At 31.8% G+C, this 71,789-nt stretch overlaps 6 protein-coding genes and 1 long non-coding RNA gene across 8 annotated transcripts; 2 read left to right on the plus strand and 5 right to left on the minus strand.

Annotated features, from left to right (window-relative positions):
- Positions 1 to 109: 109 nt before the first annotated feature.
- LOC102668557 (uncharacterized) lies at positions 110 to 589 on the plus strand. The gene has a single exon (XM_006591564.1). It carries the CDS (start codon positions 110 to 112, stop codon positions 587 to 589), a length of 480 nt encoding a protein of 159 aa, XP_006591627.1.
- Positions 590 to 12,619: 12,030 nt separating this feature from the next.
- Positions 12,620 to 13,798, minus strand: LOC100795665 (protein FAR1-RELATED SEQUENCE 5-like). Its single transcript, XM_006591565.1, has 2 exons — positions 13,697 to 13,798; positions 12,620 to 13,609 (listed from the first exon to the last, which is right to left on the minus strand). Exons 1-2 carry the CDS (start codon positions 13,796 to 13,798, stop codon positions 12,620 to 12,622), a joined length of 1,092 nt encoding a protein of 363 aa, XP_006591628.1.
- A 4,809-nt stretch (positions 13,799 to 18,607) lies between these two features.
- LOC100796191 (disease resistance protein RUN1) lies at positions 18,608 to 23,550 on the minus strand. The gene is made up of 5 exons (XM_006591104.4): positions 22,990 to 23,550; positions 20,801 to 21,926; positions 20,340 to 20,594; positions 19,451 to 20,254; positions 18,608 to 19,341 (listed from the first exon to the last, which is right to left on the minus strand). The coding sequence occupies exons 1-5, from the start codon at positions 23,484 to 23,486 to the stop codon at positions 18,766 to 18,768; spliced, it is 3,258 nt and encodes a 1,085-aa protein (XP_006591167.1). The 5' UTR covers positions 23,487 to 23,550; the 3' UTR covers positions 18,608 to 18,765.
- A 6,713-nt stretch (positions 23,551 to 30,263) lies between these two features.
- On the plus strand, positions 30,264 to 37,244 carry LOC100804341 (flavin-containing monooxygenase FMO GS-OX-like 2). Of its 2 annotated transcripts, XM_006591105.4 has the most exons (7): positions 30,264 to 31,095; positions 32,213 to 32,283; positions 32,713 to 32,862; positions 33,788 to 33,870; positions 34,423 to 34,558; positions 35,420 to 35,593; positions 36,845 to 37,244. In XM_006591105.4, exons 1-7 carry the CDS (start codon positions 30,567 to 30,569, stop codon positions 37,031 to 37,033), a joined length of 1,332 nt encoding a protein of 443 aa, XP_006591168.1. In that variant the 5' UTR covers positions 30,264 to 30,566; the 3' UTR covers positions 37,034 to 37,244. The 2 variants fall into 2 exon arrangements, with proteins under 2 accessions (XP_006591168.1, XP_006591170.1); XM_006591107.4 differs by lacking the exons at positions 33,788 to 33,870; positions 34,423 to 34,558.
- A 3,621-nt stretch (positions 37,245 to 40,865) lies between these two features.
- LOC100796718 (proline-rich extensin-like protein EPR1) lies at positions 40,866 to 42,884 on the minus strand. Its single transcript, XM_006591108.4, has 2 exons — positions 42,672 to 42,884; positions 40,866 to 42,469 (listed from the first exon to the last, which is right to left on the minus strand). The coding sequence occupies exons 1-2, from the start codon at positions 42,757 to 42,759 to the stop codon at positions 41,274 to 41,276; spliced, it is 1,284 nt and encodes a 427-aa protein (XP_006591171.1). The 5' UTR covers positions 42,760 to 42,884; the 3' UTR covers positions 40,866 to 41,273.
- An 11,119-nt stretch (positions 42,885 to 54,003) lies between these two features.
- LOC121173101 (uncharacterized) lies at positions 54,004 to 54,578 on the minus strand. The gene is made up of 2 exons (XR_005887301.1): positions 54,399 to 54,578; positions 54,004 to 54,250 (listed from the first exon to the last, which is right to left on the minus strand). It is a non-coding gene; the product is annotated as an uncharacterized lncRNA (long non-coding RNA).
- A 3,933-nt stretch (positions 54,579 to 58,511) lies between these two features.
- Positions 58,512 to 60,687, minus strand: LOC100797245 (proline-rich extensin-like protein EPR1). The gene is made up of 2 exons (XM_006591109.4): positions 60,493 to 60,687; positions 58,512 to 60,305 (listed from the first exon to the last, which is right to left on the minus strand). The coding sequence occupies exons 1-2, from the start codon at positions 60,593 to 60,595 to the stop codon at positions 58,885 to 58,887; spliced, it is 1,524 nt and encodes a 507-aa protein (XP_006591172.1). The 5' UTR covers positions 60,596 to 60,687; the 3' UTR covers positions 58,512 to 58,884.
- Between the last annotated feature and the right edge of the window lie 11,102 nt (positions 60,688 to 71,789).

Here is a 71,789-nt window from a genome sequence, read left to right on the forward strand (position 1 = left end):
TACGTTGTCGTGTATTTTAATAAATATGTTTGAAAAATATATGTAGTGTTGGATTTACGAGCATTTTTCGTCCATTGCTTCTACTGTTCCTGTCGAGGATTACGACAAGATGAGACTGCATGCATGTCGTTGGACCTCTGGCAAGGCACTGCCTGTGGCCACGTATCGGAGGCGTCTAGATAGACTGACCCTTGACGCGGTGTGTTGGATTCCATACGGTGACCACCGTTCATTTAGAGAATTTGAGGTCATCTCATTGTTTTTCGACCATCTCAGATGGGCCCCCTTGACAGTCATTCACCGACCGAAGAGGGTTGTACGAAAATTCGGCTACATCCAGACTATTCTACCACACCCTGTTGTGTCTTTGTTGTCCATTGCAGAAATTGATGATAGATGGATGCAGTTTGGTGAGTATATTGCACTTGTTGGGCAATTATGTGCAGTGTCGGGCCATTGTTCTCCAGATTACCTAGATTGGTTTTACATGATCTCGCACCCATTCATGAGTCCGGCACAACCAGGGGATCCTCCTAGAGCACCGCCGGTTCAGCAACATATAAAATTTGTTGACCCACATATGTATTAGCAACTAATGGCTGCAGCAGCACCTAATGCCTGCAGCGGCACCTAATGAGGCAGACACTGAGCAGCATGATCTTCGACATGCAGTGGTAATATTTTTTTTTTGTTTTTTGCTTTGTTTATTATTTGATTGCTAACAATTGTTATGTCTGTTTTATTTCAATTGCTAGGATGACTTTGTAGCAATTGCTGATAGGTTGGAAAAGCTACTGAACCTGAGGATTTTGACCGAAGGAACAGAAGCCTATACTGTTGTTGAAGATTGTGTGGCCATCGCAAGACGCTTCACTGGTCAGCCAACTGTAGCCCACAAATCGAGGCGAAGGCGACGTATGGACGGACATTGAAGTTTTACTTTGCCTTTGTAGATTTTCGGTTTATAATTTTTGGGAATTTATTTATTTTGGATCTTTTATTTATTTTGTATAGTTAATTATGAACAATGACACTTGTTTATTTAAATTTAATTATTATGTGATATAAACTGTTGCGATTCGTTTATCCTTAATTATTACTTAATTGTTGCGTTAATAAATAAATTAAATGAAACAATTAATAAATATGATGCATCGTTGTTAGAATTGACAACACATTGTGAAATGCATGTGTAGTCAGATAAAGCGTGACACGACATTGTCAGACTTGACAACACATTCTGATGCAACATAAAGTTTGACACCACATTGGTGTAGATGACAACACTCCACAGAAATCATGTGCACGCGTCTATATTTTTGTAAAAAAATTGAAGCAATGTGACTGAAAACTATCTATATATATGATACAAGGCAACACTTTAATAAATCACACATTTTCTTGCAACCCAATTTGTAGAACAAAGTATGACATTTTTGGGAGAAACAAGCAGTCAAACGATTGTGAACTCCACATTAGGTTTTATTTTTCCAAATGGATTGATCATTCACAACGATAGGGGTGATTATTTTCAAACTTCCTCTCTAGTACCCATTCGAGTACCCAACGCTTGTGATTTTGAAACGCTAAAAACCAGAATATACAATATCCTTCAGCTAAGCGAGAAACAATATGTGGATGAAATTTACTACCGGTAGTTTTTCACAGATACAGGTAATCAATTTCGCTTTCAATGTATGCAACTAAAAAATGATGATGATGTTAACACAATGTTAAGGTGTAATCATCAATTTTCGTGTCTTGGTCTGATAGAGTTATTATGCACCATTGGTAGAACACAGATCGTATATAAAACTTACTTAAAGCCACACTACTAAAAAAAAGGGTTTTTTTACGACGATTAATAAGTGTATTTAACGACGGTTTTCATTTGTCGTTGTTTAAAACGTCATTAAAACAAAATTGATTTTTACGACGGTTATTATAATAACCGTCTTTGAATGTACGAATCTTTCAAAGACGATTATTAGCTAATAACCGTCTTTGTATGCTGTGTCAGCATTTACATTTAAAGACAGTTATTTCGTAATAACCGTCTTTGAATGTGAAAACCAGAAAACTTTCAAAGACGGTTATTATGAAATAATCGTCTTTAATTGTCAAAAAGAAGAAACTTTTAAAGACGGTTATTTCATAATAATCGTCTTTAAATGTCAAAAGTATAGACTTTCAAAGACGGTTATTTCATAGTAACCGTCTTTGAATGCCAAAGTGAAAACCTTTCAAAGACCGTTATTTCGTAATAACCATCTTAGAAAGGACATCAAAAGTGACAAATTATCAAACATTAAAATTGATATCTAGGTACTAAAATTGATATCCAACTTAGTACGTACTAAAATTATCAGACATTAAAATACAATTATGGATTTGATGACAAGTCATAATTTAAAAATTCCATGCATAAAATAATACAAGAAAAAACATACATATTTAAGATGTTACTTCGGTAAATGCTACCAGCCTACAAGTTTTTTTTTGTTTCCCCTACGAATTTCTCATGCCAATTGGTATTTCAGTCACTATGACAAGAAGGTTCCTTAATATTAATAATCAATAAAGAGTATACACTATTAATTTTAATAAAAGAACAACATAACATTGATTGGTAAAAAAGTATAGAAAGAACATACATATCAATACCAATTAAAACAAGAGTTTAATAGATATAAACAGTTAGTGTAAAAAAAATTACACTGTTAATAGATATGAACAGTCTTCAGCAACTCTGTGAGGGACAGAGAACCCCCCGTGAGTGCTGTTATATGAGGCTGTAAGAGTTTTGCAAAACATGTGAGGGGTTGACTTTGTAGGTGTTGTTTCATTTTCCTCTTCATCTGTTCCCAATTCAATTCCTCAAGCTCTTTTCCCTCTAAATACTACAAACAATGCTCAAAGTAATAAGAAATTGTCATTCTTCTAAAAGATGCACCAAAATTAACCAAAGATGCACCAAAATTAAAGTACAAGAATAATCTTGAAAGTTTTGGGATAGTTGAATATAGGGGTACTATCCCACTAACCCGGTCAAAAATGAACATATATGGAATGAATTATTTAATTGAGTCAAATTCATTATCATATATGTAGAAAAATATGTTCTAACAAATCATTTGGCTGATACAAATTTTTTTCTCTCCAAGAAAAATATAGAAATTATTTAAAGAACCAGTGTGTATTACCCACTTTTAATTTTGATGCCAATCAAATTTAATTGAGACTTATGAGTTAAATTGTTATCATATATGTAGCTTATCTCACTTGGTTGGAGTTATGTACCATATTCGATAGTCAAAATCAAACATATAACAGGTTTTAACTTAGATTTCTCTATAAAAAATAAAAAAACTTAGATCAAAGAAAATGCATGCCCTATATAAATGCACACTCAGTCTACAATTTGGTTGTCTCAAAAGTGAAATCTCATTTCTTTCCTAATATTTTTTATTTACAGTTTTACACTTTTGAGAAAATATGTTCTGCAGCTTTCAAAAAAGAAAAAAAAAGTTTCCGCGTACGGTTGAGTTGTTGAGTTCAATTTTTTAATATTTATTAATTATTCAATAACTTTTTCTTATGTTTCTCAATGCTTTAAAAACAAATACTATTTGTTAGAAAAATAAAATAAAAGATATTATAAAAATGTTTGAAAAATTCAAAGTTCTCTACGTACATGAAACAATATGAAGTATCACTCATGAGACACATGAAACAACTAATTATATTATTCTCACACCTTAATCTTATACAACGTATAAAGTTTTTGACTGGATAGTTAATTTAAGCTTGATAATTAGTGAACTATGATCAGTTAACCATATTCATCCTTTAATTAATCCTATATTCTTGTTTGAATTAGCTCATCAAGTAAATATATGATAATTAATAATTAGCTTAGTCCCTAACCAAGAATAAAATAAATTAATTAATATTTCTGTTGTCAAATTGAAAGCTACATATATGTTCGTTAGCATGTTATTTAATTGAGTCAAATAAGAATTATTTAATTGAGTCAAATTCGTTAACATGTTTGATTTTGGCAGGTAATGATGCTCTCCAAAAATGATAAGCTACATATATGATATGGCTACATAAGTCTCAATTAAATTTAATTGACATATGTTAGTTCAACCAATCACTTCTTTTTCCAATGTCATTATTTAATGGCATAATAGGAGCAACTACCCAACTTACGTGTCAATGACATTATTAAAGCAGAACTAGAATAGTGTGGTTATTCAGTAACCAGAACTATAACCCAAGGTTAACTCCCATAAGTAAAGCAAACTTCAGTTGGCAATTTTTGACTCAAAGTTAACTCCCTATAAAATGTCACTATTTCATGATTTGTTTTATTTATATTGTAACTAAGAACTCTTATCTTAGATTGATTGAAATATTATTTTTCAACAATTATTTAAATATTATTACCTTACCTAACTAAAATGTTTTTTATTTCTCCCATTTATTGTATTTTAAAAACCATATTTTACCATATACTTTAATAAATTATATATCTATAATTGACAACAATAATTAATAATTAAAAATATTATACTTTACAATAAATAATTAAAAAATTAATTATAAATAACTCCTACTATAAATTTAAAAAATATTTATATATTTAAAATATTCATGAATAATATTTACTTGTGTATGACATGAATCAATTAGAGTTGTTAACTAGTGATATAAAATTATTATCATTACTTGTGAAAAATAATTAACTCATTTGAATCTATCTAATATATCTATCTATGTAAAGGAAGTTTAAATTTGTATGAATGGTTAGATTAAAATTTTTAAATTAATTTAAAGTTACTTTTAAAATGAAAACACTGTGTTCTTGCGTCTTGGGATTTGACAAATCACTCTTTCTATATTGTAACAAATTATTATACTCTAATTTAATATATATTTTTTCAAATATACTCTAATTTGATACATCATTGCTACTGGGTCAGTATAAGAATTAAGTTATTTAATAAGGATAAATTCCATAAATTATCAAAGTAAAGTTTTAATTTTAATTAAAAAATAGTATAAAAAATTATCTAATAACTATATCTAATTTTTGTTCATTAATTACTATAAAAAAACTCAAGTATAATATTTTTAAAATGTAATTTTATATATCTAGAAATGTATTTATCTGCACGTGACTAATTACATTGCTTGATTCATAGTATCACACGATGGAAATTACATTAAGATTCGATGAATTATTATGAATGATTGCAGAGACTTAAAACTTATTTGCAAATAAGTAGTATTCTTAGTGCTATTCTTCAATCAAATTTAACTTTAAAGATCTAGCTATTATAATTATTAAGGATGCTATAGTGACGCAGAATGCCACTAGAGTGAAGTGCAACACCATGGCAGTGCATATAGCGGCAAGGGGAAGTTACAAACTACTATGCAGCTATAGGTCGCTATTGGCAAGTCTGGATAGTACTTAAAAGAATCACAAGCAATCACATAAAAAAATTAAAAATATCATTAAAAATCATTGATTTTATGATTGACAGCTCATCTGGGGTGCTAAAAATGGAAACATAATCAACTACCAGGAGGAACAGAGAACCTTTCATCAACCATCATAATATTGATGTAAAAAGGGAGCATACCTCCCAAAGCCACACTGATTGGGTCATTATGCCCACCACCAAAAGTTTCCAAGCACTTGCAAATGCAATATCTCCATCATAGGCCTCCCTAAGTCCTTCACTGGAAAGTACAAAAGTGAAAGCAAATAAAGCACAAATACTCTAAAAAATAAAAAAGAGAGCATAAAAAAGGACTAACAAGAATTCTAATTAAAAAATTTAAAAAATATATCCTGATCAATAATAAAAGGAGAAATTCAATTAAAACTAGATAAAACATTGAAATAATTTTGTAATTAAGTATTTTTAACTAATGTTGGCTCTAATCAGATTTAATTTTTTTGTCTTTAAATAAATAATAAATCATCAGCTATATATGCAAATCAATTGATATACAAATACGAATACTCCACATCTTAATCAATAGTCCTAATTTCAAGTCATTTTATTTTATCTTTCCTGTTACAACTTGAAATGTAAAATAAATAAATAAAAAGACAAGTATTATTTTTTATTTTATTTTTTCTTGACTTTTGTTATTAGTAGAAATTCAAGACAAGTATAAAAAGATTAATTTTTAAAGTATTAGAATTAAATTAAAAGTTTAAATAAATAAATAAATAAAAACCTGACACGCAATTGTAGGTGCAATAATTATTTTGGTTGTAAAAATTCGAGCATTCTTATAGAAAGAACAAAGATACCTGATTTATAAATTTATTATTTTTATTTTTTATCTATAAATTTAAAAAATAAAAATCAAAATATTTATTATAATAATTTACATAGATTAATCAATTGAGTTAGATGTATCGGTCTTAAATTACTAATATGCAAGCTTTAACAGTGAATTGCTTTGCATTGGATAAAATCCCTTAAAAATTTAACTGATGAAGTACTGAACCTTGGGTCTATTTGACTAATTTTAATCCCTCCACCCCTGGCCCACTCACAAAATTATTTTCCCTTTGATTTTACCGGGTCAACTTTAAAGGAAACCGTGGGAATTTATATTTCAGTGAGCTTTGGTTACAAACAATTTAAAAATATGAAAATAGATGTGTTAGACTATCAGCTATGACAGACTCGTGTAATTTCTAGAGCATATATATATATATATATAATGCACAAAACATATCTACAGGCGGGTTTTCTTTCTTTATTTTCATACAATTTGCAGTAATTTGAAGTGAGTTTGCATTCAAACTCAGTAAGGCTTAAGGACTTTTCATTGCTCAGTAAAATTACATACATAAACATTAAAATGGAAATTACAAAATGGCAAGTGCATGGGAAGAACAATTACTAAATTGGCAATTAACCAACGCTAAATTAAATGTGCATTTGAAAGGGGAAATTAAAGGCCATAGCCACTGATCAGGCCAGCCTAAGATCCACTAGACTAACCGCTTTTATTAGGTGCTCAATTGGCTGCTTAGTAACAATTGACTCGATTCCAATTTAAAATCACCGCAAAAGCATCACAAAAAGAAAAGGACTAAATTTTGGAAAAGCTTAACAGGTAACACTTTCAATATATAAATCTTATTGGAAAGATGAGATCCCCATTTGGTCATCTGTCAGGTAGCCTAGATAAGAAACACTTAGCAATCAATCCAAATGAACTTCCATCAGGCACCACTCATAACAGAATTAAAAGAAGCATCTGTGCAACCAAAACATGTGAATATACAACAATGAGCCAAAGCCAAAAGGCAACAAGTTCCTACACATGAAGATGTAAAATGAAGACAATGGCAAAACTCATACTTTAGTCAATTGAAATACTACTTAACACAACCAATTTTCTCTAAAACCGGATAATAGAGTGGGTTCAAACTCTATGTAAGAGGAGCAACAATGCCATTCGTGGGCACTTGTCAGTTGTCAGTTATACTTTATTTGCACATCTTATGTTCACAAAAGTATGAAGAATCAAAACACAAATGAGTTCCTTATTCAGAACATGCAGCAATGAGTTCCTTATTCAGAATTAAACCAGCCAAGAAAATTAATCTCCCAAAGCACTTATGTCCTTTCGTCATTACAAATTATAAACAAAAAAACAGAACAAAGAAACGACCCAACAAATATCTTCATGATTTACATATTCTTAGCAATTCAGTCTATTTACAAAAACAAATGGCAGACAAGACTGCAATTTCAGTCAAGGATTAAATTAAACTGTAGATTGCTTGGTCTAGGAGACTCTAAGACCACATCAATGACCAACTCAAATAATAAGGCTCATAAACTAAAACTCATTAGTGGTTTTATATCTATCATATAGGAAGCAATAAGCATTTTCGAAGCTTTTAAAGCAATTAACAGATTATTTTACCACCAGCAAGCAATCTTATAATAACTAAAAATGAATTTGCACTTTCAAAATTTTGTGGACAGGCTATTCAAACCCACATTAGTGCACAAAAGAATGCAAGCACAGAAGAATGCAATCTTATAATAACTAAAAATGAATTTGCACTTTCACTAATGATCCAGGCACATAGTATCTATTAAACACAAAATCAACTTTTTAAAAAAATACATAGCAAAAGAAGAAGAAAAATCCCTTCAACAAAGAACTGAGAAATTGAAGTGTCCCAAACAAATTTGAGGGGGAAAATTTAATGCGTCTACAACATAATATCCATTTAACACAAAATCAATATTCTTTTCAAAATAAACCTAATCAGCAAAACAAAACAAAAATCATAGCAACCAAAACAGAGAAATAGAAGTATCCAAAACGAAATTGAGAGGGTAAGATATTAAAGCGTGTTAATTTACCTCTGAATAACTCCGAAAACACAGAATTCGTCTTCGAGATCTCTCTCGGTGACTCCTGAATCCAAGTTACCAACATACACACGAGACATCTTTTCAGAAGAACCTGAAAATTAAGCAAAATAATTAAATTTAAACGGTGAATTTCCAAAGGGGAAAAAAAATCGGGGAAAAATGTTTTTAGGGTTCGAAGAAAGATTTCAAAAGATTTGGGAAATTGAAAAGGAGGGGGGGACTTTAGGTTTTGGAGCGGAGAAGAAACAGTTACACAAAGAAAAACCTAAAAATTGAATGAAAAGGAAGAAACAGAAAGAAAAACCTAAAGAATTGAAGAGAGAGAGAGAGAGAGAGAGAGAAATCTAACCCTAAGTAAAAGTGTAAAGGGGGGAAATAGAGAGAGAGGTTACTGCTTCATGGTCTTCTCCACTCTGTGTCGCACGACCTCAACGAGCTTTTGCTCTGACAACACCACAATAGCAAAAGAAATTGACGGCCCCCTGCGTCCTTCCCTGGCAACACCACAGCGACACAATGAGGGTTCTTCTCTGGAGCGTTCCCTTCTCTACGGTGTGGTTGTTGTGTTTCTTGGTTTTCTTTCTCCGAAAAGAACTTCAATCTTCCTCGCCGTCCTTCTCTGCAGTTCTCCTCAGGAGCATTCCATTTCTCGAAGCTTTTTAGCTTTAGGTTCACTTGTGAAATGAAAGAGAAAGTAAATAAAGTAATTAAAAAAGACCTTTGGGATCAAAGACGGTTTTTATAAAACCGCCTTGATAACGTTAACATCAAAGGCAGTTTTATAAAAACCATCGTTAACGCGTAATATAATTGATTTTAATTACAAAAATGCCACCGTATTATGTACTATATCAGTTTTTTTATAACCGATGTAGATACTGCGACGTGAAAAGGCAGTTTTCTAGTAGTGCCACTATGATCCCTACTCATGATGCCCTGCTATATTACAATGGGAGGTGGAACATGCCACGCACACATCACTTTGTTGGTTACTCGTTCATAGGAAAAAATTCAAAAAAGTTTGACATTCCTTCCGGATGTACCATTGATGAACTGAATGATTTGATCAAGCAAGTTGCACCTCATGGGATTCTCCCTAATGGTATTCATGTATCATAAACGGTAAGGCGATTTTTTTTTTGACAACCAAGCCACTATCAGTATTCAGATAAAGTTATCAAATTTGAAATTGTTGAGCTGAAAACAAACGATGACGTGCTAAAGGTCTTAGTACAGTCTAACTACTGGAAATAATTTGGGCAAATAGAAATTTTAGCTGTTTTTAGTAAACAAGTAATGGAAATGGAAGACGACATGTCTCGGTCGCAACATGATTCAATTCAAAATTAGTATTACTTAATTGTAGTTTATAATGCAAGTTTTATTTGTTTCCACTATGTTCAAGTTAATGTAATGTTTGAATTCGTGTCCACTATGTTCAAGTTAATGTAATGTTTGCAAAATTAGCGAATGAAACCATATGATTATTATTTTTAAAGGTTTTAATTGTTTTGTATCTTTTAAAAATACTGATTGAAAGCAAAATTCTTCATGTAAAAAAAATTAATTTACAAAAACGTCAATGCTAATAAAATTTTATGTTCATGGTTCACCTAAATCAACAAATTTGGTATTTAGCCTAGACAAACTTGTGTAATGATGCATTCTAGCTATGTACGAAGTGGGCCACTGCTTTGTCTGAGAATGACAATGTGTACTCCACAGCAACGACACTGGTGATAAAAGACAGCGGTCTCGTAACAAAACATGTTACATAACGACAGTGGTAATTGAACATTAGATACGCAACTAAATTTTTAGCATGTTAACTAAATTCATAATTATGCAATTACTTGTACAAAATGATTTTCATACACATGACCAATGCATATTACACGATGAACAGAAGAATCTAGCGATGGATGACTTCTAAGTAGGGATGGAAATGAGCTGAACCGCTTGTCAAGGGCCTTTGGCTCGACCTATTTAAGGCTCGGCTCGGCTTGGCTTGTTTACTATAAATGCCAAGCTCAAGCTTTTTAAAAATCTTTTTTAGATAAAAAGGCCAAAGCCAAACTATAAAAAAAGCTTGTTAAGCTTGACAAGCCAGCTTTTTTAAGTAATAATAATAATAATAATAACTATTATCTATACCATTTTTATGGAATTATAAATGACAGGATGAAGTGGCATAAAGTGCTTAGAGAGTTCACTTGCATGTGAAAAATTTTCAAAAAGAAAAAGACTCAAGTTAAAAGAATAATGCAACCAGATTAATACTTCCAAAGAAAAGAATATTTTGTAAAGACATTTTCAGACAATTTAAATATTTTTATTTGGCTATATTAGTATAAAACATCTCTAATCCATATATTTTTTTAATATTATGCTCTTTTTTTCATTTTCTTTTGATATACTTTGTGTTTTAACAACTTGAATTCAATATGATTTTGTTTATCAATTATTTTTGGATTTGTACATTACTTATACGAAATTTTATAAGTTTCTTTTTTTTAGTTAGTATTTCACTAGGTTTTAAAACAATTTATTGGTTAAAGACGTTTTTAAGCAGACTTTTAAATAGGCTCATAGGCCAAGTCAGGCTTTTATGTAAGCCGAGCCAAGCCTTTAAAAAAACCTATGACAGGTAATGAGCCAAGCTCAAGCCTTGCGTATTCAACTCAAGCATAGTAAAGCTTGGCTTGGCTTGGCTCATTTCCACCCCTACTTCTAAGAGGAAAAAATTTCATGCTTTGTTGTCATGAAAAAGAAACAACGATCACGTTGTATCGTGAAGCAATGACGTATCCCATATCCGTAATATTCATCCACTTATTCATCGTAACCTACATGTAACAGACAACAAATAGTGGTTACTTAAAATGTTATTTTAACAAAAAAAAATGACATAATAATAAAATTACGCACCTTAGATAACTCGTCAACAAGTAGATAACGCTTTAATTCTTCAAATCTCTCTATGCCACCAACCAGGTTCATATACTCTTCGGACCAGTTGCTCAGTTCTTTATGCAAATGGTTCCTCACCAATGACCACAATTCTTCACTCATACCCAATAATGCAGCTATTGCACGATAACCATAATTACCATCTGCTTTGACATCAATAATGTTTTCAATAGAATCCTGGATGCAAGGATGAAATTGATTCAACATTGGAATATTTCATCTCTGTATTGGGTCCTGAGATGATGATGCACTACGTTTCACTGAGGAATTACTATTTTGCACAGAGTGTAAGGCATCAACATACTCCTAATAAGACGGATCGCGTTTTGTTGACTTTGGATGTTTGACAAGCATTTTTTTTGGAGCATCCTTGGTCTTCACTTTTTCTTGAGGAGGACACATGGAGTTCATGTCAAGGTAAGCAATATCTCACAGCTTTGACTTCAAATGTATTTTACCACAAACATCTAGCTTCTCAAAGCGTTTCGATATGATTTCCATCTCCTCAGTTATGGTCGCTTGTGTCTCACTTAACCCTTGATCAAAAAAACTAAGTCTCCGCCAAAAAATATGAATTGTTTCTAGTGGTATGGAGCTAACAAGATATTTAAACAACTGACATGCACATGGAAGACCGTGGGTACTCCTCATGACACATCCACATCGTGAAGGGTTTTTGCCTGCATAAGCTACACGCTTAAACTCAGCAGCAATTTCATTTAAAGCATACCTTGATACCATGCCAAATAGTTTTTTGTACAAGGTTACTTTAAACACATGTCCAACCACGTGCATGCTTGTCTCGAAAGATGCTTTAATCTGGGTGTGTTAAAGTGTCATCATATTATTCAATGCCTCCCAAACACTGCATATCTCACCAACAGAGATTTGTAGGAGTCTCTTTAGTGACCAATGAGCACTCTCAACCTTACAGATGAAATATACAAAAACATGTAAACAATCGCATAATTGTCATTTAAATATTCACTTCAACAAATGAAAACAAACAAAAATCAATATTCATACTTGTTAGTGGTTGTGTTTCCTAGATGCATCACTTTGTTTGTCCATGCTTTCACAAATCTTTCTTTGTGTGGAATGACCAATGTTTAACACACATAGTCCATAAACATAGGCCACGGAGAGCAAGCCATTTCAAAGTTTTTAAGGTACTCATCAAAAGAACTCTCATTGGGACAGTCAACCAAACTCCCTCAAGCCTCCATCACATAATCCCATGCATTCTTTTGAGCAACCAGGGTTTTGCACTTTGCTTTGACATTCTTGTCAATGTGGAACCGACATAGCAAGTTCGTAGCATTTAGGAATACAGTTTTCACTGCATTCATCAAAGAAAAATCTTTGTCAATCATAATAACCCCGGGGAGTGCATCAGCTCTCATGAAAAGACACCAAAACCGCTCTAGAGCCCAAACAACATTATTAAGACGTTCTCCTTCCAAGTAAGCAAAACCAGCGGAGAATGTCATTCCTATTGGTGTAACACCAACAATATCAAGCAACGACAATTTGTACCTATTTGTTTTATAGGTATTGTCGATCAAGAAAACCAAATTACAAGAATTGGTTAACTTTATTGCATCGGGATGACTCCAAAACAAGTCACGTACAACATTATCATCCTTCACCCTATGCCAGTGAATATACTGATCTCGATCAAGCAGGATCATCAATTGTTGCATTTCGGTGTTACTCCTTTTTATGGAAGAACGGTAAGCATGTCTGGCATTGTAAATTTGTTTGATTGTTTTATAATTGTTGTCATCGTGCTCCTTCAACATCAACAAAATATTTCTTGGCTTCACCATGGACTTCGTCATATCAACAACAACATTCTTCACATCCTTTGTCAGTCGACCTGCATATGGATGCCCAACCAATGACTTTGCCATTTCGTGATTGTGAATCCCACAAATTAACTTCACCATCCAGCCGTCTCCTCCCGAAACTGGCTTCGCATGCAACTTAAACGGGCATTCACATTTTCTACTGCCAGTGCATGCTCTTACCAAATTATGTTTCTTAGGCCTATACTGCCCACTCCTTTCACAAGTTATCAACAGAAATGAGGCTCTTCCTCGAACACCGGTATTGGTGTCGAACCTCATTATAACGGCAACAAACCCGATGTCATGAACCAACAATTGAGCCCATTGTAAAACTTCCTCACGACTACCAAACAACTACAGCACAATTCAAATCAGGTTTGCCATGAGTAAACATCTATGTAATATAATTATTGTACCAACAACAAAAAATTGCACAAATACCTCAGAGCAATCAACTTTAACGCCAACATCTTCCTCATTTTCAACATTCATTTCAACTTCTTCAGACATGATACTATCATACATCCATTGGTCTTCATCCATCTTAATAAACCATTTAACAAATTCAAATTCAATTCACACAAATATAACTATTTACACAATAAATATTTTACAGGACTTTTTCATTAAAATGTCATATAAATCTAATAAATACATCCTCCAATGAAAAACATTAAATACATAATCTTTCTCATATAAATTTACTTAATTATTAATCATTATTATATTCATTTTTAAGCAATGTAATATTACAAAATTACTAAAAACACAAATTAACTAAATTATTAATAATTAATTTAACAATTAAAAACAAAAAAAAAATCTGTATGGGTCATACGGATCACCAATCTGTAAGTTTTTCGCGTACCTCTTCTTCTTCGGCAACGAAAACTAACCAAAATCCACCGTATACTCCTCACCAATGCACGTACACCACCGGAGAACAAATATGCTTCCAAACGACCCTAAATGGAAGCGACGTACACTGACTTACGGAAATTTTGCGGAAAAAATGGTGCTGCGGAAATAAAAAAAATCCTACTGCTATTTATAACCGAAAATACCATAAGGGTATTTTCGGCATTTAGGAAATTTGTTGTGTGCCCCAGCAAAAATGTTGGGTGCCCCTAGCAATTCCCCAAGCTTAAGTGTGTTTGGCCCATCACGAGGTACTACATTCATCACCCAAACATATTTTTCTTTAAGAGCAGTTACAAATGAACCCATGTTTGCTTTCATGTCCATCACATTCCTCACTGTGTTCGACCAGATTTTTGGACCCAGTAGATTCCAATAATATTGTTCCTCCATATATAATAGGCATTTTGGTCCCTAACTTTTGGCCCCTTTTGCAAATTAGTCCTTATCTTTTTAAAATGTAAAAAATAGTCTCTATCTTTACATCCGTTATGCAAATAAGTCTCTACCGTTAAAATCCAATTTCCACTATTAGTCATATGTCTATGTGGCAAGTCTTTGTCCATGTAAGCAAACTCATGTTGCAAGTCTTTGGACTGAATTGAAAAATTATGATAAGTTAGGATAAAAACCATTCAAAAATTAAGTAAACCCATTTTCCCCAAAACGGTTTCACTGCCTTAGACTACAATTGCATTGGGTTTTTTCACTGTGATCCAAGAACGTCTCTTTGTATTCCCTCCATTTTCGAGTCGTGGTCTCCCTCGTTCTCATCATCAATCCCTCCCTCCGCCAGTAGTGAACGTTTCTCGGCATTTGTTGGTCATTGCCACTCTTCGCGCTTCGCTCTTCACCCAGGTTCACGTCATGTACGTTATCGTTTGAAATTTTTATGTGTTCGTTTTCATTGTTGCTTCAGGTTCGCATAATGTACGTTATCATTTTCATTTGCAGTCGTTTACGTTGTCACTTTTGTTTTCGTGTTCATCGCCCTGTTGCGCGAGGGGTTTTATTTTGTGGTTGTTTTGTGTTTTCGCATTTTTGTTTTTCGTTTTGGTCTTTGTCTTGGTGAACCAGCTCGTTGTTTTGCTCTTCATTCATATAAATCATTGTGATGTGTTGATTAAGGTTTGATGAAGAACAATTTACATTCTCTTGTATTTTTGGGCTTTTATATATTGAAGGGTTTTGATATAGCATGGATTCATTGTTACTCTGTTTTATGGTCCTTTATTATTTTAATTTATGATGCTCTATTTTTATACATGACATTGCATTTTGTTGTGTGATGTGCCTATGTTTGAGTTAGGTTTTTTATTTCCTAATATATGACATTGTTTGTGGTTTCTGATTGTGTAGAATGGATGTCAAGATAACTTTAATATTGCACCATGGAGGAAGATTTACTCCACGTGCCAGTGATGGAAATGTTGAATATATAGGCAAAAAATTTGACGTTTGGGAGGATATATCTGCAGATTACATGAACACATTTATCCTATGTGATCTGGTGCAAGCATGTAAGAAGTATAGCAGGATAGGAGATTGTTTTTGGTTGATTGATAAGGACTTAGATTTTAATCATGGGTTAATGAGTTGTACAACAGATGGAGATATATTATACTTAGTGAAGGATGCTTTGGAAAATGAGAATGAGATAAACGTTTATTTTCATCATGAAGTAGATCCAATTCCAGAAGAAGTCCCACTGATGTTGGACTTGAAATGTCATCCAATTCCAAAAGCTAGTAATGAGGATGATTTAGATGATGTACCTGTTGCTGGCCATGAGGAAGGTAAATCTTAATTGATCTCTACTTGGTCCAACATGGTTAGCATAATTTTGAATTATTTTGGAATTTAATGTTAATAATTGATTAATATAATTTATTTGTACTTGGTCACCATTGATGCAGATGTTGGTGGTGGAGAGAAAGGTATTAATGTGGACGTTGGTGGTGGTGAAGAGAGAGACTTTGGTGGTGGTGAAGAGAAAGATGTTGGTGGTGATAAGGAGAAAAAGGTTGGTAATCCTGATGATGAAGATGACAATGACTAGGATGAGTGGTTTACAGACTTCTCTTGTATGAGGAAGGAAGTTGAAGTTGAATATGAAACAGATGATTATCATTTAGAGGAGCTCAAAAACCCCATTAGTAGTGATGATGAAGATGAGGAGACATGCTTTAGAAACCCTAATTTGAGGAAAAAGAAGCAAGTGAAGAAGAAAATATTTGACAACTTTTTAAATTTTGCATCAAGGTCCAGTCTACATGTCACAATTTGGGACAATTTGTCACATTGGATAGTCTATGTGACACTAAAATTGTCGACAATGCACCTTACTAACAGCAATGACTATTTTTCAAAACTTATGCAAAGATAGGGACTATTTTTTACATTTCAAAAAGATAGGGACTAATTTGCCAAAGGGGTCAAAAGTCAGGAACCAAAATGCCTATTTACTCTAAAAATTTGTATGAAGAGTTATATATTAAGGCATTTATTAGATCTAATAAATTATTTTTCTTCAAATTTTATTAATTATTATGGAAATTTCAGACAAATGAAGAAAATCATTAATCATTTTCATCTGCATATCCTTTTATCTTTGATATCTTAAATTTAATTATTCTAATTATAATTTATTTAAATCAACCACTATTCAAATTTCAAAAAAAAATTATTAATTGTTTCCATATAAGAATAGTGTATTTGAAATAAAAACATGCATTTGTTTTAAGTTGGGACTTATTTGTTTATTTAATTTTTTATGTATTTTGTAATACAATGGTGTGTTTTTACTCTTTTATTTTTATTCTTATTTATTTACATAATACACTGGTGGGTGCATCCTGTAGGGAAAAAAAGACTCGCATGTACAAATCCAAACCTAAAACCCTTTTTCTTTTAGCAAAAAATCTCACCAATGAATTCGGGTTGCTTCATACTTTGCATATGTTCACCTTCTTTCCTTTGCTATGTGCGTGCCTTTTTTTCTTTCTTTTTTTCTTTTCTTTGGATTCCTCACAAGTATCCTCCTTTACTCAATTCAGTAGACATATCTCCTTGTAGAATTTTGAACTTCTGGCATGAGCCTTTTATTTGCATCTAAATTCAATTTCACTTCAACTTTTCTTTTTATTGTATTTCTTAAATTGTTTGCATAGATTTTTATCATGCTCACTCTGTCATCTTTCTCCCTTTTGATATGTAGCAGTTGTTTGGGGTTCCCTCAATAAAGATTTTTTACCTGTAACACACCAAAATTTTGACCCAATAGACATATAAATGAGTTGATTAGGATTTTTTGTTTTAATAAGAAAATGTGTCTTAAGTAATTGCATGAGATTAATAAAGTCTCTTGTAATAAACTTTTCTTTTTATTATAGCCTAATGCATTTTTTAAAGCTGACAAGCTCTCTTGTAAAGGCGAAAGTTGTCCTCTGATTTTGCCAAACGTACGTGTATGGAAATGAAGCAAAGAGTGCTTCTTCCTTTTTCCGTGAGTGGGTGGACTTATGATACCTGCTTTGGATTCACTAGTCATCTCTACCATGCTTTGTACCAAAGGGGGATTATAACACTTTCATGGATGATGAAGTTCTTAAGAGAGGAGAACAAATTTCACTGTTTCAGACACCATTTTCAAAGCAATTTAAGAGTCTAGGATGACCATCGTTGTGCTCTCAAAAAGTTAGGCTTCCACAACATGGTGCCTTGAACTTGTCAAATTCCTCAATTGTAAGAAAACCTATGAATGTGATACACGAAGCTATACTCTCCTGTATATGGGAAGACAAAGAAGTACCGATTTATTGCAACTGTTTCTCGTTCATTAGCAGAGACTGAGTATCAATTTATTGCTACCGCAACATGTGAGTTAAAGTGACTCAGATATCTTGCACGACTTGAAAGTGTCACACCCTCAGCCTATAAGACTATTTTTGTGATAGTCAAGTTGCTAATGATATGTTGTTAATGTGGTGTTTCAGGAATGCACAAAACATATTGAAGTAGACTATTACTCCAATGCATTTTCACACATACAACCAACTTGTAGAAATTTTTATCAAAGCTCTTCGGCTGATAGTTTGAATTTCTTCTTGACAAGTTGGGCTTTTGCCACTATCATGCTTCAACTTGAGGGGGCATTGTGAAAGTGAGTAAATATATTCTGTATATACTTAGGAAATCGTGATTCAGAGTACATTTAGGAAAGTGTGACTAAGGGGCCTATTTGGATATGAAGCTAGAAGTGAGAGTTTCTCTACTAAAAAAACTATATATTTTCAGTTGAGAAGTTCTTAAAAGCACTTATGACTTGTATCCTAATAGGTCATTAGTGTGTTTTGAAGCTATTGGAAAAATCACCTAAATTGTGATCATTCCAAGATAGAGAGAGTGTGTTGAAAGTCTCACATCGACTAAAGATTGTAACAAAATAAACTATATAAATGGAGAGCAATTCTTACATTACAAATTGATTTTGTAGGATTGAGTTAGACTCATAAGTTGAAACATGAAACCAAACACTTTTCAGACAGAAATCCATTGATTCTGAAAGCAGATTTCTACAATCAGGAATGGAATCAATCCCACTGAGAAATTGCTTTCAACTTCTTTTGGCTTTTCTCTGATGAATCCAAAACCTCAGTACCAACCCTTTTACTTGTAATATTTTCTTGTAGATTTTTGGGATTTGTGAAAGAAATATCCTCCATTTTACTTTCCTGCCTGTATACGTGAATTCCATACCATTTCACAATAGCCATTCTTGTTGGCCCATGGTCACCTTGTATACAGCAATTCCATTCCATTTCAATCTCCACATGATTCCAGTCACTCTTCACCAATGTTCCTCTGAGATCTTCATAACTAACAAGGGCAGTTAGATCAAAAAGCCACACATGATCTGTCTGAACTGACCAATCGTAACAACGGTTGGACAATATCCTTTTGTGGCCATTGATGACTATACAGAATGTAACTTGAAAATGGTGGTGCAGTGAATTTTCGAGCATTCCAAAAGAAACACACACACAAATCCTTGGGAATCTCTCACGGCCCCAAAAGGTTATGGATCTTTCACTGCTGCAATGATCAAACCATTCTGGAATCCTTAAACCTGGAAGAATTACAGTTTTCTGCCCAGTTCCATGAAATGCCTGATCACACAAAAATAAGGAAAAATATTTTGAAAGAGCAAAGGATTCACAAAATAAACAGATTAATTAACAAAAGAAAACTCAAACAAGAAGCATTAAAGAATATAACCTGGCTCAATAGTACACTTGATGATTGAGATGTCAAAGATGTGCAGTTTAATGCATCTATGTCTTCTAATTTAGAGGGAATGACTAAAATATCTTGAAGTTGGTTGCAATTGCTTAGCAGAAGAGTCTTCAAATTGATACATTCTTTAATGCATGCTGGAAGGACCGTAAAACTATTGTAAGATATGTCCAAATATACCACATTGGCAAAACCACTGAGACATATAACAAGATGTTCAGTTGTTAAGTTGCAAGAGCTCAGATACAGATGAACAATGTTTGGAGAAGCAGATAATCTCGGTTGTCCATGATCTTCACATTCAATAGAAATGTCAAACCCTCTACACGAGTCAGCTTGAATTTCCTGAAGTCTTGGTAGTGCAAAAATGCTACTGGGTAGCTTATCAAGCCTAGCACATTCCATTAGATTTAAAGATTCAAGCCCTCTAAGATTTCCAATAGAGAATGGTAATTCCTCTATGGCAGTTTGCCACAAGTTGAGATACTTCAAATTTTCTATCTCACACAATATTTCTGGAAACCTCACAAGTCTCAAGCACTCAGAGAAAGAGAGCTCTCTAAGAGATGCCAACTTGAATGCTGATGGAATTATTTTTAGACTAGTGCATCCTATCGTAGTTAGCTCTTCAAGATTACCAAGAAATCCAACAGAATCGTGAATCTTAATCAAATTTATACAATTATCTAGATACAATATCCTTAAGTCTGGGATTCCAGAAATGTCAGGTACTTCTGACAAAAATTCACAATCAGTGAAATCCATTTTAGTCAAACACTCCATATTCTGTAAACAGAAGAGTACAACAATTAGACAATAAACTTGAGACTATTATTCAAGGTCAGAGGAACAATTTGATATAGCTACATACCTTGAAATTGTTCAAAATGAGACAATCAGAAGGCACTTTGACAAAATCAGGTGGTAAGCATCCTGAAGGATATCCACTCCATATCAGAACTCTCAAGCTATTTGAGAGATGTTGGGGGATTCCAGAATATATGGCATCCTTAATAATTAACATTCTCAGGCTTTTCATATTTTTGAAGGCTTTGTCACTCAACTTCAGTACATCATTTCCTCGTGGTAAGTCAACCAACATCATAACTTCAATTTTATCAGATCCCTTTGAAAGCAAGAATAAGTTAAATACAACTAACTGTACATACCAAATTTCATAGAGAAACACTTATACATGTAAATTCAAATTATAAACGGAAAAGCATACTAGTATATGCTAACATAATAAATGTTAAATTAGAGGTAACATAAAGGCTTGTTTCTCATATCTTCATTATCTAACAACATAAAACCAGTGAATGTAGCTCTTACCTCATTTTCATTTAAAACTTGAAGAACATCTTGAGGGCACCATAATCTACTTCGTTTTTCTGGATGCAGGGGTGCTTCCTGTTGCACTATTTTCATGGCCATGTCTTTTATATGGTCATGCATCATCAACCTTCCACTGGAATCGATAGATAGGAGAGATCTATCGATAAGTCTGTTGATACTATGTTGTGGATTGAAACCAATAGCTGATAGTATTTCCTCAACATATGATACTGGCTCTCCAATGAAGAAACATGCAATGTCAAGGAAAATTTTCTTCTCACATTCATTCAAACTATCATAACTCACTTTAAGTATACTCTGAATTTCTCCATCACAAACTCGTTCATATCTTTCTAGTGCAATCCCCAATTCATCAATTGAAGGCCATGATAAATCAGAACCAATAACATTCATTTTTTCTGACAAATCAGAACCAATATCCTTCAAAACCAATGGAAGGCCATGGGAACAGTGAACTGCACGTTCCCAAATGGCATTATAATAATCAGGTACAGGTCCCGTGGTTACCTTGGAACTTAAAAGTTGCACAGCTTCATAATATCCTAACGTAGGTACATCATATATATTTTCAACTCCATGAGCAGCTAGAACATCTTTACACCTGCTAGTTATGATAATTCTACTGCCCAAACCAAACCAATTGCATTCTCCTGCTAAATACTCCAATTGCTCCAGCTTGTCCACATTATCAAGTATCAAAAGAACCCTTTTGCCGTGCAACTTCCTAATCAGGATTGGAATTCCTTTGTGCTCATTATCCACTTTGATATTCTCACCAGCTATATCAGAAAGAATTCCCTCTTGCAGATATGCTAACCCATATTTGGCTGAACTTCCTCTAACATCATTGAGAAAGCATGAACCTTCAAATTGTGGGCTGATGTGATTATACAAAGCTTGAGCAAGAGTGGTTTTACCAATTCCACTAACTCCACATATCCCCACCATGATGACAGTGGGATCAGTCATTTGCAAACGGAATATTATTTTAGGTATACGTGACTCAATTCCAACTAGATATTCATCAACAGGCAAAAGATTGGGTTTTGATATGCCCACCACGTCAACAATCCGTGTGATAAATTCATATTCATATCCATGTCTGTGAAATTGCAAAAAAAAATGTGGATACTCAAATTAAATCCATCATGACAAGTTTCATTTATTACAAATAAACAAAGAAGCTTGATAGACAATTGTTGAAAAGAAAAAAGTTACTTCTTCATTAATGGTATCGTTGGAAGCTTTTAAGTGAAGGTAAAAGAGAAGGAAAGGAAAGAAATCAAGAATGAAGGCTACTTCCTTTTGTTTAAATGTTAATTCAACATAAATAATTTTCCTATATATGCAACTATATGTAGTCTTAAGGGGTGTATTTCATTTTCCATCTTTACTTCCTTTTGTTCAAATGTTTCATGGTATGGTTGGAAGAAGCTTTTAAGCAGAGGGTAAGGAGAAGTACATGAATAGGAATATTAAGAGTTACTAAATTTTAATTGAACATAAATAATTTCTCCTGTATATGCAACTATAATCACAATTCATGAACAAGGGGTGTATTTCATTTTCCATCTTCAACAACAACAGCAAAAGCCTTTTCTCACCAGGTGAGATCAGCTACATATATTACATGTTTACATGACATCATTTGACTCAATTAAAGTGACGATTTTCTGAAATATTATTTACCATGAGATCATTTTCCATCTTCCATGTTAAATATAACAAACAGAAGTCTTATCCCATTAGCTGACTCTTCATGACTAAATTTTCAAAGATATTAATTATAACAAAATAAATAAATAAATAAATAAAGGCCTAAATATGTTTAAGATCATCATAAATGACTAAATTTTGTTCCGAGTCTCCAATAAATATTTTTTGTTGTTTTGAGTTTCTGTCATCAATTAAGTGATGATATGGCACCATCATAAACATTAATAGCTTTAGAAAAATCAATTTGTAAAATAACACATATCACTTAATTGATGGTAAGAACTTAAAACAAAAATTTCAATATATTAAGAACTCAAAACAACAAAAAAAAAATTATTAGAAACTCAAACTAAAATTTTTTATTTATCAGAAACTTAAAATATATTTAAGTCATAAATAGTAAAGACTTAAGCAAAAAGAAAAGAGGGACAAGAGTGTTATAGGTGTACCCATCTTTAAAATGCCACCCTACAAGATTGGCAGCTTCATGCAGAGCCAGCCTCCAGTTTTGCACCTTCTGTTTGCTATACTTCATTTTGATTTCATGCTTAGCCAATTGCTGACCATAACTTGCTCTCTGGTACCGTACCTCAGATGGATCCACGTTGTAAAATAGTGGATAAACTTTAAGTTCCTTAGTTTTCATACAACTGAGGATTTTGACAAGTTCTTCAAGGCACCATGTTGAGGATGCATAGTTTTTCGAGAACACAACGATGGCTTTCCCAGACTCTTCAATTGCTTTGAAAATGGCTTCTGATATTTGTTCTCCTCTCTCAAGCGCCTCATCATCCATGAAAGTGTTGATCCCTCTATGACGTAAAGTGTTGTAGAGATGACCAGTGAAACCAAAACGGGTATCCTCTCCTCTAAAACTGAGGAAAACATCATAAGTCCTCCTCCACCCTCTCGTGGAAAACGGAATCACTCTGTGCTCCATTTCCATTCACGGAAACGTATGTTTGCTACACTCGATCTTTGCTATCTTTCTCTTTTCACATATATCTTCTTTAATAGCCAATTCTTTTTTTTTTTTTTTTCAGTTATCCGGTATTAAATTATTAATAGTTAATCATTGATTAATATATGTGTTACTTTAGTTTTTCATCTTAATAAGAATAAATATATAATAACTAATTATTATAATTATGATATGATTTAATATTCAAGTATTTTATATATTTTTATCTAATTTGTTTATTATCATGGATAATTTTTATGTTAATTTTGAAAAATAATATTTTTTAAGTTATTTAATGATAATATCTACAAAATAATTTATAATAATAAATAATTATATAATATTTATAATTTCATCTAACCTGAATTTTGGAATATAAAATATAAATTAATCATGTTTTATTAAGTAATATATATATATATATATATATATATATATATATATATATATATATATATATATATATATATATATATATATATATTAATTTCAAGTCAATTGAGTCAAAAAGTGATCCAGTAGTTAAACATTATCTAACCTATTAATTTAGTATTGATGGAATTAATGATGGGACCAATTTTTATAACACCACATTCAACCAACATTTTTTAGTTTATTATTAATATATAAAGAATATAAATAAGATTAAAATAATCAAGGTTATATTGTTGTTGACCGTGTAGAAAGTAGAAACCCCGCGGAAGATGCCGTAAATGCTAATTTGCGTGTTGTTCTAAACTTCTAATTATGTTGTTTATATATTTAAACATCAGATAACCCCATAATGCTCGACAGTGAACCTGCCGTGAAACTTGAAAGCTTCGGCTTTTTCCAAACGACAGAATACATACACCAAAAACAGCTTACAGAATACATACACGTCATATGTCCACTAGTCCATGGAAAAATAAGCTTCTTTGAACACCCCAAAATATATATATATATATATATATATATATATATATATATATATATATATATATATTGCACTCGTTGATGCATTTCCTTGCGCCTTAGGCGGAAAATTTTGAAACACTGCTGAGTTAATTAAACTTATATTTGGATTGTTCCAATTTTTCTTTTTAGTAATTTTTAATATTTTTGAAATGTTATTTAAAGTATTTTTTCAAAAATGTTAATTTTTAATTTCTAATTTTTTAAATTTTATTTTTATACTTGATATATATATCAAATTTATGGATTAATTTTTTAAAATAAATCGTAATTTTATTATTTTTTATCATCTTATATTTTTTAATTATTTTAATAACTAATTTTATCAGACATGTATAATTTAACAAATTAATTTTTTTTTATTTTTTAGCTAATTTTATCACATATAACCATTACAATTATCACTGAGATTGAACTGCAATTTCAAGGTGCCCATTACTAAGATCTTTCAGTTAAAAATCAGTGTCAAATACGCGTTTATGACTTTCGTTGTTCAAATGAACATTTTTATGTTTGAATTAATTATCTTCCAGAAGTGCTAATTGGATCGGCACTATCACTTAATTTTTTTATTTACACGAACCCGGAACTTGAACTTGATCATTATGCTTCAGCATCTTGTTTGTTGAAGCGAAAGGTTAACTCATTGGAGCAAATTTTTATTAATTTCAAGATCTTTAGCTTTACAAAATTATTATGGTGAGACTCATATTGGTTATAGCAAATCTTCATTTATTTTCATCTTATCAAGAGTCCTTTTTTCCTTTTTTGCTATGACAAAAATATTTCTTATTGTGGCAACATCATTTATGTGATTCTTTAATTTTTGATGATCAAAATTTATTCTAGTCGAGACCAGTTGTCTATCAAATCAATCACGCAATAAGATTGATGTAACCCAATATAATTTGGTCACGTTTGGAGTTAAATCAATGATTACTGAACCCGGTCGGGTCACGCCCAAGGAAAGAAACATGGGTTGAGTCATGCGAGTCAATTAAAGTTAGATATAAAATTTAATTATTTTTTTAATAAAATCAGGTCATGCAGGTCTATTAGTGACTCAATAGTTCAACCATTGACCTAATGACCCAATGTCTTGACCTAATCAATCGTCGGTTCGATTTTTAAAATTATGGGTGGTGCCGTGATGGTGGATGAAATAGTAGCAATGACGATGGAGGCAGTGGAATGATGGCGGTAGTAGCGATGGAATGGTGGTGGTGACGACAACGCTATCGTGTAGCTAACAATTAAATAAACAAATAATAATTTATTTCAAAATAAAATACTAAATTTAATACTTTCACAATCATGCAGTAAAGGTCATCACATACATAACTCAAATAATTCAAACTCAAATAAATATTAATATTGTCAACAAAAATATATTGGCTCACATTTGATCTTACAATTCCTTAAAACATAATCAAACTTAAGAAATGAAAATTACTAATTTAGTTATAAAAAAATATAAACATAAAAAAATAAATCAATCCCCGATCTCACAACCCATCAGAGCTTTAGAGTCCCAAATAAAACTAAAAATAAAAGACAATAAACATAAGTCTAAGCTTCTCCTCCAACATCATCATCATGACCTTATAAAGTCTCATCTATAAGGGTGACATTCAACCTAAACACAAACATGAGATAAACAAATGGAGAGTGAGGTATATCTCACAAACATTTAAAACTCAAAGAAGACATAAAAAGAAAAAATATATTATAAATAATTGTATCACAAAAACACACAACATCCACTTCAAATGTCTCATACACATAGACACACATGCAAGATGATTCACATTTAACTTATGGATTTGCATGCATATGGTACCATTTTGAAAATACTTTGTGAATGTAGCCTGGGAGTCCATGTAGTCGATAGATTGTCGCACAATGGACAACTTGACACTATCACTCTCATCGAGATGACACTACCGACAATGCATTAGGGTGTTACGGCCTTGTAAGGATACTCCAACCCATGTTGTTATGCGTTGGTTAGAGGAGAAAGGAGGAAGAAGGTGAGAGTAACGGAGAGAGACGCGTTTTCCTTGATTCGAGGCCAAGGAACCTCCTGACTAAGCTATAATTCTCAAAATGTATTTCTTCTTCTTTATTCCAGTTTCAGGACAAGCTTTTATACAATGAGTTTAACAAACTCTAGCAACTGTTTCGTAACTACTGCAACTAACTACCCAACGACCTAACCAACTAACCCTTGGTCCATACAAGGCATGACTCAACCTATCCATGCATGCAGCTTTACGTGAGAGATGTCTTCCTGCTGCATCTTCTTCCTAACATTCCCTACCCCATCAAAAACACCTTGTCCTCAAGGTGTTGGATGCAGAAAAATAGAACATGAGTAAAATGGAAGCTCAGCCTGTGCCAGCCATGATTGTGGTTGAGGCGGTGGCTTCGGGGGTGGTGGTGGTGGATGTGGTGGCGGGTGTCGTCGCCGATGACAGACGGAGCAAGGCCAAGTCTTGACGGCGAAAAGAATCCAAACCAAGCACGGAGGAATTTGATGCTTGATGGCATTGTTGCGGAGCAAGATGGTGTCATTGCCGTAAGGGATTTTGCGGCAATGGTCGTGGCGATAACGACTGAGCTGGAAGTGGCGGTTGGTCGTATGAAAGCGGGGAAGTGGCAGCGGAGCCATGGGTGCGACTGTCGTGGGTGCTGTTGTGGGTGGTGGTTGTGCGGAGGATGGAGCTGACATGGGTGCTGTTGTAGGTGGTGGTTGTGCGGAGGAGGACGGAGCTGTGTTTTGATGTTCCAGCATTGCCGTTGGCGTTATAGGATCCATGGAAGGTGGCACGATTTGCAGAGCGGTGGTACTAAACAAGCTGAACATACGATGTTAGGTACTCGCAAAATCAATAGTTGGCAGCAGCGGCGGCGGCGGCGGTAGTGGTGGCTGCACCGAAGAAGGAAACCATGGCATCCGAGTATCGCACAAGGCTAGCAAGTGGATCCGGGTACTCTCAAAATCAATCCCAAGGGATTGAGCTGGATGTATATAAGGGGAGGGTGGGAACTGAGACGGAAGGGATGGCTCCTGCGGAGGGTGGTGTGTTATGGCATAGCCGGAGTAGGGGTAGAGGCAGCCATGGGCGGTAGGTCGGACCAATTGTTATGCGCTGGTTAGAGGAGAAAGGAGGAAGAAGGTGAGAGTAACGGAGAGAGACGCGTTTTCCTTGATTCGAGGCCAAGGAACCTCCTGACTAAGCTATGATTCTCGAAATGTATTTCTTCTTCTTTATTCCAGTTCTGGGACAAGCTTTTATACAATGAGTTTAACAAACTCTAGCAACAGTTTCGTAACTACTGCAACTAACTACCCAACGACCTAACCAACTAACCCTTGGTCCATACAAGGCATGACTCAACTTATCCATGCATGCAACTTTACGTGAGAGATGTCTTCCTGCATCTTCTTCCTAACACATGTGATCAACATGAACTTAAAGGAGATTCCAAATTGTCGCACTCTTATGGTCAGAGTCATACATCAACTCATTCATGACCTCGCTAGTTAAATTCATAAACATCATTCACTTCAAAATATATATGCACAACATGGTGCATGGTTCACATATAATATACACATGGTTTATTTTCAAAGTCTCTTGAAGATTCCTATCCAGGGAGGACTACGTTCTCCCAATATTTTTGTAACACCTACACATACCATCACATATTGCATTCACATTCATTCATAGACATCATGCATTCAATCATAATATCGATCATAATATTAACATTGTGTATCATAGTAATATTTATGGGAACAATATACATGCATAAAATCAAATAATAATATTTTCTTATTCCAACATAATAATAACTTTTGAAATTATGTGATAATAACAGTACAAAATCATAGACATCAATTTGCAATAGAAAGCAATACATCATATAAGTATTTAATTATATGTATAATAATACTAATAATAAAATATACTTAACTTCAAAGCTTCTAAATATATGAAAAATATATAATCACTGCACTAAACACATATATACTATAATGATAATATGAGTACATATTTTTAAATGTAAGAATTCTGGACTCATGAATCACAAACTAATTTCTAAAGTATACTTAAGTAAATATATATCATATACGAAATTACAATATAAAATAAATTGTTGTAGCCATGTCACTAAATAAATGTATATATTTATACTACAAATCAGGATCTTTTATATATATATATATATATATATATATATATATAAAACTTATAGGTATTACTCATATATAATTAAACATAATTAGTCAAAATCCTTAATTAGCGAAAAAAAGATAACATTAAGAACATCCAAACATCAAATTCACCACTTCAAAAAATAGGAAGTGCTTTTGGGCTATTCACAGTTTGTCCGAGAATTTAAGCACACAATACATATAAACATAAGATTGTAAAGCTTGTCTATGATGGAAGAGAAGAGAAGAAAACAAAAGAAGAAGAGAGAGAATTCACTCCCCCTTACCTTGATTATACATTCCTCCAAGCAAAGCAGCCAAAACAATGATCCTATATGTTTCCTCTCTCTCTCCTCCCTTCGCAATTCTCACGGATGGTCTCCAAAGAAGACAGCAAAAAAGAGATGGCGTAAGGAGCAGGCTAGGTTTTCAAAAAACCTATCAGCTTTTAGAGTTAATTGGACTTCCCAAGACTAAAGGCTCAAAAATATTTAACCCAACATAATTTTATTGTTATTATTTTCTATAAAAAAATAACATAAAATATTTAATAAAAATTAATATATTTTTCTTAAAAAAAAATGTTACTTAGTGACAATAGTAATGGTGAAATTGTAATCGCAACAATGACAATGAAAATAACTGAATGGTGACAACATTACTAAAGTATTTCAATATATCAATGTATGTAAAAAATATCATGAAGCATTAATTAGTTAAAATTTGAAAGCCTAATTTTTTTTCTCTATAAAAGTGGTTGTAAGCGTATGTTTAAGATAATTCAAATGCACTTCTTTTGTCAACCCAAATTTTAGATTTATTCATAAAAAATGTGAGTATGTGACAGTTTTAAAATGTGAGGTTTTGCTTCTAGACATTTAAACATGGCAACAAAAAAAAAAAAGAAATCATTAAAGAAATACTTTTTTCTCAAATCTCTTAAGTTAAAATTCATAAAAAAGTTAATTTTAAAATAAATGTTAATCTTTTTTAAAATATAATTAATATTTATTTTATAAATATTAAAAATTATATATTACTACATTGTTCCTATATATAAGAAACGACTCGTAATATTTTTTCTCTTAATTAAAAAAAAAATATAACCACTTACAAAATGTATTAATATCTAGTTTCTAATTTCCTCTATTAGCTCTAATTTACCGTGAAATCTAGGTATTAACAAGATATCACCATTTTTTATGAAAGTTGACACAATAATTAAGCTATTAACTATATGATTCATATTCATTACTGAACAATTGTTCCTTGAATTATGAATAGTATCATTATATTTGATCACTACTTAAACTAATTAATCTTAAGATATTTTAAAATAAAATTTAAATTTATGACAATATTAATTAAAATAAATTAATTTAACTATTTTTATTAGTTTTGATAATAATTATTATATATTTTTTTCTTAAGATTAACTGAATTGTCAGTATATGAGTGTATTTATCATAATATATTTTTTGTTGACTTTTTATCTTGTTACTTCGCTCATAAATATATCTAAATATTAATAATTTATGAATAATTATTATTATTATTATTATTATAATTATATGTTGTAATTTACTTTTCTATTAGTTTAATAATTATGTACTCTAATTTTTAAATTATTTTTTAATATAAGTATCAAGTAAATATGAGTACTAACTTTTCATAAACTAAATCTTACATTTTTATTAGGGATTAAATTTTTCATTGTTATAGGAGATGACACACAAAAGTTTACCATCGAATGTATTTATCACAATTTTTAGATTTTCAGAAACTAAATTTGTATTTTGATCTTTCATTTTCAGAGAGCTGTGTGCGAATTAAGTTCAAGTTCACGTTCCCCAATAACAACCCATGCCACGCTAACCTTCTCCATCCCAATGACCCACCCTCTCCGAGTCGCAGTCATCGGCGCTGGCGTGGCTGGCCTCGCCGCCGCGCGCTCCCTCCGCCGCGAGGGCCTCGACGTCGTCGTATTCGAGAAAAGCAACCACCTCGGAGGAACATGGAGCTACGATCCGCGAACCGACTCCGACCCTGTGGGCTTGGACCCGAACCGGGAGGTGGTGCACACGAGCCTCTACCGTTCCCTCCGCACCAACCTCCCGAGGCAGCTCATGGGCTTCCTCGACTACCCGTTCCCGAACCGCAACAATGGTGACCCGAGAACGTTCCCGGGTCACGAGGAGGTGCTGTGGTTCTTGAACCGGTTCTCGGACGAGTTTGGGCTCCGCGGTCTGACCCGGTTCGGGAGCGAGGTGGTTCGGGTCGAGCTAGTTTCGGAAAAGAGTGACTCGTGGGTGGTTGAGTCGAGGAGGAATCGTGACTCGGTTTTGACTCGGGAGGTTTTTGGAGCGGTTGTTGTCTGCACGGGGCACTTCACTCAACCCAGGTTACCCACAATTCCTGGTAAGTACAGAATAGTGCCATAGTATTCAGGGGGCGGACCCATGATTTAAGGACTGGGGACTAAATATCAAAATTAAAATTCATCCGATAAATATATATTAACTATCATCAAAATTCATATTTTTATGTATTTATAATTATGCGTTTTTTAAATTCATCTAATAACATTAAATAGAGAATATATTTATATAAAAGATAAAATAAATATTTTTTTAAAAAGATTAAAATTGCAAATGACAGTCCCCAATTTCATGTCACCAAGGACACTAATGAATTTATAGTACAAATTGGTATCTATGTTAAACATTATTTTTTACGAAAAATCTTATTATGTTAAAAAATCTACTAAAATAGAGAAAATTATTTTGTTCACTAAATTATCTTTTACAGCAATAGTAGCCAACTACATTTTAAAATAACTCGCTTTCAAATAGTTGAAAAATACAATAAAGAAAATATTGTGACAACTTTATGATAGAGCTTTGACACAACTTAGATATATTATTGTTTTCCTATTTTACATAGTACACATATATGATGGCAGTTGACATTTGGAGTAAGAGAAATGCTAACAACATATTTTTTGACTTACTTTTTTAATAATATTCCTTACTATTGACTGAAATTTATTGAAAAATCATAAATTTGAGCGAGTTCCACTCCTTATCTAACGAGTACAACTCATCATTTTGAATGTCCAACGAATTTTAACCAAAGATTGGAAGATAAATGCAAACTTTTAATTTTGATTACTTACTAACTTTTAATGGTCTCGTGTGACTACTAACTAGCTTTTAATTTTGATTATTCATGTATATTTTATGATTTAAATTTACACATATTGTTATATGAGGTTGTTCTCATTATATATGACTTCATTTACGTGTCCCTGTGTGTGTATCATGTTAGATAATAGATATTTATAGTTTTTATTAATAGTAATATTTTTGACAGAATAAAAATGTTGAAGTTCACTCCTTAAATTGGATTGTGATGGATGCTAAATAATACTTGAACGTGAAACGTCAGATAGATTTTTAAGATTGAGTGCAACAATTAGTATTGTTATGTGTGATATATCATATATAGGTTTCTCATTTTGTGCCTTGTGTTTCAGGGATTGAAAAGTGGCCAGGATACCAAATACATAGTCACAATTACCGAGTGCCAGAACCTTTTCAGGGTCAGGTGCTGTAAACATTGTTAAGCAAGGCTTTTGCTCTCAAAGTAGTATCCTGGTTTCTTGGTGTACCGTAAATATCATCTAAATCTTATTTTTTTAATGAAAAGTAGTATGATGTAATAACCATATAGGTAACTGCTTCATGTTATTTAGTGAGTGTTGTTGAAACGTTTTTTACTTGTAGGGTACTCCGTGTCTTGCTTTCTTACTCAGTGTTAGACAACACAATTAGCTCTAGTACTTTGTTTGGTATCTTCTGTCATTTACTGCATGTATTGATTTCAGTTAATTGTTTACTTCCATGCTCAGCAACTGAAGTAATATCATAACTTTGGCTATGACAAAATATATAATTCAATTGGATATGAAAAATATCGCTAATAGTTTTGCCTAAAATTAGTAAATACTAAATACTGATATTTCCCTTTTAACAGATCGTGGTTGTCATTGGATTTGCATCTAGTGCCTTTGACATCTCAAGAGAAATTGCAAAGGTTGCTAAGGAGGTTCATATAGCAACTAGAAGTCCAGATGTAAAGGTTATGAAGCTAGCAAATCATGATAACATGTGGCAGCATAAAATGGTATGTTAAACAGTTACCTGCATAGCTTCTGTAGTGTCCTTTAAATCAGAAAACATCTTATTTACATTTTTCTGCTTTTAAGGACATGTATGAGGAATGTAACATTTGGTATCTCAGAATCCATTAGGCATCCATGAGGAATGTTTTTTGCTTCATAATAAACCTCTGGATTTCAGTTTTCATTTCAAACATAAGTAACTAGTTTATTGAATATTCTAATCCATTGGTTTCAATCTCCACCGCTTGTGGAGAGGCTTGTGTCAAATCATGCGACTAGTTGATCTGAACAACCTCCTGCTGTCTTGTCAAATTATCACATGATTTTTTTAATCTCTTCCTTGCTGACTGCAATGCCTGCTCCTTTCTTTAATATTTTTAATCTAAAATGTGAGTTTGGGTCTAATTCAACCCTGAAAGCTCGTAGGGTGAGGGTTGCCTCCCACATATATATTCTATTGTGGCCTTCTTTCTAGTTGATGTGAGACTTGAATTTTTCTCAACATAGTGTAAGCTAAAGAGAGCAATGTTAAGATATGTCAAATATTCTATTAACTAATATTAGACAATCAAATATTTTGTTAGCTGTAATTTATGCATTATTATAACTGTGAGGTAATTTGTGCAGCTGTCATTCCTTTAATAGATGAGGAATTATAGGACCCTTGCATATATATATATATATATATATATATACTACACTATTCTTTGAATAAAATACATAAGAATTATTCTTTAAACCTTGCTATAGACAAGCCTCTCCACATGCAGTGGTAATGCTGCATTTATCTATCCACTTCACCTCAGCAGGTGGGAGCCTAGTACTTACTTTGTCCTGCCCTTGATAATTGAAATACTAATAACTAGTGTAAGCTAAACTATGTAGGCATCCTGTGAAATAAGTTTCATATTAATCATGTCTGTACAGGTAAAATGTGTGTCTGAAGATAGGTTGGTTGCTTTTGACGATGGATCCTCTGTGTATGCAGATGTCTTATTCTACTGCACTGGGTATGCATAAAATATATTTTCTATTATGATCAATTTCTATGAAATCTATACTGATGAATACAGGAATTATTTGCTCTCCATTTTCATGAGATGTTTTTAAGTTTTTAAAAATACATGTTTGAAAGAGTGTTTTCTGGTCTTAATTTTTTAAATTGTTGAACTGAGTAGGTGTTTGAAAAGCAAGAAAATAATAGTACTATAAAGATTTTTTTTTTTTAGTTTTTTGTTTCTAAAACAATAAAAGAGATGGAGAACACTGCCTCATTAACGAGCTGTTTTCATGTATAATACAGATTTGATCTCATAGCTTTCTTTGAAATTTATTTTTAAACCTTTTGCTCTTCGAAACAGATTTTGAATTTTATTTTTTTAGAATTGATTTTAATTTTGGTGGAAAGAATTGATTTGAAAATACTATAAAAAGAAAAACAGAGCCAAATAGGGCCTATATTGTAATGTGGGCTACTTGCCTGCTTACTTTATGTTAGCAACTTTTCTAGCGAATAAAATGTGTGAATTAGTAAGGTACTATCTATGGCTTCATTTTGACAGATACAAGTATCACTTTCCATTTCTTGAAACAAATGGAATAGTAACAATTGAGGATAATCGTGTTGGCCCATTATACAAGCATGTCTTTCCTCCTGCATTGGCTCCTTGGCTCTCTTTCATTGGTATACCTGAAAAGGTAATTGGTAACTAGTTTTCTCTTCTTTCTTGTAATGCCATTGCTCCATTGTGGAAACTGAAAACCATTCTTGCCACGTTGAAGAAAGAGAAATGATGCATATACACAATTTTTACGACATTTTACAGCTCATTTTTTCTTTCGCGTTCTCCATTATATCACCTATCCTATCTCACACTTTTCTCTTTTCTGTCTCTCACTCTCTGTTTCTCCTAAATTGTAAGAATTGGATGTATAATAATTAGCATCAGTCTTGAAAGTACAAGTTCAGTATAAATTATAAAATTTGAATGAAGTTTATGAAATGTACCTTATCATCATAAAAAAATGCCATGTTTCCTGCCATGAATTTCTATCTGCCATCAAATCTGATTTTTTTTGGCTTGTGCTGTATTTCGAGGCTTGAGAATTAAGCCTGTTTGAAATTTATTAAAATTATATTGCTTGTATGTAATTCTATGAAGCTCGGACACCTCTCTTGTTTGAAGTGTCACCGTGTTAGACACTTTTCCAACACTGATACACCCAAACACTTGTTTGACATTTCTTATTAGGTGTTTGATTCAAAAATTACTATTTTGTTGGCTTGAACACTCAGGTGTCACCTTTACGCAACTAATACTCTTGAAAAAACATAAAAGGTTGGTTTGAAAAGATGAATATATCATTAATTTAAATATTTTGTTATATGTTACTTATATTTCATTTAATTAGAATCTCTTTGTTTGCATGTATGCAGTGTCCCCGTGTCCTATATTTTAGACATTAGCCATGTCAAAATGTCTTTACGGTGTCATATTTGGTGTCCGTCTCAGAGTCCATGCTGTCCATGCTTCATATATGTATTTTACTTCTGATCAGGAAGTCATCTTCCAAATGACGGAGTTACAATGCAAGTGGGTAGCACGTGTTTTATCTGGTAAAGTTCTCTTGCCAACTGAAAAGGAGATGATGGCTTATGTTGAAGAATACTATCAACAAATGGAAAAAGATGGATTTCCCAAGCATATGACTCATTACTTGCATTTTAAAGAGGTATCTCTCTCTCTCTCTCTCTCTCTCTCTCTCTCTCTCTCTCTCTCTCTCTCTAAGTTCTTTAAGCATACATGTGTGTGTGTTTGTTTTGGCAGTTCAGAAAAATTAATCCATGTAGTCTGTCAAGATTTATCTGTAGCTCCAGTTTGGGGAAAAAATTGTCATAAATTGGTCTTCAAATACTCCAAATATTGCATGAAAATTGATTTGGTGGTTACTTCGGCTATTGAGTCTTGTGCAGTCCTAAAATATCACGAATAACTTTTTTTTATTAGGACTCCAAGGTTTCCATATTGAAAAATGCTATAAAAAGTATGAAATAGTTTATGTGAAAACATATAATTTTTCTTTCTTGATCATGTTGCAGTTGTAAACAACTTCCTTTCTCTTCACTCATATGAACCCCTATTTTCATTGCGAAAAATAAACTTTTTCATAAAAAAATCATTCCCACCAAATGGTGATGATTTTTCAAATTTGTTTCCTTTTGTTATTTTAAATTTTTTTGAGATGGGCAAAATTAAAATATTATTATCTAACAGCTGTAGCACCAGGAGGAGACAATTTCAGTTAGTTTGGACACAATGGATGAGGAGGGAAGTAAACATGTATACTTCTTATTTTAGAAAATTTTCTAATGAGGAATAAAATGGTAGATATCATGTAGCAATGCAATCATACATTCCTTGTTTATTTTTTAATATTTAAAATTTTGTAAATGTAAACAATGAAACTATCCTCCTTTCATTTCCTCTAACTCTATTCAATTAGAAGGGTAATAGGTAATAGTTTGAATTTGAGTTACCGTTGGTTTGTGAGCCACAATAACACAAATCTGAACTGTTTCTTGTCCTACCTTCTATTAATTCATATCTATATCTATATAAATATATAAAAAAACTTGAATCACGAGCAGTGGAACTGCCTTGTCAGCATCTTCATCTCTTTTTAAGGCACATAAGCAAAATCTTATTCTTAACTTTTTCCTCCTTATCTTTCCAACTTAGAGACCTTCACCTCATGACATGCCAATGTTTATTATGATTATCACTTCTCAACTCTTTCTTAATTTTCTTTTAAATTTCTTTGATAACGTAACCATTCACATTTCACTATGAAGTGAGTTTAAATTTGGTTTTTTGGAAAAGTGGAGCCTAAAATAGGCACGAGATGCATTTAATAATTGTAGGGATTATATACCGAACTTGAATTTTTTTATTATCTTTACACATTTGTAAATTTTTCTGCTAGATTGGCTATTGCAATTGGTTAGCTGCTAAAGCCGGTTTGCCTCCTATAGAACACTGGAGGGATGCAATGTATCTAGAGAGCATCAAACCAGTATTACTCGGATTGCAAGATAATTACAGAGATCAATGGGATGATGCTCACTGGAAAGCAATAATAAAAGATGCATCTCTTCCACAAAATGTAAATTAGTAATTCCCCTTGTAGAAGTGTCAGCTCCTGTCTGAACTTAGATTACAAGTTAAGGTGTTAAACCACTTATTGTACACTGTATATGTAAGATGTTAAAATGACTTTTATAGGGATTTTACATAAGAAAGGTATTAACTTTATAGGAAAAAAAACTGAAGAGTTTTTACAGGGATTTAAATCAAAGACTCTTGATCAAAGGGGTTTAGTTCAATTGGGTGAGTATGATACATGAGTTATGGTAGATCTCTTGTACTATTTTTGATTTCTATGGATAAAAAAAATGTAGAGACCAAAACTAAAAAAAATAAATTTAATAGATATGAAAATGAACAAAAAAAATGAGAAACAAAATTAAAAAGGTATTTATGAGGATAAAATTAGGCTTTAATGTAATTTTGATTATCTTATTTTGTTTAATATGTAATTTAGACTCATTTATCTTAAAATAGAGATATTTGGTCCTTCTATTTAAGAAAATTTGTAATTTTGGTCTTCCCGTTTGGAAATAGACATAGTTTAGATTTTTTTTCTGTCAATACATCCTTTCTCTCCCCCTTTTTTTATTTTTTTAATTTACACTACTTTATAATTTAATCTTCAATATATACTGCTTGGGAGTTTGTGCTTTGAAAGTGATTAATCTACACTAATTTGCAAATCAACGTGGCCAAGGGACTACTCAGACAAATTATATAGCTATGTCATTTATACCTAACCCTCTCTCCTTTTTATTTTTTTTTTAAATTTAAAATATTATAAAATATACATATTATATTATATAATTTTTTTAATGGTTTTAAAATTACTTATTTATTAAATTAAATTTTATAATTTTTTTTATTTTTTTAAAAATATACAGATAAAGAAAAATAAAAAAATTTAGATAAAATTATAGTACATTTTTTTAGTTACGTTGTATGTACTTTCGTAGTTAAATTTATGTGCTTTTGATATTTTTTGTTATGTTCCTTAATTAAAAAAAAATAAGAAAATTAGTTAGTAGTATTAAAACAAATTAAAAAATACAGTAAAAAAATAATTGGTACATCTATCTTATACAATTATACAATAGACATAAAATTTTAAAGAGTAGTAACTGAGATGATAATCGAAAATAATGAAACATATTAAAAAATTCAATTAAAACACAAACATGACAAAACTAATGATGATTTGAAATATGTTGGGTAGGATATATGTCTTCTTCTCTTTCAAATGGTTTGTTAAAAGTAACCAAAACTTTTATGGTGTAGAATCGTTTCCAATAGTTAGATTGTGCTAACACCACCTTCAACAGAAACAATATGCAATATAATATTTTTCTATAAATAAATTGTTGAACAAAAAGTTTTCTCATTTTTAATTAAATCTAATGACATAAACAAACTAATTATATTTAGTAAAATAATTATATTAGAAAATTCACATTTTAAATAAAAATATTTACCTAAAAAATATGTTAAGTAAATTAAATAATAACACAAAAATAATTATATTTAATAATATCATTTTCTTTTAAAAAATTAAAAAACAAAATTATAAAATTTAATTTAATAAATAAGTAATTTTAAAACCAATTAAAAAATTATATAATATAATATTTATATTTTATAATATTTTAAATTAAAAAAAACAAAAAGGAGAAAGTGTGTGTATTCACCTTCATACAAAACACAACGTTGTTCACGGAACTAGTATAAATTCAGTTTCAAGCACAAAAGTTCCAAATAGTGTAGATTCAAAATTAAATTATTATAAAGTAGTGTAGATTGGAAAAAAGTAGGAAAGAGAGGGTGTATTAAAAAAAAAACCCATATTTTGCCTCCATATTTTAAAAAAATTAGTATTTTGGGTTTCATATTTTAAAAATATATATAATTTTAATCTAATTTTAATTTTATCTATGCATTATTTCTTACCTGCATAGATCCAAGATTCAATTGAAAAAAAAAACAAAATATAATCAAAACTATTTTACCAAAATTATGAAAATTTTAAGATAGGAAGATCAAATGTTTTTATTTTGAAATAAGAGGTCTAAAATCATGAATTTTTTAAAATTGGAATCAAATATCTTTATTTCAAAATAAAAAGATTAAAATTACGAATTAAGTAAATAAGAGAACTAAAATTGCATTTAAGTCTAAAACTTGTTTGATCTTTTTTTAAAAAAAAAAATTGGTTCAGAAATAAAAATGTTATAAAGGAAGGTTTGTAATGTTGAAAAGAAGAAATTGCAATTAACGTGCTAGGTACAAACAATATCAAAGACCAAGAAATGACCAATTTCTGAATAAATTGAGTAACAAATAATTCATCATTCTCAGGAGGAACTGTATGAAATGAATTGATTTAAAAAAAAAAAAAATCAAAGACCAAGAAATGTCCTATTTCTGAATAAATTGAGTAACACATAATTCATCATTTTCAGGTACTGTATGAAATGAATTGATTTAAAATATAAAAAAAGGGACAGTTACATGTGGCATTGTGAAGAGTTCTACAAAATGAATTTATTATTTAGAATAAAAAAGGAAAGCTACACGTGACACCTAAAATATCTAAATTTGGACCTTATAATAATATGTATTTTTTTTGTAATTATGATATGCGTTCCTATAATTTTACAATCAATTTTTATACTTAATATTTCATTCCTAATTAATAATTATAATTTTATTTGAAATCATATAAATTAAATTTTAATTACATAACGTAATTACTTTCTACACAAAAATATCAAATAGCATAAATGAAAACTGTCAACACAAAAAAAAAATATTATATGTAGTGAAAAAGATGATATTTTAATTCCTCTAAAAAAGATGATATTTTAATAATATCATTTTATATTATATATTATTTTAAAAAATTCAAAATAAATATAAACTTGTATAATCAAATAATAACAAACATTTTAATAATTCAGCACAATTTATAAATCAATGGTGATTAACTTAGTTAATTAATTATTGAATCATTATAGAATAAAATAATTATTAAATTTATTGAATCAATCAATTATTATTAATTCACAATTCATGCGATTGTCAATTAACTTGATGATCATTCTTTCACGTCATAATTACGTACTAGATTTTAAACTCATGATGCACATATTAGATTAAATTATATATATATATATATATATATATATATATATATATATATATATATATATATATATATATATATATTAATGAAATTAATTTTTAAAATATTTAGAAATATATTAAATATAATATATTAAAATTAAAAATATAATTAATTATATTTTAATTGAGAGGATGTTTTAAAAAATATTAAACCTATTATTCAAATTCAAATTTATTTTGATTGTTTTTTTAAGTAATAATGACGTAATATTAGTATGAAATGTATAAATTAAAATATATATAATAACTATATAAATTGATAATTGTTTAAATTTGATTATGCATTTTTTTATTATGAATATTATATTTATATATACTTAAATTTTGAGTGTTTATAATTAATAATTTTTAAATACTTTTATTGTAAAAATTTAAAATTTTTTAAATTAATATCTTAATCAATTTTGAAGATATTAGTTTCCATTGTTACATGAGGAACTATATAAGTTACATGTTCTTTATGTCATTGCATTTTATATAGAAAAATATCAGTTAAGGTGTTATAAATTGTGTAGATGTAGCCACATTCTGAGCTGCGGCAATAGCATCATGCAGTGATCATGGTGAGCAACCACAATTTTATCACGTATCAAGCGAACAGAGTGTTGTGACCTTTTATATGATTATTTTTTGCCTGTACCCTAACTCAAAAATGTTATCACAAAAAACAACAACTATTAAGTTAACCAAAACCAGAGAATCAGCATCATTATTTGATTAGTCCATCATCGATTTACATTGGCTATATCGTGATGAGGAAAAAGCTTTAATTTAAATACATTCCAATTCAATATCCAAGATTGATACAATAGAATGCGTGCAAACTTATATGATAACATTGGTCTTGAGATGCAGGTGTTCTTCCAAATTGGAGCGGATAACTTCATAAGCACAAGAAAGTGTATGGAATGAAGATTCTTATGATGCTAGAATAGGCTTGTGAATTTGGCAGAGGTGGTAAGAGTGGTTTCTTGAATTTGGTAGGAAGTGGTATTTAAGGAAGAATAGGGTTTTTGAAGTAAAGGCTTAGGCTTAACAAATGGATTTGCTATTGGTATAGGCTTAATTACAAAAATGAGAAACGACTATGGAATAGGTTTAGAAACTTGAACAGGTTGAGGCATTTTACCCACTGGGAATGACTTTGGTATAGGTTTAAATATTGAAATAGGTAAAGGCTTTTTCACCATTGGAAATGGCTTTGGGATAGGCTCAAATACTGGAATAGGAATGGGTTTAACAAGTGGGACTGACTCAGGTATAGGCTTAATTATTGGAATAGGTAGAGGTTTTTTAACTAATGGAAATGGCTTTGGAATAGGCTTGAATATTGAGGTAGGAATTGGCTTAACAATTGGAACTGGCTTGGGTATAGACTTAGGAATTGGCTTAACTATTGGAACGGGCTTGGGTATAGGCTTAGTAACTGGAATAGGTAAAGGCTTTTTCATTATTGGAGTTGGCTTTGGGATGGGCTTTGACACTGGAATTGGAATAGGTATAACAATGGGAATAGACTTGGGTACAGGCTTGGTTATTGGAATAGGTTGAGGCCTTTGCACTATTGGAATTGACTTTGGGATGGGCTCGAAAATAGGAATTGGCTTAAAAATGGGAATTGGCTTGGGTACAGGCATAATTATTGGTATAGGTAGAGGCTTTACCACTATAGGAAATGGCTTTGGGATAGGCTTGAACAATGGGATAGGAATTGGCGTGGGTATAGGCTTAATTACTGGAATAGGTAAAGGCTCTATTGGAAATGGCTTTGGGATAGGTTTGAACACTGGGATAGGAATTGGCTTAGCTATTGGAATTGATTTTGGTACAGGTTTAATTGATGGGATAGGTAGAGGTTTTTTCACTGTTGGAGATGGTTTTGGGATTGACTTAACAATAGGAATTGGCTTTGGTAAAGGCTTCTTAACCACTGGAGTAGGTACAGGTTTTTTGGCTATTGGACATGGCTTTGGCTTCTCAATTGTTGGAGATGGCTTTGGTATTGGCTTCACTGGAACTGGGACAGGCCTGAACACCGGGATAGGAATTGGCTTTGGTATAGGCTTAACATCTGGAATCCACTTTGGTATAGGCTTCTGGAAAACTGGGATAGGTAGAGGTAGAGGCTTTGGAAAAGGCATTGGTATAGGTTTAACAATCGGAACCAACTTTGGTACAGGCTTAAAAAATGGTATTGAAAATGTCTTTTTCTCTTTTGGAAATGACTCTGTGCCTTTTAACTTTTTATCTGAAGGCTTGGCATCAATGGTCACCTCAGTTCCTGCAAAAAAACATTGAATATCATATTGTATACATGATTGTTATAATTGTATTTAGTTTTAGTGTGTCAGTGAAGTGTTGTAGTTCTAGCTGAGAATGAATGTAAATCATGTAATGTTGCTTATGCTATGGTTCTAGGATACTTATATTGTACAAAATATAAAGGAAAGTTGTATATACACAAGTAGGTTCAGACCACCAACCTGTAGAGGCTTCATTAGCAGATACAGCAGCAGAATTGGCAAAACAGAAGCACACAAAAAGAAGCAGGGGCACCCTGTAGAGCAACATTTGAAAATGGAACTATTCCTTATTGTGAAGATACCTACCTTAGCCTGGCCACACTACTCACCAAGGTGTGGCAATGAAAGTTGGAAAAGGGAAATACTTCTTAGATTAAGGTTTGAGATGCTCTAGCCTCATAAGATTTGTGTCTATATATAATGGTATGGCCAGCTTAGGATTGATGTACTTGAAGTGGCTCATATGCTATTACTTCTAGTTTATATTATGAGGTTGTTGGTTAATTTAGTGATCATTAGAGTTAGTTGGGACTGTGCATGTTAGTTTAGAGATCAATGGCTATCGGCACCGGCTTTGTTGCTGAGATGGGATCTCTTCCAATAATGAACTTCCCCACTTGGGCTATTTTTTTGGTTATTATTGTTGGGTCAGTAAATTGAATCTCTATCAATATGGTTGATTAGGGTATTTTTCTGCTACTTCACAATGAAGTACCTGAGAAGTATTTCTCCAAAGTTGAAGTTTTTAACACAGAATTTTTTTTTTCCTTCCCTATATTACAGTGCAGGGTGATAAAAGTATTTTTTTTCCTTCCCTATATTACAGTGCACTCACTTTTAGGGTAGTTAAAAAATCATAGTTAGCACTCGTGTCTAGGCTAGTTAAATTACACATATATTGTTGTAGCTAAAAATTTACATGATCAGAAATATCAATGGGTTTAGATCTACCAAAGAGGTAAACACCTCTCACATCTATATCCTCATGACTCCTCATCAGAATAACTTTCACCATTTGTGAAGTCGTGTGATGAGGTTCTGCATGTGGATACAATAAAGGCTTTGGAGGCATTTCTAGGATATCAAGTTTCCCTTCTGGCATCTCTATTACTTTATTCATTAAATGGATTTTAACTGAATGCACCTTTGAAAAAAAAAACGGAAAAGAAAAGAAAACTAAATGTACCAAAAGTGTAACTTTTTTTGTTTTGTTTTTGTTTTAATTTATGAGAAGAAATGAATTTTAACTAATTCTAAATTCGGTTAAAAAATAAGTAAAACTTGTCCAACACTAAAGTATAACTATAATCATCTTCTCTACTACATTTTTTTCTTCTTCTGTGCCATCATCTAATTCTATGTCTTCTCCTTTATTAAATTGATCATAAAATGAAGTTTTCATCAAGAAGGATGTTGTACTCGATACTTGCCACGAAGTGACCAATCGTGGAATGAATTTATATTGGAAACGCTACTAAAATAAAATGTCTCACCATATTTTAGCTAGAACTGCCTCTTAACTAAATATACATTTTCCTTAAAAGAAAACTAAATATACATATTATGTGAGTAGCGTTTTTAGAAATTTTCACCTATAAAATATAAAATTACACAAATAATACATACAAAATTATTTATCCAAATGATACAAAATACTATTCTGATTTCTCACCTTTATTTTTAGTATTCCTCTAGAAATTGATTCACCAGGAACCAATTTTTAAACGTGCCTTTTTTAAAATAATAAAAAAACAAGTTGTCGTTTTCTTAACTTTTTTCTTGTTTTTTTTTAAAATTGTTTTTGCATTTTTTTCTTTCTTAATTATTTATATTTATGTGTTGTTTAAACGGAAAATAATATTATTTTGTATATGTAGTTATTATTTTTTTTGTTTTATCCTTTTTTGAAGAGTTGAAATCTTTTGTATTATTAAAATTATTTTTAAAAGTGAGTGATGAAATATCTCAATTAAAAAAATAAAAAAAAAACTAAAATTATGAATTTGAAAAAATTTGAATAGGAAAATAAAACATATCTTTATTCCTTATATCTTCATTTTATAGTAGTTTTACCAAAAAAACCACAATAACAACTAAGTAGTGACTAAAAATTCATAAAAATTTCTCACATAAAAACTACATAATATTTAGATATCGAAACTAACAAAAAAAAGCTGAAAAAAAGACTAAATAAACCAAAAAAAAAATTCATAATCAATAAATAAGAAATTATCTAGAGTTGAAATCCTTTGTATTTTCATTTCATTTGATTATTAAAATACGTAATTGAAATTAAAAAAAGAAGATATTTAACCAACAAGTTGAATTGAACTAAAATATTTAAATTAGAAAATAGATATAAAATTACAAAAAATAAAACAAAATATTTAAAATTTAAATAATATAACAAAAATTTTAAAATACAAAGAATATGACATAAACTTAACATTTTTTGCTTGAGCCTACATGCTAGGGGCATTTGTTTTTTGAATGGCCTAAGATGCGATACATGGAACATTATTTTGGTTGACTCGGTTCTCAGATATCTATTTCGGTGTGTATACGAGAGGAGAAAGGATGACCTTTAGAATTTCTTTTCTTCTTTGAGTCGAGGCAGATTTTTGGCTCATGGCACGGTGACCAATACGCTTTGCTGCAAAATTTCACAAATAATCCTTTGTATATGTTGGAGACACTTTCCAACGTATACATAGGATGTATGTATATATTTTCTATACAAATGGAGAGCATGCTTACAAGTAACAACAACATGAGAACAAGACATGTGCACTTTTTGGAATTTGAGATAGTCACACCACCTTTCATCTAGCCTGACCATGAAATTTCTAGCAAGTCGAACCTCTCTCAGGTTAATTGTCTCCTAGACCAAGAATCATGTGTCAAATTGACCAAACTCAAGAACAATGTGAGAGTTTACCTTTCTCTGTGTGTCTTCCATAGTCTTGCTTAGTACTTGTGTATAAATTTGACCAAATGTAATCATTGTTGTGGCTTCTCTCCCTCTTTGGTTGAACAATGCATTACACCTTGTATAGGTTGATTTTACCAGTGTACTCATTGGTAGATTTTGTGTTTTCTTGAGTACCAAATTAATTGACTCAACAAGATTGGTGGTCATGTGTCCTTATCATTGACCACCATCCCATGTGAGAGTCCACTTTTCTCGCAGAATCTCCTTAAGTCAATTAATTGCTCAATCACCATTTGTTTCCTCCCTCAGATTGTTGTAGTAATTATTGAACGTAGGCTTTATCCTTACATAAGCTTAGTAGTTATAAACATACAATTTCAATATTGTGAATAACACAAAATTAAGTGATATTTAATATAAAGAAAAAGAAGTTTGACACTCATTCATATTGATAATTAGTTTTTTAAGTTATTGTTCCTGAACCTCTTCATGTAATTTTGTGTAATGTGTCGAATGCAAAACACATGCGCAAAATTATGTCGTTCATCCACTATCATGTCTTGAGTAGGCACGTTTTATTGACTCATACTTATCTGAAATCAAACATAGACCATCTTGTGGATGAAGAGTCATGCTTCTGTTATTTCACCCTCAACAATGACAAAGACTATTGGAAGGATTTGATTGTTGCCATCTTGTGCATCTATTACCACAAGGAGGGTCCCCCTGTACTTATCCTACAACTATGTTCCATTGACCTGAACCATAGGTTTGCAATATTGAAACCCATTGATACACGATTTGAAACTCCAAAAAAGAAAATGAAATTTCATGAAACCCTTTATTGTTTGACCTTCTTGTGGTAACATTGATAGTTTTTACTTCTCCATGACCATACTAGGAAGAAATTGTTGTATAGCTTGCAACAATCTTGGTAAATCGTGGAACAATATTTTCCAATTGTCGTAGATGTTTTCAATGAATTTTTTCTATTCCAACCATGCTTTCTGGTACGCGGTAGTGTATCCTTTAGTGTTTTGATGTGAGCTATCAAGGTCGACACTGAAGTTGATGGATCATTTTCAATCAACGTGTGAATGCTTTTACTATTGAGAAAATAAGACAGCTTTGCATGATCTTGTGAGATTGCTGGATTTGAACATGTATGGGGTTCATAAAGCTTTCTTATTTCCACTTTTTACTTGCATGGATGTATACTGCCCTGCACCTCCAAGCACAACCATCATCATCATGAATGACAATTATCTTTGATGAGTTTGATAGTTGTGTCTTGTAGTTAGCCTTTTTGCTTACATGATATTATTGAAAAGCATGTTGTACTTCTTCTTTTGTTCGAAAACACATCCCTTCAAAGAGAATCCCCATTAGATGTTAGACTTCTTCGTTATCTAACGTATCACCAAATTAAAAATCTGAAAAATTAAATTCAAGGTCAACATTATGCATGTGTGGTGGTATGTAGTATAGTTGTACGATTATTATTGGAGAAACATGCTCAACTTCTTCCTTATGATCTTCTTGAGATTGATTGCGCAGAACTTCGTCTTCATCCTCACTAAAGGGACTAAGTTATTCGTTAGGTAAGCCAAGCTCTACTGTAAACTTAAGTTCATTTGGTTGGGTTGATGAGGTAGGTTGGGCTGCAAGGGTACTCCAGTATGGGTGAGGTTGGTCCTCAGCAACACCAAATGTTTATGAGTCTAACAAATTGGTGGAAAATGATGCAGAAATAAGTTGAGTAAAAGAAGATGTATTTGGTTCAAATAAAATTTCTTGTGGTTGGATTAAATAGAATGTAGCTTGGGTTACATTAGAAGTATGTGAAACATGGGATTGAGGATTTGAATAATATTGAGGTTCATGAGATATTGGTTGAGGGTTTAGGGTGGGAAGTGTATGTAATTGGATTTTTGCATACAATTCAATGCATGTAAGAACTTCATGTTGGCAAACTATAGAAATCATACCTTTGACGTCTTCATTGTCAACAAGTTGCACTACTGTAAACTTGAGCATTTTGCAGCTAACTAGTTGTGGGTATCAAAATGAAATATCGCAAACTTGGTCTAGTGGTTGAAGTCAGATTCTTTGATGGATTTTTCTTTCCAAGGATTCAAGTGTGAGGCTTTGTTTGAAGAACGTTGGGCGAGGACATTAAAATGTATCTCTTTCATCTATATTGATTATTTAACCATTGTAGTACACTAACCAATTGACAGATGAGGAAGACATGTTGAGTATTATGTTTGCAAAGTTGGAAGAAAGTAATAGAGAAAGAAAGTGTTGTGTGGATGTGTTGAATGAAGGTGAATATGACTTCTATATATAGGGGTCAGGGTTCAGGATTTATGACCTAGGGTTAGGGTTTAAAGCATTGGATTCCTTTACGTAAAGCAAAAATGTCTTTGATGCACTAGCGTAAAGCACAAGTGTCTCTGATACACTAGTTTAAAGCAAAAGTGTCTCTAATACACTAACGTAAAATATTTGATAGAGGTGAAACTAGCTTGTCTAATGATCCTTTACATGGGATTAGAGGTCCTATGACAAGGTTCAAGATTAAGAGGATGAAACAAGCATTGCAAGGCCTAATTCTAAAGATCAAAGAGAAAGAAGACCAATGTCTAATTAAGGGTTACACCTAATTGGGTCATTTTCCTACAAATTGATAAAGATGCTTTGAGGTCAACTTGAAGAATCACTTTGGGTAGCCCAATTTACAAGCCAAGAAGCATCCATGGGCTAAGTTGATCAATTTTGATGGACTATTAATATTGGACTGATTAGATAATAACTAAGTCCAATTTTTGTCATTTTATTTGTAATTTTGTACTATTTTTTTGGCTGGAGTTTCTGGAGAATTTTCATTTTCTCTTAGCCTTAATAAATGTTTTCTAGAATACTCCAAGTCATTTAGTGGCTAGTGGGAAATTTATTTTCATGTTTATTGTCATTTATTTTCATTTAGTGGCATGCAATTATCAATGCATTTGGTAAATGCATAATAGTGAGAATCTATTATAACATTTCATGATTAGCCTATAAATAGGGAACACTCGTACTTTCCAAAGATAGAATTGGAAGATTAATAAAATTTGAGAGTTTCTCTATTGTAAGAACTTTTCCTTTGTTCTTGGGTTAGGAACTTGATAGTGTTGGTTCTATCGGCTGGTCGCGGTTAGGGTCACACCCCTTTTGATAATTTTGGTTCTACCAGTAAGTCGTGGTTAAGATCAAGTTTCTTTCTTTTTATACATGTTTTCAAGACAATCCTAAGTGTTATCTTATCAACATTGGATTCCTTGACACACTGGTGTAAAGCAAAAATATCTCTGACACACTCACATGAAATCACTGAAAGATTTCATTCCATGAGGACAACTATTGACACCTAGATTGTTGTGTGTATCATTTATTTTGTTTTAAATAATATTTCGATCCCATAATTTTCATGTCAATGAAGCCATTAAAACAACTTTCGGTTGTCGATTTGGGCCTAAAACACATTAATGAAGTGACAAAAAAAATCGTTGAAACTTAAAGATTTCATTCCATACTTCAAACTTTTGGCATTAAAACACACATGGCAAGCATTCAGTAATACAACAATAAACAACACATATGACGACTACAAATCATTAAATAATAAAATAGTAATCAAATAAATTGGGTGAAGGGTTTCTGCAAAACTCAATTCAAGGTTCATTGCTTCATCGATGCATTCATCCAAACCCTCTAAATTCAAAGAGCTTGTAGAAATTGGTGGCAGTGATGAACATGTTTGTGTAGGTGTGCCTGTGGTGATAAGATATAACTCAAGGCATGTGAGGTTAGAGTTGCTCGAATATAGAAAACATATTAATTATGTCCTTATCATCTTTCAGTATGTATGCCCTGTACTAAAAACAATCACTAACAAATGGTACATGACATCAAAAATGTATATCCATGACCACTTTACCATTTGGTAGACTAATCTTGTTTCCAATTGCTTTTTTAAGGCATCAAGTGACATTCTATTTTCAAGTTGAATGATCTTTGGTGAACCACTTACAAACTTTGAACCATGCTTAGTTGTTGTGATGGTGCCATTGTAATACACAATCGTAGTGACTAATGACGAAGTCATGGTTTAGAGTTTAGGGTAACAGTAAGATTTCTGATTGAGGTGATGTATCATACTGCCTTAGTGCAAACTATATTTATAATGTTTAATGAATTTTCACATGCACTTGGCCAAGATCCCATTGACGAAATCAATGGCCTAGATAACAACGATGGGAGCAACGGACATTGAACAACCAAGATCTCACTAACAAAATCAACGGCCTAGATAACACCAATTAAGCAACACACGTTGAACGATCAAGATCCCATTGATAAATTGTGTTACTATTACATTTTTCTATAAATACAATGCATGTATTCCCATCATATACAATCACTTTCTCTCGTTCTCATATATCCCTCTTTAATTTCTTCATGACATTAGTACCAAAGCCTAAATCATGGAATCTACAATTGTTCCTCTTTTTTGGAAACAACACCTTCATAGATCTATACAAGTATGTAATACATTTTGTTTAATTGAATGTTAATTATGTTATGATTTACAAATATTCATGTTGTTATTTTGATTTCTATAGGTAACATATGATGTAATCCAGTCATATGGTCAAGTTATGTCTTCTCTAGATCCCAATATTGAATCTTTGTTGGTTCAAGTTGGGTTTTCAGATGTTGCAAAGCGCGGAAAAATGAAAATCGTCAACGCTTTAGTGACTACTTTGGTTGAAAGGTGGAGACCTAAATCACACACGTTTCATCTTTCAGCTGGTGAATGTATAATCACTTTGGAAGATGTTGTTCATCAACTTAGTTTACGTGTTGATGAAAAACCAGTTACTAGCCCAACATATTATGATTGAAAACAATTTTGCGCAGAATATATAGGTGTTATACCCCCAACAATGCACTAGTGGGATCAACACTGAAACTAAAATGGTTAAAAGAAAACATGTTGACTTTTCTAGCAGAACCAATATCACAACAATTAGCAGTTCATTGTAGGGCATGCATTTTAGGGTTGATTGGTGAAGTTTTGATTCCATACAAGTCAGGAAATGTAGTTCACATGATGTATCTACCTTTGTTAATGGATCTTGAACAGGTTCGATGATATAGTTAGGGTTCGACATGTTTAACACATTTTACAGAGAAATGTGTAGGACAATTTATCTATGCATCATCCAAAAAAATGGGAGGATGTACAGTGTTTTTGTCATCTTGGGCATGATATCACATGTCATTCATTCAACCAAAGGTCAAGTGTCAGCTGTCATATCCACTTGCAACTAGGAAAACAAAAATTTCTCACTCAAACAAAGATCATTTTTGGTAATGTATTTGATACTAACATATTATATTTCACTGGATGGAGTGGCAGAAGGCAACAATTTTATAAAATCTCACACGGTGATGTTATAGGCTGCATATCAAGATTCCATAACATGCGTAACGAGGAGGTTGAACCATTTATTTTTGTTTTATTTATTCAAATATCAATTACATTTTTTTTATAAATTATTAACACAAATTATTTTTTTAGATCCATTGGATGCCTTATAGAGGGTTCAAATCATTTCTGCCAAAAACATGCATACAAGGATTCCAAAATATGGAATGCTTGTGTTGCTTTAATTGCCCTTGTTAATTACATTCTACTATGATGATTGTCAGTTTGCCCTTGTTAATTGATTGAACACTAAATAATGCCTTAATTGAATGAACATTGAATTTTCTAAGACAAATTAACTAAACGCTACATTTTTTGGAGATGATTTGATTCCATATTGCTTTTTCCCAAATGATTTGACCTCACATTGTTTTTTTTTGAGACGATGTGACTAGATGATGGTTTTTACGAGACAATTTGACTGAGCATTTTTTTTTTCAAATTTTGCAAAGCAACCATAATTAATTATGACACAATCTAAATCGTGTATATTGTCAGTGCGATCTCAACCGTTGGTATGAGTCACAGGAGAACACTTAATCACCTAATATATATAGTAATAGAAGTTAGATGCCACTCAACACCTTTGTCTGATATTCACTATATTACTTAAAACATGGAGAGTGTATCCACTCTTGTGTATTGCAATAGTGACCTGATTCCATTATATGAAGGGATAAAGTTTGAATACCCTATTTATCCTAAAGTCATCATAATAAGTGAGGACATGTCATTTGATGCCTTACGGAAAATAATTTTGGACGCCAACAAAGGTTGCATAACTTTACTTGATCATTTTTATTGCCAACCAATATACGTAAGTGATAATTATGCTAAATACGATTGTATAGAGCTCAACCACAATGATGGTGTGGGAAAAATGTTTTTCATATATTTAAAATTTAATACCAAAGGTTTGATTGAGTTTAATGCAACTTTTAGGCTTTCTCTAGATGAAATCTTTGTCCTGCTGCACAAACGAAGGAAACCAAGAATGACTGATGAGATGATTGCTCTGATGCGTGATGAACCTGTGTAGTCATTGCACAAATTAGTTGTTGTTATTTTTTTAGAATAAACTTGCAATTCATCATTAGAATTTTGTTGTTACTTTTTTTTTTTTAAGATTCTCTACTTTAATGGTGTTAGAATAAGCTAATTTTTCTTCTTCTTCAATTAATCATGTAAAATACCACTACATCCACAATATTTTTTGAAATGAAAAAAAAAATTATATAAAAAATTAAAACTTTCTATATTTTTCTAGAGTGGATTTCCATTTTATTTTCATTTCTATTTTTAAAAATATTTTAATCTTTCTATTAAAAAATTAAAATTAATTTCTTGCTAATAAAATTTGTATTTAACCCACAATTTATATTTATGGGATTACATTAACATTCTATCGATAAAATATCATAAACATAAATAGAATAATGCAAAAAGTAATTTATCTTAGCTTTCTTTATTTTTTTTTTGTCTTTTTTAATCTAGATAAACTTTGTTTCATTTTTTTTTTCATTTTTTAGTTACGTTTAATTTCAAATTATGCACTTATCTAAATATTTCATTTAAGGATTAATTGTTTTTTTAAACACTATTTAATAATAATGGATTACAAGTATTTTCTTTAAAATAATTTAATTTAAAATAAATCTTTGTGTGAAATTGACAACACGATAGAAAGATTTGGAAATAATTTTAAACAAAAAATAATATAAAATTAACTAACAACATATGCAAAATAAATTTTTATTTTTATAAAATAATATATATATATATATATATATATAAATTAATAATTTTTTTTAAAAAAATAACAGAAAACTTAATTAACTACCAAGAACCGATTTCTCACATGTTAGATTAATTTGTATCATTTGAGTAAATAATTAATTTATTTATATTTTTGGGTAAAAAAATCAGTGTTTCTAATATATATAAATAACATAAAAATCATAATTAATGGCAGTGATCTAGTTTCATTTTAATATTTTTTAAAGTATTTTTTCTGCTATAGTTTATATTTCATTGTAAATTTTCTGGACAACAACTAAATTATTTTAATACCTTAATAAAAAAGTAAAAATAATTAAAAGGATACTCCTAAAAGTTAGAGATGTAAGTCAATATGATTGGATTAATATAAAAATTCTAGAATTTAAGGGAATTTTTGAATGAAAGGAGGAAGAAGAATGAGGGTAAATGTTGCAAGAGAACATTGCCAAAATGATCCATGTGACTTGGTTGTCACATGTAGGCTAACAAATTATGTTGATTTGGTGAAGGAAGAAGGAGGGGAGAGGGGAGATGTGGAGTGTTTGAATTTCTTACTAACAAAAACTTAACAATTAACGATTAACATTTGCCTGAAAAAAATATAGGCTACCAAAGGAACTAGACTAGTGATCTTCGATTTCAAGGTTTAATAGGAAAAATGTGTTTTTAGTTTCTATATTTTTCATCAAATGTGGTTAATTGGTCCCCTTGTAGTTTTATATTAAAGAATTTACTCTTCATTTTTTTATAAAATAACATGTAGATTTAGACCTTAACTTTAAGAAAACATGATGAATTTTTAGAAACGAAGGACTAAATCGGCATGTTTCTAAAGTTTGAATCCCCTACGTTGAGGCCTCGGGTCTTTGTGTTATGTATAGTGTTAGTTGAAGAGCCAACAAGACTAAGGCGGGAATGAGAGTGCGTGATGAGGAGGTGAGTTGTAGTGGGTATGATCAAGAGGATGATATATGGCAATGATAATGGGCAGAAATCCTACCATAATTGTAACACCCCTTGTTATTATTAAGAATTTTCTTATTATTTTTTAAATTTGTGAAATAATTTAAAAATTTTGACTATTAATATCACCTTCAGAATGGAGGTAAAGGCGGCAGGAGAACATTGTCAAAATCAACTATCTCCAACAAATAATTTTCGAGGTATACTAATTCGATATATATAATTTTACAAAGTTTAGTAAAAAAAAAAAAAAGTCCATCATTATCCCCTTTTAGAGTGTGATTTACTTGGACTTTACCCAATAACTAATCCCACATTGAATAGTAAATATTTTAGAAAATATTTCACAACCAGATTGTCAAGGCTACAATCCCAGCTTCTTAGCCAAGGTCTTCCTTGTTCTCTTCTTTAAACCTCTTCTCCAACAGATGGAGTTGTACTTACCAAAATTCAAAGTTGACACATATCAGGGGGACATGGCTAAGGTGAGCTTTTGACTTCACACGTCGAACTGAGAGTAGCCTTTATTAAGAAGACAAGAGGAGGGACCTGCAAAACAAATAACTTCGACGCTCAATTAAGTACATGAGTTAGGAGAGTATCAGAAAATAAGTATATAAGCAGGTGTGAATGTGTTCGTCTCAAGTGAGTATGAATGAATGTGTGAGGTTTGTGTTCGAGGGTACTACGAGAGAACCTGATACTTATAGGATGAAGAGGGAGCTGCAGATCCTTGTTGATAGGGGTTGTTACAATGACACACCATCCCTGAAAGATAATTACCAACTTGTAGATAATAGCCAGTGACTTACATATAAAGTTAGAGATAAAAGCTAGTAGATAGTTGTTACTTATAGATAATGTATGACTTTGTAGATAATTGAATATCTACCAATAGATAAAGAAATAAAATTATATTCAAATAATAATAGATTAGAGATAATCTGTCGGTTGAAGAGCCAAGTGATTAAGGGCTAGGCATCTGTACTCTAGCGTTAGGACTGATATGAAGAGTTAGCGTATGTCTCGGAGTACCACATAGCATGACACGTGCATTTTGTGAATCCTGAACCATACATGACCTAACTATCAATCACAAAACAGTGTCACAACATGTAAATATTGTATGCAACACTATATATTAATCTAAAAAACAAAGAAAGTAAAAGCCTTATACAACATCTCTCTTATCAGTTTCATCTAGGCATCCCAATAGTATTCAGTAAATATTATTAGTGGAGGCAAAAAAGAGATAAAACTTTGACAAGGTATAAATATTTGAATGCATGCTTATGTTCAACTTGTATGTTATTCTGTTACTTAGACCAATTCTTTGCTCGCTGTCAATACAATAAGAAGGGATACATATTTCCTCAGCTATCTCTTGCAGGTGTGATGCACTGCTAGAGTTCCATCCACCAACTGCTAACATAAGATTTTGATCTTCTTCCTCCAGTTCGTATATAACATATTGTCGCACCTGAAAGAAAATTCAGTTTAGCTGTAGATTAGACTTGAAGAATACAAATTTAAATAGTGGCATTACAATTTTATATTTGGTTTAATAAAAAAAATTACAAACATGAAATACTTGCTCGTCAACCAACACCATTTCTATGGCGTATGGGTGAGAATGGTCATCAATAGGAAACATATTCCATGCACATTACCCTAACCTTAAGTCTCCTACTTTGTTTCTCAATGGCCACACTTGCAACTGCACATCATATTCGGAAGCCATTATAAAGTATCTTTTCTATCTAGTATCTTTTGTATCTAACAGAGATACACAGGTCAGTCTATTTAAATTTATTTATTGAAATAAATATTTATAAACAATTTTCTATTTTTTAATGTATTTATTTAAATTGTTTCTGCTTAAAATATGTAATTTTTGTTTATTTTAAGTAAATCGTATCTACTTCTTAAAAAAATGCTTACAGTTTTTATTTTAAAGTTATTTTTTTAAGTTTAGACAAATCCACACGAATAATTAAGAACCTTAAGCTTTGGTGATATGGTCTAAAACGAAATCTATTTATAGATCATACCATCGACCAATACCAAAGTCTAGGCGGGCTTTACTATAGACTTGAAATTCGAATTCAAATTCAAATATATTACCTTCTGCAATTAACATTGGTTTCACCATCTGCAATTACCATTCTGCATTATTCAAAGGATGAAATCAGATTGTCAAATAATAAGATAATAGAGACTTCACATGTAGAAATATATAAAAATAGGAAAAGGCACGCCAAAACACACCTTTCATCTAGGCACTAGTGTAGTACCATTGTCTTTGAAGAAACAACAATTGTTGCACTCTCCACAATCAAAGCATAATATATAGCAAACAGTTGTTTCTAATTAACAAGCAGTATGACTGAGAAGAGTTTTAGAAATAAAGCACCAGATAAGGAATACTGCAACAAAAGTATTTTGTGATACCAACATGTTATTCATTGAGTAAGAATCTAGCTTTTCATGTGTAATCCAAGCATATATATTAATATACAATTTCACAATATGTGAGAGTTGGTCAATGAAAAAGAAGTCGTGATTAATTATAACTAGCTAGTAGAAGTCTCCCTATTTTCTCCAAAAATCATGTAATGTTATATGTTAAGCATAAAAATTATTGCCACACTATATATATGAAGACAACCTCATTAACCTTCCGAAAGAAACTGTAGGCACTTCCCAGTTTTAGTTGCATGTACCACAGTTTATAAGAGATTTTATTACTTCACGATATATTATTATAACAAGTCTGCCTATAAAAGGCATCGATCTAGTTGCATGTGTATTGTTGAATCAACTTTCAAGTTGAATGAAATGGTAGTGAGTTAAATGCTTCCTCTGTTTTTTTTGTTTTTTTGTTTTTTTCTAAATGCGCTGAGCAAGAAAGCCCCTGACCCAAGAACTAATATATTAATTAAGGATTGCAAATTGTTTACCGCATTGTCGTCCATAATGTAAAGCAAAGTTAGGAATTGAAGCAAAGAAAAGACAATCCCTACTAAGTGATAGGCCATGCTTGGCAAAACAACTCATCTTTGATTTTGCAAATCTCATGACCCAACCGTGAAACTGGCCATCCTGAACCAAAGCTTCATTAATCTCATTTACTACATCAACAGAATCTGATTCCACCCTCAAGAGCTGAATCCCATTATCCAAAGCCATTCGCATATACCATACCAAATGGCCCATATATAATTCAGATTCCAGGACATGACAATTACCAAGCCTTCTTGAATAAGCTTGGATAAAATTACCTTTGCTATTGCAGATCACACCATCACAAGAAGAAATAGCTACCCTGTGACAAACGGCTCCATCACAATTAAGCCTATAAATCTTCTTGTGGTGTAGGACACGGAGTGCGATTTAGCTTGTGCAGAGTGCAAACTTGACTGAGAGAAGGAGAAAATTAGAGAGAGATTTGAGAGAATTGAGAGAGATTTTAAAATACTCATGGTATTGAATTGTGTTCTGTCTTTTGTGATTACAGAATGCATATTGGTAGTGTTTGCCTACATCGCGTAATCAGCCATGTGGGGTCTATTACAAGTATTTGCGTTAAGTATCATATTCGAAGGTTATGTCCGACTTGGCTAAAGTCGGTTCATTACTAGAGCACTTCTTACTTAAGTCGGCCTTTTGAGTCTGTTGGCAGCTTACAATATCTAAGTTGGTGTTCATATGCTTAGACTTTATGTCACATGTCTATGACGTGTAAAGTTTATATTTACCTCAGAATAAATCTCACTAGAAAAACACCACCAGCTTTTATTCGTTTCCCTTGGCTGCATCAATATCAGGCTCTCAGCGCTAACCTGAAGATCATGAATAAGAGCTCTGGTCGGTCTGTTCACAGCATAATCAGGTACAAGCTTTTGACGAATAACAAGCTCGTTCCTTCTCCACCAAATTCGGTCCAGTGACAGAAAAATTATTTTGCTCCCTCATAAGTAGCATTGCTTCTGATATTAATTCCCAGCCAATCATCAATGTCTTGCTTGAAGAAAAGGGACTGATCATTAACCTTTAGCAACTTCCAGATCTTTTAATTAATTTTAATAGTTTCTGGAGTTAAATTGACAATATCTTTTAATTTGAAAGACTTGAAAATATCAATTTACTCATTTTTATTATCAGTAAAATAATATTTTATTAATTAATGGTCTCTAAAACACATTTTAAGTTTATATTTTTTCATATCCCTACATTCTCAAAATACTTCAGTTCTTCTTAAGCTTCACTCAATTGCTTATCTAATCTTCGGTGCTCTAGCCTCTCTATGGAAGCAATAGGTATAATACATGTTACTGTCCCATTGTTCTATGAGGAACTTATTTTAACCTATAAGTTCCCGGTTTTGTCCGTGCATAGCATTGTGTGATTCATGATTTACATAGAAAATATTCAGTTTAAGTAGCTTAATTTAGATATCTATAATGTTATTAGTGTTTCAGTTGTGTGAATGTGATATGTTAGAATACAAGTGTGAGTCCCATAAACCTGAGACTTAATGTTTTAGATTAAAATGTGGTATCAAGTTCATTATATGATTACTTGAGATTCATTAATATAAATTTTCTGGTATTTACTCCTCAGATGCACAATACTATCACAATCTCAGTTAGGGCAATTATATCATGTTGTGGTCGTGGTCTGCAACCACAATTTGTTACTTATTAAATAAGCAAAGTGTTCTGGCTTATTATATGATTCCCTTTTTGTTGCCAGTACCCTAATTCAAAAATGTTATCACACAAAACTCAACACTAACAACAACTATTAATTAGTAAACCAAAACCAGATACTACACATCATTCCTTGATTAGTAGATCATCAATCGAGTTACAATAGCGGCAACATTTGGCAGTTTCATAGAGGCAAAAAAACTTTTACATTCCAATTCAACTTCCAAGATAAATACAATAGGATACATGCAAACCCGTACAGCATTGATCTCGAGACACAGGCGTCGCCCTGTAAATATTGTACTGGATATCTCCTTTCAAATTGGAGTGGATAACTTCATAAGCATAAGAAAATATATGCAATAAAGAAGTGGTATTCAGGGAACAATAAGTTTTTGAAGAAAGGCTTATATAGGCTTTAACAAATGAAATTTGTTTTGGTATAGGCCTGATCATAAAAATGGAAAATGGCTATGGAATAGGTTTGGAAATTGGAATAGGTGGAGGCTTTTTAACAGATGTAAATGGCTTTGGTATAGGTTTCATCATTGGAGGAATAGGTAAAGGCCTTTTCACAAATGGAAATGGCTTTGGAAAAGGCTTGAATGTTGGGATCGGAATTGGTTTAACGGTTGGAACTGGCTCGGGTACAGGCTTAATTGTTGGAGTAGGTAGAGGTTTTTTTAGTGAAGGAATTGGCTTTGGTATAGGCTTAATTGCTGGAATAGGTAGAGGCTTTTTCACTATTGGAAATGGCTTTGGGATAGGCTTGAATACTGGAATGGGAATTGGCTTAATAATTGGGACAGGCTTGAATACTGGAATGGGAATTGGCTTAATAATTGGGACTGGCTTGGGTATAGGCTTAGTTACTGGAATAGGTAGAGGCTTTTTCACTATTGGAATTGGTTTGGGGATGGGCTTGAACACTGGAATAGGAATGGGCTTAACAATGGGAATTGGTTTTGGTATAGGCTTTGTTACGGGAATAGGTAGAGGCTTTTTCACCATTGGTGTTGGCTTTGGAATTGGCTTAACAACTGGAACTGGATTAGGTAAAGGCTTTGTTACTGGAATAGGTTGAGGCTTTTTCACGGTTGGGATTGGCTTTGGGATAGGCTTGAAAAATGGAATAGGAAATGGCTTTGGGATTGGCTTGAACAATGGTATAGGAAATGGCTTGGGGATAGGTTTGAACACAGGAATAGGAATTGGCTTAATAATTGGAACTGGCACGGGCACGGGCTTAATTACCGGAATAGGTAGAGGCTTTTTTACTATTGTAAATGGCTTGGGGATAGGCTTGAACACTGGGATAGGAACTGGCTTTACAGTTGGAGTTGATTTTGGTACAGGCTTAATTACTGGAATAGGTAGTGGTTTTTTCACTATTGGAGATGGTTTTGGAATTGGCTTAACAATTGGAATTGGCTTTGGTATAGGCTTCTTAATCACCGGAGTAGGAATAGGTTTCTCGGCTACCGGGCAAGGCTTTGGCTTTGGCTTTGGTTTTTCCACTATGGGAGATGGCTTTGGTATAGGCTTCTTAATCACCGGAGTAGGAATAGGTTTCTTGGCTACTGGGCAAGGCTTTGGCTTTGGTTTTTCCACTATGGGAGATGGCTTTGGTATTGGCATAACATCTGGAATTGGCTTCTTAAACACTGGGATTGGGAATACTGGAATTGGAATTGGATTTGGTATAGGCTTAATATCTGGAATCCACTTTGGTATAGGCTTTTGGAAAACTGGGATAGGCAGAGGATTTGGTATAGGTGTAACAATTGGAACCAATTTTGGTAGAGGCTTAAACAACGGTATTGGAAGTGTCTTTTCCTCTATTGGAAATGGCTTTGTATGTAAAGGCTTGCCATCAATGTTCACCTCAGTTCCTGCACAAAATAATATGAATATCATAATGTATAACATGTAAGTAATGGTTATATTTAATTGTAAATTGTAATAAGTCTCAAATGAAGTCTTGTGACTCACGTAATTGTTCTACTGCTAAGTGATACTTATTTTGTACAACAAAAAAATGGAAAATTATATATACACAAGTAGGTCCAGAGTACCAACCAGCTGTAGAGTCTTCATTAGCAGTTACAGCAGCAGAATTGGCAAAACAAAAGCAAAGAAGAAGCAGCAGAGGCACCCTTTGAAAAGTGTAACTCTTCCTCATTGTGCAAATACCAAGGCCACACTACTCACCAAGGTATGGCAATGAAAGTTGAAAAGTGAAATATCTAGATCAAGGCTTGAGATGCTCTAGCCTCATAAGATTTGTGTCTATTTATATATAATGCATATGGTCTGGCTGGCTTAGAGTTGATGTACTTTGATAGTCTCATATTACTTGTAGTTAATATAATGGGGTTGTTGGTTAATTTAGTTACCATTACAGTTAGTTGGCAACATGCATGTTACTTTTAGAGATCAATGGCTATTAGAACCGGCTTTGTTGCTAGATGGGATCACTTCCAATAAATGAACTTCCATTCTTGGGCTATTTTTTGGTAATTATTGTTGGAGTAAATTGAAAAAGTTACTCACATGTAATGTCTCACCACATTTTTTTTATGCTTTAATGTCTCATAGTATTTTATTTATTTAAAATTACCTCTTACTAAAGATACAGATAAAAACAAAAAAAATACATGAAAAAAATCAAAATTAACGGCAATGAGCTTCTTACCACATTTTTGTTTTAATATTTTTAAAAATAATTTTCTGTTATATTCAATATTAATTTCATTGTAATTTTTCAAGACAAAAAATAAAATGAGTTTAATACCTTGATAAATTTTTTAAAAAATAATCAAAAGGACACTCCTAAAAATTAGAGACGTAAGTCAATAGGATTTGACTAATATAAGGATTTGTGTTATATGCATGACATGATAAAATGAAATGATCTTTGGATGTTATTATTATTTTTAATTTAAAAAGATAAATACTTAAAACCATGTAATTCTTATAATATCTTAGCTATTAGTAAAATTTCAAAAAATTATTTAAGTGCACATAGGTTTCATAATAATATTACTTAAATTTTATGGGGAAGAAATTTTCTTCCATTCGCCATAATAATGAGAAAATTAGGCTGTGATAGTTGTGAATAAAGTGGCACGTGAATTATCTGCCGACATGAAACAAGAGATGACGGTTGATCTTTTGATCATATCAAATCAGTTGGGAAATTTATTTAGGTTATGGAATTCAATATTTCACCTGGGGCTATGATTATGAATTTTAAAGGTGAAAATATATAGTTAGACTGGGACCAATAGTGTCCTGCAACATGTCCTTCTCAGTATATTTTAATTTTGTCATTACGACATGAAAAATATCTCTAACTACCGTAGGCATTAGATTAGATGTATAGTTATACTTAATTTATTATTTAAAATTTGAACATTATTATTTTATTAAAATATTATTCTAAAATAATTTCTTTTTAGATTTTAGTTTTAAGAGACCTTATACTTCAACTACAAGGAAAACAAATTCAGCTACAAGAGATTAATCGAGTGAAGTAAGATAGGATTTTCACATATGACAGATCACATGTTAGAGTCTTCAATGGTGAGATAAATGTAAGGATAATAGAATTGAGTCCTAAGATTTTATCTTCTTCAACTCAAGCACCTTCCTTCCTTCTAAATATTTCACTATCAAAAAAATACTTGATCATAGCTTTAACGACATTTCTTATTTTGGTAACTAGTATTTAACCGTGCGCGGATCTTTTGGCTGGGTGTGCGCGCATTTGATAATGTCTTAAAACTATAATTAAGATTCAATAAAAGATTGAGAGCATAACATAAAATAAATAAGTTTTAGACAAAAGTAAATAAGTTATAAATTTAAATATTGGTGACATTGATATCATAGAAGACATTATAATGAGAATTGATTTGTGGATAAGCATGAAAATAACAACACAAATAGATGAAGTTAATTAGTTGTCTATTAGATAACAGAATAAAAAGAAACAAAACAAAAAGTATAGATGCACAAAGCTTTTTTTTTCTTTCTCGAAGTATTGCTATTTTGCTAGAGCTTTTTGTTCAGAACAATATACATATCACAAGAAACATATTTATATCTACTCCTTCATCCTACTAACACTATTACAAAATATAGATTTAACATTGTTATGTTAGTATTAATTTTCAATAAAACCGATGTTAATAAAAATGTGATGACATAATCGTAAATAATGTTAGTTTGTTAATTTCATTTCATTTACATCGATTTTTAGTGAAAATCAATGTTGAATCTAAATTTAAAAATATATGAATTGTCTCTACAAACCCTATTTTCTCGTGCTATCTTTTTCTCTGTCTCAGCTCCTTGTGTCTTCGCACTCCGTTGTCGACATCTTCCGCCACCGTCAGATCTCGTTGGAGAATCGTGTCTCTGTCAAGTAGATCTCTTTTTCTTTCTACTTTGTTGTTGTCATCGTCGCCACCACCATCGCCTTCCCTATCGCAGCGTTGAGTGTCAACCGTCGAGCATTGCCAATGCCACCTCGATTTTGCTCTCTCTTTCCCTCAAGAGGTTCAGCTCGAGCTTCAGTTGCTCAACCTCTGCCTCGAGCTTCTTTATTATATCAAAAAGCTGTCCATTATTATTGTTGTTATTTGCTTAATTTTTTTATGATTTGCTTCAAATTTCAGGTTTGCCCTTGAAGTTCTTTTTTTTTCTTATGCATTGAATAAAAAAAGCACTACAAGAGCGTTTATCCTTTGTTTTTCCTCTTGGTCAATGAGTTTTGTCTTCTAAAATGAAATATTTTATTCAGACTAAAAAAGAAAAGAATTAAAATGATTTTCAAATACCTAATTCTGGACCAAAATTAAAAATCTTGTGACTTGATTGTTGTTTAATATTTGAGGTTGTTGTTAAACAAATGTTTGGGAGTTAAGCTATTGTTTTAAAAGCTACACATTTGTGTATAGGATTCATTCCAGTTTAACAAGATTCTCGTTAGACTCGTGCAATTTGGAATGAAGGAAGAAGGCTCAATATTAGACATAAAATTAATTTAGTTAGTTACTAGAAGTTACTTGAGTATGGTTGGTTCTTTTTTTTCTCTCATGGCCATGGATGTCATTGATGATTAAGTTCTTATATAACTGGGTAGGTCACCCCCTTATGAATCATTTTTTTAAGGGGACCTTTCGGATGTCTGGTTGGTTTTTTTTTTCTCTCATGGCCATGGCTGCCATTGATGATTCTAACCCCTTCATTCTTCATTCTTCTAACAATCTTGGCATTGCCTTAGTTTCTCATCCTTTCATCATGTTCTCAACAAATGCTTAGTTGCTGATGTAGTGTTATGGATGAATTGGCGTCGAACGGTTGCGGTGCTCGTTTATGCCACCGCATTGTGGTACCTCTTCGAGCGTGTTGATTACTATTTCTTGTCCTTCGTCACCAAAGTTTTTGCCAACAAGCTTTGGTGCTTGCTTTGGACTCTTGGAAGCCGTCGAAGTTGGTCGAAGATTTCTCAAAGTTTTTATTTTGACCAATATATTTCCAACATGTTTCGCTATATTTCATGTTTTCAGATTTTTTTTTTCTTTTCTTTTCTCTTTCTTCTTTAACGTTGATGTATTGTATTCTCCAAGCTAGAAGTGTTTTCAACACATTCCAGCTTGCGGGGGGGGGGGGGGGGGGGGGTATTAGACATAAAATTAATTTAGTTAGTTACTAGAAGTTATTTGAGTAAGTTAGTTGGTTACTCAAGTTATAGTTACTAGAAGTTATTTGAGTAAGTTAGTGTTGGTTACTCAAGTTAGTTATTTTCTATTTTTGTATAAATACATCAACTTTGTAATACTTTAATGAATGAATAAATTTGAAAATTATCGTTCATTTCTTTCATTCCTAATACTCAAATAAATAAATAAGCAAATAAAAGCTTAGGGACGGTTAATCTAACGAGCAAAGCGATAACACAAGAAAAATGTAGAATGTTTCTAGTTGTTTTACATGTCAGTTCTTACAGCGCCACGCCAAGGAACTAAATGTCCACCTGATATGATGGTAGCAAAGAGAGGATATAGAAAGATAATTGAGTTTTGGCAACTGCTAAGCGAACAACAACCAAATTTATATTCTTTCAATGACTAAAAATCGCAAATTATCTTGTTTGTGTTCTTTCAAAAAAATTTAAATCATTAGCAATATGAATATATATTGAACGTAGTGAGATGAATTTTTATTATTGAGAAGTAATTTTTTGAAATAGACTTCCTAATTTGTAGTTCAAGGGATGTGTAATTATTTATTATATTTCAAATAAAACTACATTATTTGAACAATGCAAGTTAATTACTACACTAGTTTTGGTTTTTCTTCTATCTTCTTTGTGTTAGTCTCTAATATTTATCTTCTTTGTACCAAAATATATTATAAAAATCTAAATAATAATTGTATAAAGGAGTAAATTAAAAATCCAATTGTGGTACCATTTCTTCATTAAATGAACTAATTTGGGTCAATTGCATACCCAAATGTGGATTTGATATGATCCAATTGTTGTTTTCATATTTATAATTATTTTTTTTCTTTATACATGCAATTACTAGGTTGGTTTTGGTGGGAAAAAAAATCTAGCTTCTAAATTATAACATACTCAATATAATTTTGTAGGCACTTTTCATTTTGTTGTTTGCATCGTGATCATATGATATTCATTGTTGAAGACTGTTAGTGAGTATTATCACAGGTACAAATGTTTTTCATACTTTTGTTAAACTCTTTTTTCTTATGAGTCCTTTTTTACCTTGTTTTATGTTATTAATGACTATTGCTTTATATATAATTAATGTTCATCATGACTGAACCTTAGATTTCCATTTGAGATTTAATATAATGATTCTTTCAGACAATTTGGATTAATCATAGTATTAAATCTTGAATTGTTCATTTGAACAGTTTGGAAAGAGTCATTTTTGTATAGTAGATTCATACATATAGGTTAAGTCTTTTTTCTTAAATTTGATAAAATTTTGGTACGAGGTATTTCTTTTTGTTCTCTCAGTGCATACTTGATTTTCATGGAATCAATCTCACCACTTTCATGTTGTGTACTTAGAGATCAATGCGAAATGCTGTCGAAATTTCATCAAATTTTGAAAAAGAGACTTAATCTTGATGTATGAATCTACTATAAAAAATGTCTTCCTGAATGGAATAGGGTCACACCTTTAATGAAAAAGTGAGATTTTCATCCATCGAATAACTTTGTGAGTATCACAGAGTTATTAATTAGATGGATTGAAGTTAGATGAACGCAAGTCGCATGAGCCCTGCGTATGAGAAAAGTGAGGAACAGTTCTTGCAATTTGCTTCAGAAAGAAGTCAATTGGATGAGGACAAAAAATATTTTTGTCCTCGTATAAACTGTTTGAATGGGAGACTATAAGTACTAGATGACATATGCAAACATCTTCTATGTGATGAAATTAAGAAGAATTATATGACGTGGATATGACATAGTGAATTGACAGATATGCAAAGGGAGTCCCAATCTGAACCGTTTGATGTAGAAATGGGAGATCACTTAGAGGATATGATGTATGTCAAATGAATTTAAATAATGCATGCACTATAATAACTTAATGTTCTCCATTGTTGTGCACATTGACACATGGTCGTTATATGTCCTAAGGACAATGTTGTCATCCAGTTTTGTTCCTTGCACAATAGGCCTGATAACTACTTGAAAGGAATTATTAATAGGTTAGTTGTATTTTGTAATACATTTACATTATCATTAGTCGGGAGCATCAATACTTTAATTTTACAATATGCATGCATGTTTCTATTGAACAATACTTTGAAAGGATTCGACGATAGTCAACAAAGTAAATCCAAGTCTGTTCCTAGATAGATTGCAATTAAAGTAAGTGATTTAAACAATGCTTGTTGCCTTAAAAATTAAATTTTATTACTCTGTACACTAATTTTTGGTTAACTTTGAATATTTAAATATCGTATTCAATTTAGTGTAATAAGCAAAAAGGAAGCACTGAGTGCAAGTACTAAGTAATCCATTGGATGTCAACAATAGTTTTAGGAAGTTCCAAGGATAATTGGAAAACAGTAATTGTTTACTTCAAAATTAATTCAACTTTTTATAATTGTTATTATTTATACTTATTAATTAACTTATGTTTTATTATATCATGCAGTATTTTACTGATCCAAGACCATTGGAACCAGAGAGAATGAAGACAATTCGCATTCAGTGGGCAAGATATATCTAAAAGTTAAAACTAAAACACTAGGTGTTTAAGTAATTTTAGAGTTGTAGAATTTTATTAATTTAGATTAGGTTACAATTGATTTATGTATTGACTTCAAATATTCCTTTTAATTCATAGTAAATATTCAATTATTATGGACTGTATGGTAAAAACTGTTTGAAAACTGTATAAAAACTATATGGATTGGTTATGTTTTTTAATTTGTAGGTTAATATAGGGTAATTAAAAAAACAGACAGGATATTAAAAAAATTCCAAAAAACAACATCGGTTATAATAAAAAAACCGATGTTTTTACTCACCAACATCGGTTTTTGGAAAAACCGATCAATTTTTAGAAAAATCGATGTAGTCGTCAAAGCAAAATCGGTTTTTCTAAAAACTGATGTTGGCTAGCAGAAAACAACGTCGATTTTTAGAAAAACCAATGTTGTCGTCAACTTACAACATCGGTATTTAGAAATCCTGATGTTGTGAATCAAACGCAACATCAGTTTTTCTAAAAATTGATGTTGTTTTGTACATATTTTACATTTTTTTTAGGTTATTTCTTACTATACGACATTAGTTTTTAGAAAACCGATGTTATGTGGTTTATCTTACTATACGACATCGATTTTTCCTTACTAAAGCCGATGTTAACATTATTACTTTTAACATTGTTATTTTCAACATTAGTTAATAACCGATGTTGAATGTCCTTAATAATTGGTGTCAAAAACGTATTTCTAGTAGTGCAAATTAAAGGAATACACAATAATTAAACATTTTCCTCCTTCTGTACATTCACAGCCACTTCATTGTTCAATTAGAGATTTGAGAAAGAAGAGGAAGAAGTAAATCGAAAATGAGATGAAAGAATTAAAAAGGGTAGTTTTTTCGAAATGTGCAAGGAAAGAATGAGATGAAACTCCAAAAAAATGCTCAAACTTAAAATTTGAAACTCATAAAAAAAAAAGGAGAAGGGTGTATGAAAAGCAAGGGACCAGAGTAAGGGAAAAGTACTACAGTATATATAGTAATTTGATAGATTTTAAATCAAAAGTAATGTATGTTGTTTGAAAATAGTTACATTTCTATCCATTTCCAATCAACCTATTGGTGACTCGTGTGTCTAAAGATAGGAATGAAGAGAAGTAACCTCAAAGTAAATAATTCTGCTATAAGATTATATATAGTTTATAGTATAATAAGATTTTAGTGTTCATTTCATTGCTATAACAGACTTGTAATTCCTTTTGGGCTATTGAATAACTATTCAAAGGTATAGTATAAGATGCTAGCAAAACGTGTTTCAACCATAAAGTTAAAATAACAATCACATTCAGATCATGCTTCTATTGAGAAAACAGTCAAGATATTTCAATTATGAGCATAAAGTTCAAATGACATGTTCATGTTTAATTGTTTCCTAATAAATCCCCTAGCTAGCAGCAAATAACTAAAGATTAAAATTATATAGCAATTAGTAAGTTAGAATCAACTCAGCAAATGTCTCTTTAACAACATGATCTCAATCTAATTCTTCCCCAGTGAATCTCATACTAGAAGCAAAGGTTGTTTACCACAACATAATGAATATCATCCCATACAAGAATAAAGAAGGACAACTTATCACAATATAATGAATATCATCAAGATTGAAAAAATTATTATTTAGAGGATGTAGATATACATAAACATCTAGTCCTATAAAGCATTACATTCTCTATACTGCTACCCACCTACCCTGTTAAGAATAAAAAAACAATTTATATATTATCTACTATACAATTTATACTCCTATCCTCGCTGGAATCTGAAAGCCTAACAATTGATATATCCAAAGTAAGAATAAAAAATGCAAAATCTCAAAAAATAAATAGAAGAATATTGTTTTAATTAATATATTTTCTGTTTTCATCAAGCAGAAGCTATGAACATATTGCTACTTGAGAAATGTTTCTTCCTCCATCTTAGTGACTATGCATGCACCTTAATTCTCGATCTCGATGAAAAACCAAATTTTCTCCTTTTGGTTTATAAGTTCTTCATTGTTAAGTGATCATGAATGGATCAAATGAGGGGGAAAGGGAAAAATAGAATATCAATAAGATAGAAAAAGGAAAGAACAAACTCACTGGCCAAGAGGAAAGAAAAAGATTAACTTTGTTATGGAGACTAGTGATGTCCTAACAGAACCTGCAAATTATGTTTAACTGAAAATGAATCTTTTCTTGAAATTTAAAAAGGGAAAATATAGATAGGGAAACAAAAAGTATTTTAAATTGCTTATCCTCAAGAGAAAGAAGATTCATGTTATTCTAAAATTTCAAAGTGCAAGGAAACATTCACAAATAGATAAAATAAATACATCAAAGATAAAAACCATAAAAATGACAAAAAGGAATGAACTTATCAAATCGTTTTTTTTTTTTCACTTTCCTTAAACCCTATGCACAAACAAACCAAAAGTTAATACCAAGCAAATAAGAGAAAAAGGACCAATCTCATACCATGAAACCCTAGTGTTGCAACCCCTTCCTCAAACCATAGTCTTTTGGCCCTTTCCTCAAACTCTAACCAAAATGAACCAAAAGACAAACTCCAATATCAGTAGAGAAATGTAGAGAGGAAGGTGAAAATAGGATTTGCGAGTGAAAGAAGAGAATAAAGAGTGAGAACATGAGAGCTTAGATTGTTTTAGGCATAAAGAAGTGGAGAAAGAAGAAGAAGAAGAAGAAGAAGTAACATTTGTTGTGTCTGTTGCTTTGTAAAATGGAGAAAGAAGAAGGAGGTTTGGCCCTTCCTATTTTTTTTTTGTTTTGAAAGGAAGAAGCAACAGAGGTTTATGTCGCAAAGAATAGAGGAGATGAATTTTTTTTTAAAGCTGACCCTAATATCTTTAGACTATTTTGCCCCCAAAAGTGGATAGGTGTCAATTTTTTAGCTAGTCCAATTTTGTGAAATCAACAACATATTTTTGGCTTATAGTATAAGTAAACGATATTTTGGACTATTCAACAAAAGCTTAGATAAAATTTTAGTTCTCTAATTTAATATTTTTTTTCGTGCTTGTAAAAAGTATTTCTAGAATAGTCCTTGTAAGTTTTAACATTTTATTTTTAGTCTCTATGGTTAAAACTCATTAAGTTATCATTAAATCACTATTAATAATGTCACATCTATAATAATGTCAATGGTATCATATCATCGTTACTAAAACATTTCTAGTTCTTTAAATTTGGATAATTTTTTTTAGTCCTTAAAATTTTTTTTTATTAATCTCTCTGTGACACCCTCTACCCTGACATATATATAAATATACAAAATATATAAAAATATTGGTAACCAAATTCACACGGGTAAAAGGTTCGCATTCACTTCACTATTATTAATTAAAACTTATTAAAACATATTTGGCTCAAAATAAGGCCATCAAAATTTACATAGATATTTTATTAAATCAGTGAAATAAAATAAAATAGACTAACATCATGCAACTAATATAAAAACTTATGTCCCACTGTCACATTCTATCAGAGCGTTGTGTCTCGACGTCCTTCAGCATAATGTTCCTTAAAGCAATTCACCTAGTCGTCTGCTCCCCCGAACACAAAGTTCAAGATCATCACAGGATCCAAACACAAACAACACACGGGGAGTAAGTTATCACATTCCTAACTAATAGAGAAACAAGACAACTAGATATATATATCATATAAACTAAATAAAATTTACTTACACGTAATTCACATAATTCCACCACTTTGTCATTCAAAGTTCACTTTTCATCCATCAATCACACTTTTCAATCATCAATCACATTACACAAAAATCACATTCTCTGATCAAGATATAATAACACATCAATTTCATAATAAACAATTAGCAAGCGCATGAGACAGTTATGCTAAGACTCAAGCCTATATGCAATGTGGTACCATGTCAGTGAAAAACCACCCTGGGGCGCTTAGGAGTACATAACAAGACACACCATACAATGGGTTTGCTAGGTCACTCTCACTAAGTAAGATCATAGGGAGACCAGTCAGGGTCACGATGTTTTGCGAGAATGCTCCAACCATATGGGATCAACATAGGCTTAAAGGAGCACTCAAACCCGGTGACCCCCAAGGCCTACACTCCGAAGAGTCCGTCAGGGCCTCTCCCTCCTGATTCAGGTCCAACCCCTAAAATTATTTTAACACACAGACACTGCTAGTGAATTATACAATACCCACGACCTCACACTCGTGTCTTAAGCACGTACAACATATTGCGCTACAATTTAACACTGGTTCCTAAATAGGAACCTACACTTTCTCTTTAACATTGGTTCCTAAATAGGAAACCTACACTTTCTCTTTAACACTGCGCATTTACACTTTTCTCAAGATAACACTGGTCGGGTTATTGTACAATTCACAGCTTACAACACAAATAATGTCACATCAAGAGTTAATCACACACTTATTCACAACCAAAACTCATTCACAATTTCACATCTCATAATGTCACAATCCACCATCGCATGTTTTCACATATCTCACAATTCAACACCTGTTCTACTTTACACTTTTACTCAATCTCAATAGCAATATTATAATCTCAAGGCAACATATCATTCCACAATTCATCACATATTTCATTTATAAGCATTGTTCATGAATTATACAATACCACGACCTCACACTCATGTTTCAAACATGTTTAACACAATTGCGCTACAATTTAACACTGGTTCTTAACTAGGAACCTACACTTTCTCTTTAACACTGCGCATAAACACTGGTCGGGTTATTATATAATTCATAGTTCACGATATAATTAATGTAACATCAAATGTTAACACATCCCCTTATTCACAATCGAATATCATGTCCACACTTTAACATCTCATAACATCACATCAACCATCTCATAACATTCTCAATGATATTCATAAGGTACAACATACACATGTTCATAAAATTTAACCATAATATTCTCAAACTCCAACACTTAATAATTTTTGGAATCATACTATAACACTCTACAATATTATTTACATAAATTATTAATATAAATAACTACCTCTATATATATAAACTAGCATACATCATATTAAATCTCA

Source organism: Glycine max, chromosome 11, assembly GCF_000004515.6.
Source record: "Glycine max cultivar Williams 82 chromosome 11, Glycine_max_v4.0, whole genome shotgun sequence".
Classification (NCBI taxonomy): Eukaryota; Viridiplantae; Streptophyta; class Magnoliopsida; order Fabales; family Fabaceae; genus Glycine; species Glycine max.

Bases quoted from the DNA above. Each gene is read 5' to 3' on its own strand.
- LOC102668557 (XM_006591564.1), top strand. From the start codon at position 110: ATGAGACTGCATGCATGTCGTTGGACCTCTGGCAAGGCACTGCCTGTG.
- LOC100795665 (XM_006591565.1), bottom strand. From the start codon at position 13,798: ATGGATGAAGACCAATGGATGTATGATAGTATCATGTCTGAAGAAGTT. The intron at 13,610-13,696 runs GTATTTGTGCAA...ATTGTGCTGTAG, and splicing joins TTAAAGTTGATTGCTCTGAG to TTGTTTGGTAGTCGTGAGGA.
- LOC100796191 (XM_006591104.4), bottom strand. From the start codon at position 23,486: ATGGAAATGGAGCACAGAGTGATTCCGTTTTCCACGAGAGGGTGGAGG. The intron at 21,927-22,989 runs GTACACCTATAA...GCAATTTCACAG, and splicing joins GGGTGGCATTTTAAAGATGG to ACATGGATATGAATATGAAT. The intron at 20,595-20,800 runs GTAAGAGCTACA...TTGCTTTCAAAG, and splicing joins AAGTTTTAAATGAAAATGAG to GGATCTGATAAAATTGAAGT.
- LOC100804341 (XM_006591105.4), top strand. From the start codon at position 30,567: ATGACCCACCCTCTCCGAGTCGCAGTCATCGGCGCTGGCGTGGCTGGC. The intron at 32,284-32,712 runs GTGCTGTAAACA...CCCTTTTAACAG, and splicing joins CAGAACCTTTTCAGGGTCAG to ATCGTGGTTGTCATTGGATT. The intron at 32,863-33,787 runs GTATGTTAAACA...ATGTCTGTACAG, and splicing joins ACATGTGGCAGCATAAAATG to GTAAAATGTGTGTCTGAAGA.
- LOC100796718 (XM_006591108.4), bottom strand. From the start codon at position 42,759: ATGTTGCTCTACAGGGTGCCCCTGCTTCTTTTTGTGTGCTTCTGTTTT. The intron at 42,470-42,671 runs GTTGGTGGTCTG...GTTTTTTTGCAG, and splicing joins TGCTAATGAAGCCTCTACAG to GAACTGAGGTGACCATTGAT.
- LOC100797245 (XM_006591109.4), bottom strand. From the start codon at position 60,595: ATGAGGAAGAGTTACACTTTTCAAAGGGTGCCTCTGCTGCTTCTTCTT. The intron at 60,306-60,492 runs GTTGGTACTCTG...TATTTTGTGCAG, and splicing joins TAATGAAGACTCTACAGCTG to GAACTGAGGTGAACATTGAT.